The sequence below is a fragment of the Tenrec ecaudatus genome, chromosome 15 (genome assembly GCF_050624435.1).
Source record: "Tenrec ecaudatus isolate mTenEca1 chromosome 15, mTenEca1.hap1, whole genome shotgun sequence".
NCBI lineage: Eukaryota > Metazoa > Chordata > Mammalia > Afrosoricida > Tenrecidae > Tenrec > Tenrec ecaudatus.
In genome coordinates, this window is record NC_134544.1 from 98,588,903 (window position 1) to 98,660,991 (window position 72,089).

General features: G+C 42.6%; 1 protein-coding gene, 1 non-coding gene and 1 pseudogene across 2 annotated transcripts; 1 reads left to right on the forward strand and 2 right to left on the reverse strand.

Moving 5' to 3' along the window:
* The first annotated feature begins 144 nt into the window (after positions 1–144).
* LOC142427632 (uncharacterized) lies at positions 145–1,233 on the forward strand (annotated as a pseudogene).
* A 6,387-nt stretch (positions 1,234–7,620) lies between these two features.
* Positions 7,621–34,135, reverse strand: LOC142427633 (uncharacterized). The gene is given in 8 exon segments (XM_075532813.1): positions 7,621–7,783; positions 8,801–9,000; positions 10,096–10,196; positions 10,255–10,740; positions 14,509–14,605; positions 32,228–32,373; positions 32,456–32,522; positions 33,014–34,135. Coding segments are annotated over 8 exon segments (2,382 nt in total).
* A 14,511-nt stretch (positions 34,136–48,646) lies between these two features.
* Positions 48,647–48,778, reverse strand: LOC142428404 (small nucleolar RNA SNORA5). Its single transcript, XR_012780310.1, has one exon. It is a non-coding gene; the product is annotated as a small nucleolar RNA SNORA5 (small nucleolar RNA).
* Between the last annotated feature and the right edge of the window lie 23,311 nt (positions 48,779–72,089).

Here is a 72,089-nt window from a genome sequence, read left to right on the forward strand (position 1 = left end):
GAATGCAGTCAGTGTGGGAAAAAATTCAAGAAAGTGTTCAAAATCAATGAACATCAAAAAGCCCATGAAGGACAAAAGCAATGTGGCAAAGCTTATCACAGTAAATCCTACCTCAAGGGATATCGGGAAACTCTTGTGGCAGGGATGCCCTATATATGCAATGAATGTGGGAAAGGCTTCACCAGGAAGACTGATCTTACTGCTCATCTGCGAACTCATACTGCAGAGAAACCCCATGTATGTGGTCAATGTGCAAAAGCCTTTATCAGGAAGATGGACCTCACTATTCAACAGCAAAGTCATACTGGAGAGAAACCCCATGTCTGTGGTGAAGGTGGCAAAGGTTTCAGTCGGAATGCACATCTCAAAAGTCATCTACAAATTCATGCAGGAGAAAAACCCTATGTACTTGGTGAGTGTGGTAAAGCTTTCAACCAGAAGCAGCACCTTAGAGCACATCAGATAATTCACACAGGAGATAAACCCCATGTATGTGGTGAATGTGGCAAAGCTTTTATCGGGAAGAACGTCACTGTTCATCAGCGAACTCATACTGGAGTGAAACCACATGTGTGTGGTGAATGGGGAAAAGCCTTTATCAGGAAGACTGCTCTCACTGTTCATCAGCGAACTCATACTGGAGAGAAACCCCATGTATGTGGTGAATGTGGAAAATCCTTTACTAAGAAGAACAAGCTCAGTGTTCGTCAGCAAACTCATACAGTAGAGAAACCCCATGTATGTGGTGAATGTGGAAAAGGCTTCATTCAGAAAACACAGCTCAAAACTCATCTACTAACTCATACAGGAGAAAAACCCCATGTATGTGGTGAATGTGGAAAAGGCTTTATCAAGAAGACTTCTCTCAGTGATCATCAGCGAACTCATACTGGAAAGAAACCCCATGTGTGTGATGAGTGTGGAAAAGGTTTTATCTTGAAGACTGTGCTCTCTAATCATCAGCTAACTCACACTGGAGAGAAACCCCACGTATGTGGTGAATGTGGCAAAGGTTTCAACCGGAAAGCACATCTTAAAACTCATCTACGAACTCATACTGGAGAGAAACCCTATGTATGTGGTGAAGGTGGCAAAGGCTAAATGAGGAAGACTGCTCTCACTGTTCATCAGCGAACTCGTACTGGACAGAAACCCCATGTATGTGGGGAATGTGGAAAAGCCTTTACCTGGATGGCTTCTCTCACTGATAATCAGCAGACTCATACTCGATAGAAACCGTACATATGTGGTGAATATGGAAAAGGTTTTATCTGTCCCATCCCGTGGGACATCAACAACGTGGGAACCTGAAAGAGGGACTGGGAATGAAGATGGGTAAGGGCGCGGAGAGATGGAGGCAAGACAGGAATCTGATCAAGCCTCCTTTATTGAGTTGAGAGCAGAGGTTTAAATAGCCAGCGAAGGGCGGGCACCATTATGTCACATGTAAAGTAAGGTACAACTGAGGTAGCCAATAGTCGTGCATTGCCAAATAAGGAAGAAATGGCCGGCAACTGATCGAACAGGTAAGTATGCTAATGAAGCATACCTGGTGCCTGGGAGGTGGATGCCATCAGTCATATATTGACCAATGAACATAGCAGCTGCTAGTGAAAGAGCACCAATCCTAGCAAGGGTCAAGGCAGCCACCCTCTGGCGGGAATGGAACAAAGGGCAGTAAAATCTCAGGGCAGTTTGTATGGCAGAAAACTGAGAGTAAATTCATAAAGGTCGTACATGGCTTAAATCCAGGGTGGGGGGACACACACAGTTCCCTACATTTATCAGATAGAAGGACCTCAGTGTTCATCAGGGAACTCATACTGGCGAGAAACCCCATGTGTGTAGTGAATGTGGCAAAAGCTTCCTTCAGGAAGGAAATCTCAAAACTCAGCTACAAATTCACAGGAGAAAACCGCTATGTATGTGGTGAGTGTGGTAAAGCTTTCAGCCAGAAAACATACCTTATAGCACATCAGAAACTTCACACAGACGCTAAACCCCATGTATGTGGTGAATGTGGAAAGCCTTTTTCAGGAAGAATAAGCTCATCGTTTATCAGAAAACTCGTGCAGAGAGAGAAACTCCATGTATGTAGTGAATGTAGCAAAGGCTTCATTCAGAAAGCACATCTCATAACTCATCTATGAATTCTTCGTGGAGAAAAGCCTTAATATGTGTTGAGTGTGGTAAAGCTTTCAGCCAGACGTGATGCCTTACAGCACATCAGAAATTTCACAAAGGAAAGAAGCCCTTTGCATGAATTAAATGTAGAAAATCTTATATGTGGAAGTCAGGTTTCCTTAAACATTAGACAATTTCCAAGAAGAAAACCTGTCATTGGAGTTAGTGTAACAAAGCTTTCAAAACAGAGGAAGAGGTGATAGGGTTTGGCCTGGGCAAGTGTGGAAACAGACAATTGTGACCATATGGGGATCCATGTTCTGCATTGCTGTCCCTCTACTGGCATGACCACCCTTGTGGGGAGAAGACCTTCCAGACTTCCACAGAGTTCATAGGTACCTCATTGCTCTTCCAACTTTCAGTACCCAAAAGGGAACTGAACCTGGTGTTTCTGGATCACAGCTATATCAAGCAGAGTGCCCACCAGATGACACGTGTACCTGGCCCACCTGCAGGCTCTTTGTTAGCTACCGGAGACAGCACAGAAGTACCATAAAATAAGAATAAAGAGAATAGAAGATGTATGGGGACAATTATTCCAAAGGATGAATGGAACACAGTGAACCTCAGCCTCCACAACCGTGAGACCAGAAGAACTAGATGGTGCTCACCTTCCACTGCTAATTACTCTGAAAGGAATCACAAAAGAGAGTCCTGAGTCGAGTGGGGAAGAAAGTGGAACAAACCAAAACCATAAAATAGATCAGGCTTACTGGTCTGCTGGAAACTTGGAATCTACAGATTGTGGCCTTTAGCGATGTTTTACTCTTGGACCTGTACTCACTCCTCTGCCTCAGCTTTCAGCCCAACAATATATAGACTTGGAGGGGAAGAATAACATACACTCCCTGGAAAATCAACCATACAAAATCAAAAGAAAAGCATTTGCTTATGGCTAAAAACACATAAAAGCTAGAAGAAACATGAAAGAAGGATGTATAGTATAAAAGCACAGGGAGGGGGCAGAAGTGCGAAGAAGGCTGGTACATCTTGGGGACTGCAATCAATGTATGAACTGATGAATAGAAAACCAATTTACTCTGTTAAGTTTTAAATCATAAAAAAAAAACATTTAAAAAAATTTAAACGCTTATGTCTCATCAATGATTTCAGGTAGGATAGTTACCATGAAACTGCATTGAATGTGGGTAAAACTTTTACCTGTGCTTCTAAGTTTTCTTCACAGAAACACACAAAACTGAAAACATACAAAATTCACTCAAGATAGGAAACTACAGGAAGTCATGTGACATCTCATACCAGTGATCTCAATAAGAAGGAAAGCTCTGGCAATATAGTGACTTTGCAAATACCCTCTTTGGTTTCTCTCAGTGTGTCACTAGACTACATTGGGATTTTAACGAATGAAGTTCTGATTGGCTGGCCTTTAGCCTGAAAGGAGTCATGTGACAATAGAGGATTTGTACAGCAGAGAAACCATATGAATACAGGGCATGTGGCAGTGCGTATGCATTTAGTGATTGGCAGTGACTGCAGTATCCAATTACATTTTCTTTGATGTTCCCCAAAGCTCATTGGATAAACTGATGCAGTGATTGGACAGAAGGGCTGAACAAAATGTCTGTCACAGCGTATGACTGCAATGTAAATCCTGCAGGAAATCATGAATACAGCTACTGAGAAAACCTAATAGACTCATCCTGTGTGCATATGTACATTGATACCAAGACCAATATTTCATTTTAAATTTGATCGCTCCTTTGACCCATATTAACTACATTAACTGGAGAAATACTGCGTCCATATAACAGGAATGTGAATGGCCTTGCTCCCATGCAGAATTCTTTGGAAGGTGGATTATTCAGACGCAGTTAAGTTAAAATATGACCATTTATCTTTTGAGAACCTTTTTCACCCATTTTAAATCTTGCAGTTTTAAACATTCCTCTTATTTTCAACTGAGCTTTACCTCTGTTTTAATATGTTGTTTTTAAAAATATATTGCTTTGTGTATGAATTCCATGGTGTCTAATCGTGGTATTGTTGGATCATATGGGACTTCAAGCTTTGGTTGTTTTAAGTAGTGCCACATTGATTTCCACCGTGGTTGTATGTATCTCTAAGTCCACCGCCAGTATATATGAATCCCAATCCCTTCATATCCTTTCCCGCATTTGTTGTTTTGCTTCTTTGTTTTGGGCTTGCATTGTAGGGGTTAAGTGCTATCTCATTGTGCTTTGAATTTGCATCTGAAGGCTAGTGAGCGTGAGCATTTTTTATATGTTTGTTAATCATCTATTTCATTTTTGGTGAAGTTAATCATGTGAACTTCATTTGCTTATCATTATTAATCATTTGTACTTCAGTTTTGTTCATATCTTTTCCCCATTTTTTTTATTTGGTCTCTTGTTATTTTCTTATTGAGATATAGAGTTCTGTATTTTCTTGTAATTTATTCTTTTGGCTGATGTGTCATTGATTTTAAAAAAAAATTCCCTGTCCATAGGCTCTCATTTTACTCTTCTCATGCAGTCTTCTGATGTGCATAAGTAATGCAATTTTTATTTATGTCCAAATTGGGAGTCTTTATTCTAGCTGGTGGCCTTTGGGAGGATTCAAATCTCAATTAAATTACTCAAAGCTGAAAAGTATATTCAGGCGGGTCTATAAGGGCAAAAACCGCTGCTGGTTTGGCGATCAGGAGTGGTTGAGGCTATTACAAAGCTTTCAGTGTGTAAGCAGGGAAGGTTGGGGTTTTCACATACCTTTCAGCACTCAGTTTACAGACGCTAAGATAAGCGTAAATTTTTAACTTTGTGAGGTAGAGTGGAATGGGGTATGGAAAATGGGCACATTCTGAGAACAGGAAGATATTGACATTTGAATAATAAAACATTGCGATGGCGCAAAACTGGGTGTGGTAGACAAAGAGGTTACATACTTTAGTGATGAAAGAGGCCAGAACAGCATTTTAAAAATTCTAAAATGGGGCATGAGTTAAGCTTAAGAGAAGTTCTTTACATCAATTATGTAAAGCACATTTGTACATTAATTTCCCTCATCATTCTCACAGCATTTGCTCTCCACTTAAGCCCCTGGCATCAGTTCCTCATTTTACCCCTCACTCTGCACTCCCCCTTCCTCATGAACCCTTGACAATTTATAAAATATTGTCATTTATTACACTGTCCGATGTCTCCACCCACTTTTCTGTTGTCCCTGCCCCAGGGAGGAGGTTATATGTAGATCCTGGTAATCGATCCCCATTCCCACCCTCACCCCTGCCACCCACCACCCTCCACCCTCCTGGTATTGCCGCTCTCACCACTGGTCCTGAAGGAATCTTCCGCCCTGGATTCGCTGTGTTTCCAGTTCCTATCTGTACCAGTGTACATCTTTTGGTCTAGCCAAATTTGTAAGGTAGAATAGTGATCATGATAGTGCGTGGGGAAGAAGCATTCAGGAACTAGAGGAAAGTTGTATCATCTTTCCTACCCTGCACCCTGACTGGCTGATCTCCCCGCGATCCTTCTCTAAGGGGTTGATGTCCAATTGCCTACAGGTGGGCTTTGGGTCCCCACTCTGCACTCCCCCTCATTCACAATGACATGATTTTTTTGGTTTGGAGGAGAAAACAATGGGACTGACAGTTCCAGGGGGACATGGGAGAGGGGGAGGTTGGGGGAAAAGAAGTGGTGTTAACAAACCCAGGGACAAGGGAACAAGTGATCCAAATCGGTGGTGAAGAGGGTGTAGGAGGCCTGGTAGGGCATGACCAAGGATAATGTAACAGAGAGGAATTACTGAAACGAAAATGAAGGCTGAACATGATCGTTGGATAAGAAGAATGTAAAAGGAAATAGAGGAAAGAGCTAGGAGGCAAAGGGCATATAGATTGGTCTAAATAAAAGCATATACATATGTAATTATATGTACGAGTATGTGGAGATAGATCTGTGTGCATATATGTATAGGTTTAGTATTAAGGTAGCAGATGGGCATTGGGCCGCCACTCAAGCACTCCCTCAATGAAATAATACTTTGTTCTATTAAACTGGCATTCCATGATGCTCGCCTTCCCGACACAATAGCTGAAGACAAAGCAGGTGCATAAGCAAATGTGAACAAAGCTTATGGTGCCCGGCTATCAAAAGCTATAATGAGTTCATTCTCAAAGGTCTTAGCCTTTCAAATGGGAATGCAGTTCTACACTGCACAACGGGACACAGTGAATCAGAATCACCTCCATGGAATCCAAAACAGTTCTAGATTGGTTTTGTTTTGTTAAATTGTTATGAGCATATAGAAACCCTGGGTGCACGGTGGGTAGGGCATTGACCACCTGAAATCCAGCATCTGGGAAGAATGATTAAAGGGTCTGCCTCCAAAAAATGTACAATCCAGACTCTACAATGCCCCTGAGTTAGAATTGACTCGGTGATTGTGTTTGTGGCCTAATTGTATGATTTGAGTCATAGAGAATGTTTCCTCCAATTTTGTGGAGCTGATTTAACAGCCCAAAACTGAAACTATTTTCAGGAAATAAAAGCTTTTTTTCACAAAGCTTTAACCACTAAGTGAAATAAGGGGGAAAAAGGACAGCAAATGAATTGTCAAAGTCATTCCCTCTGTCCTGGGTGTCTGAAATTTTCAGGATGTGAGTTTTCATTGTTTCTTGCATAGTCATAGGTGACCGTGTCCTCAGACTACAGTCTGATAATCTGAAGATAGGATATGTTGACTGAAATGACCATGGAGGAGACATTTCCTTCTGTCAAGTCCTCAAGGAGGTGCACTGATAGAGTGACTGCAATACTAATCTCAAACATAGCAAATAATGTTTTGATGATCCTTTGTAATTGTTAGGGTCCTGTAGTCAGTTCTGATTCCCTGTGAACCTGCATAGAACAGTCATAAATGCTGCTTGGAGTTAGATTTGGTCAGTCATCCTCAAGGTGCACTAAACCTCCCAATATTCTGAAATGTGGAAATTGTTACGGAGTCGCGCCCAACATAGACCATTGACCCACAAGCAACTGCAAAGTAACAAAGCAAAACTTTATTACAGAAAGACAAAAATACAAATAGACAAATCTGGATTTGGGTTACAGCATGGCCACACAGGGTCCAAAGCTGAAGGGTCCGGCAAAATTTTTCTTTCCCTTTTATACACTTAAAACCAGCAAGGGAGGCGGGTAGGTAGAGCAAGGAATGGGAAAGGGTGTGTACACAAGGTAACAGGGATGCGGGTAGTTCCGCACGTCCTGCTCAGCTATCTTAGACCAGATGATCTTGCAAAACTTTTTGCTTATATTTACAAGCGAATATAAGCAAGGTCACAGTGACTTGCTTTTCTAAAATAACATACCTCTCTTAGAATGGGGGATGGCACTTAAGCTTTTCAAAATGGAGTAACTTATTTTACTCTATTAAGCCTTAATATTCCCTCCTCTTCTAGTAACTAAATCAAATCCTTCATTCCCTAACTTTTTCATTTCCTAAAACCTGATCATTGCTTTTAAGAACCATTAATTTGATATATTGTAAGCGAGTTCTGATTAACTTGAGAAGGACGTTGAACACAAACAGGCCCACAGTGAGGGCAAGTACGAACAGAATAAGGGGCCCAGCAATGGCACTAAGTAAAGATGTAAGCCAGGGATAGGCTGAAAACATTCGTTGCTACCAGTTTTCTTGACTGGTTAGGGCCTTTTCTCTATCTTGCAGTCGTTTTCGGAGTTGACTTATACTTTTTCTAATTACACCGGAGTGATTTACATAAAAACAGCATGCTTCTCCTAATGCCATACACAAACCCCCTTGTTTATGAAACAGCAAGTCTAGGCCTCTTCTATTTTGTAGCACCACTTCGGCTAGGGAGCTTAGGGAGGTTTTAAGAGCAGTTACTGACTTTTCTAGAGCCTGGAGATCATGATTAACTTGCAGGCTGAAGAAAGTAAAGTCAGGCCCTTCTTTAGTCTGGGGTGATGAATCCAATGCTGCTTTCCAGCAACCTTTGACGCAGTCGGGGTACTCAGGGCAACAGGGTATGGTCCTTCCCAGCGTGGTTCTAGTTTACTTAATGCATCTCAGAACTTGGGAAAGCATAAAGACACAGTATCTTCATAGAGTTACCAATATACTTCATTTAAAACTCAGTGATTTTCTATAATTCCCCCTTTTTTTATTTTATAGCTAACACTGAAGAGTTTAAAGACAGTTATCTGCTGAAGCTGTAGTTTTTCCCAAAAGCTGCAGGGCACAGAAGCAGAACATTTGGTTAAGCTGAACTTTATGCAAGGTTGGGATCATCCTGCTTTTTTTTGTTTGTTTCTTTTGCAAACCTAGAACAGTTTTACCCAGAACAATCGCACCTTGGTTACCACCTAGAACATTCTCAATTTCGTTATCACTCAGAATAATTTCAACTCCTTTATTACCTTCTCCATCACATCACATCCTCATCACATGCTCTTCACATCCTTATCACATACTCTTTACATTCTTATCACATACTTTATCTTTCTTTACTGGTCTGGGGGCATACTCAGTTTTTCTGACGCAGTTTGACTTGACCTTGCACAAACTTTAACTTTTTCCTTATTTCTGCTTGGATTTTCCTAACAATTTTAGTTTTGTTTGCAATAAAAGTAACCTTAGGCCTAGTCGGTGGGTTTTAGAAATAGGGAACTGCGGTCGGTTGGGGTTGAAGAGGGGCTTTCGGCTTTCCTTGTCGCGGGCTGTAGTCTGGTCAAAGGGCACGTTGTTTCTGATTCGCTGGCGCACTGCTTGCAAGGCCTGTAATGACTTAACCATGTTATGAAATTTGATTTCGCTTAACACTTCACTTCCAATCTTAGGTAACAATGAGGGTGGAAACCCATACATTATTTCAAATGGAGAATAACCATGCTTTTGAAGTGTACATCTCACCCAAAGCAAGGCAAGAGGTAGGAGGCTAACCCAATCTCCGCCAGTTTCTAACTTTAATTTAGTGAGAACTTCCTTAATTGTTCTATTTGCTCTTTCTACCTGTCCAGAGCTTTGTGGTCGGTAACTACAATGCAACTTCCAATTGGTTTTTAGCACCCCAGTTAGTAATTTTGTTAACAAGGCGGTGAACGCCGGGCCATTGTCAGATCCTATGAACATGGGGAGTCCGAATCTGGGAATAATTTCAAAGACTAACTTTTTAACTGCAATGAGGGCAGTCTCTCTCTTTGTTGGATAGGCCTCTGTCCAGCCAGAAAAAGTGTCCACAAAAACAAGGAGATACCTGTAGTTGCCTGGTGCTCGTGGGAGTTCAGTAAAATCTACTTTCCAGTGTTCACCTGGAGCTTTTCCTCGGTATCTTTGTCCTGGGTGATGAACTGGGACAGGATTAGCATTTACCTGGGCACATACCGGGCACCTTGCAGCTTCAGTTCTGGTTAGCTGGTACAGTCCTTTAATTACATAATTCTTGTGCAGGAGCTCTGCTAATTTTGGCCAGTTCTTATTCAGCTTGTGAGTAATGGGGAGGCTTGAGGCTGTTAGAGGGTTCTAGCAGAAGCAGGATGGTTTCGGAGCTGGCTGCTTGGCGCGTAGCCTGATCAGCCAGTCTGTTGCCGTTAGATACTTGGTACTGGGTGATTCTGGAATTTTAGAGCCATCTGTCTGGAGGAGCCCTGAGGAGTTGCTCTACATTGAGAGGAGCAGTGATGACGAGGTTCTGGTCAAAAGTGCGCTTTGAGGCTTCTTTCACCAGCAGGGCGTTGGCTGCAATTGCCCTCAAGCAGTTAGGCCATCCAGCAGCCTCTGGGTCGAGTCTTTTGGAGAGGTACGCTAAGGGCCGTTTTCAGGGCCTTACACATCTTTTGCTTACACATCTTTTGCTACTCCATTTGCTTCTGCAACAAAAAGGTGAAAGGGCTTTTCGAGGTTAGAAAGGGCTAGGGCAGGAGCACTTACCAGTGCAGTCTTCAGCTTCTGGAAAGCCTTTTCTTCTACCTCTGTCCATATTAGTTCAGCCTTTGCTCCTCCAGTAGCTGCATAGAGTGGTTTGGCTATTTCTGGAATACCCAGGATCCACAGGCGGCAGTATCCTACTGTCCCTAGAAATTCACATACCTGTGTTTTTTTTTTTGGTGGTGGGTTTGGGTATAGCTTGGATGGCCTGGATTCTGCTATTGGACAAAGTTTGATTGCCATCCTTTAACTCATACCCCAGGTAGGTGACGATTCTTGCACACAGCTGGGCCTTTTTGGCAGAAACCTTATAGCCTAGTTGGCTTATTGGGTATTGCTTTACTCGAATTGGAGTGGCAGAGCTTTGTAATTGAACTACAATGGGTGCCCGATGTTTAGCCAGCCCCGGGGAGTTTGTTTCTGCCCACACATTAGGGATTGTGGCTTTCCATCTTTCCAGGAGTCCCCCAGGGTCTTGGTGTTTCTTTTCGGCGTCTGCTGCAAGGAAGAGGCGAGACTCTTCTTCAATTGGAAACGAAACCAGCAGGGCCCCGACCCCCATTTGTACCTGCATGGAGTCTTCTTTGAAGGGAATAGTGGCCTTCAGCTTGCTGAGCAGGTCTCGTCCCAGGAGGGGGGTAGGGCATTCTGGAATAATTAACAAAGAGTGAGTCACAGTTCCTTTTCCCAGGTTAGAAATTCTAGCTGACAACCATGGGTATGTCTTCACTTTTCCCGTGGCTCCAATAATTGTAGCAGTGTCCTTGGAGAGGGGGCCAATAGGTGAGGTGAGCACTGAATGGGTTGCTCCGGTGTCTACTAAAAAATTGATTGGTTTGTTTTCCACCATGAGAGTTACCCTGGGTTTAGGGGGGGGGGGGGTGCTGAACCACAGCCCCGTCACTCCAGCTCCTCCAGTAAGACAGGGGTGGAGGGTTTCTTGGGTTTCCTTTGTCCTTGGTTAGGGCATTCATTTTTCCAGTGTCCTTCTTCCTTGCACACAGCACACTGATCCTCTCCTAAACGCGGCTGGGTGGGCCTTCACTGTCTTTGGCCGAAATCTCCTTTTTTTTTGGGGGGGGGAGGCTCCAGGGGCGGCGGGCCCCGTCTTCTGTGGCTAGAAGCACCTTTGCCATTTTTTGAGTAAGAGCTCGGGATGCCTCAGCTGGATCTTCTCTGTTGTCAAAAACTTTTTGGGCCACCGCCAGGAGCTCAGAGAGAGATTTACCCTCAAAGCCTTCTAATTTTTGTAACTTTTTTTTTTAATATCAGGAGCTGACTGTGCGACAAACTGCATAACTAGAGGCACCTGATTAGCCGGGGTGCTGGGGTCTATGGGTATGTACACCCGGTAAGCCTCTTGCAGCCTTTCAGGAAAGGCAGTAGGGCTTTCTTTAGGCCCCTGTTTAACCTCAGTGACTTTAGACAAATTGGTAGGCTTTTTCCCTGCTCCTTTCGGATCCTTTAATAGAGTTGAGCAGTATTGGGTGAGGCTCCTATCTCCTGCAGAGGTATTAGGGTCCCAATCTGGTCTCGTTCTGGGGAACACTTCCTCTGGCCAAATATATTTCACAATAGTCAACATTTTATCAGTCAGATAGCATTCTGCAGTGAAGCGGTTCACCAGCCTTTTTCACTATCCTGTGAATAAGTCCGCCACCACTGATCTACTCTGTAAAGATTTCACAACACCTCATCGCTTCTTTCCATACGCAGTATTTGCTGGTATTGAAAACCAAGGCAAATCAAGTTCACTTCCCCTCAAACCTTCTACAACTTACCACATCCCCTCAAGTTGAGCTTTACTATCGTTCACATTCTGGCACAACCAGACATTCTACTTTAAGACAAAACTACTCTCTTTTCCCCTCTTTTAAAACAAAACAAAACACAAAAACCTATTACCAATCATCCTGTTTTCCCCCTTGCTTTTCAGCCCATGCTACGACTTTCAACTCAGTTCTTAAAATGGCTTTCGTTCAGTAGTCTAGAATATACTAAGTCATTTAGAGACTTAGGTGTCCTGGGTTTCAGAACGAAAAGGTTCTGGGGAGGAAAGGGCGAACGTTTAAAACCACAGGGTGTTTACACAAGATAACAGGGATGCAGGTAGTTCGGCAAGTCCTGCTCAGCTTATCTTGGACCAGATGATCTTGCAAAACTTCTTGCTTACATTTACAAGCAAATATAAGCAAGGTCACGGTGACTTGCTTTTCTAAAATAACATACCTCTCTTAGAACGGGGGATGGCACTTAAGCTTTTCAAAATGGAGTAACTTAAGACAACTTATTTTACTCTATTAAGCCTTAACATAAATGATGGCAGAAAATATGATTCCAAGGAAAATACAATCCAATTGGATGCAGTTGTGTTTTGTTAATTGGCAAACAAGAATAAAAGTTTGCAGGATAAAATTCTACTACTGTGTTAGTTTGGTTTTTCTGATCTTATCTAGTGCCCGATTGAAAAGCTCTACAGATGAATAGAGCCTTTTCTTCCAAGGTGGCTTTGTCTTAAGTCTGGCATGCTGTCCTGACTGTAATCTAGGAATGCATACAGAGCTGAGGGCCAGGACCTTGATCTAGAACCTGAATCTCTCCTTTGGACTGAGATTCCACCCAACATTGTCCCTGAGTGTTTCCTGAAAGTCATGAGATAAAGTGAAAATTATATTAAAAGTTACTGATTTAAATTAAAATTATGAAATAAAATTATTTCGGTTAATATGGTCTACAACAGTGGTTCTCAACTTGTGAGTCACAACCCTTTTGGGGGTCGAACAACCCTTTCACAGGGATCTCATGATTCATAACAGTAGTAAAATTACAGTTATGAACTAGTAACTAAAACAACTTGAACTGTGTTAAAGGTTTGCGGCATTAGGCAGGTTGAGAACCACTGCTCTAAGCGATGTGTAATGACAATGCAATTCTGAACAAGATTCCAGCATCCATCTTTAAGGACATGGAAATTATCAAGTATAAAAAGAGAAATCAAATAGACCCAGGATAAGCAAGGTCAGAACAAGCATTAAAGGACCCATGGGTCTTTGAATCTGCTGTAACCCCCTGCATCTGCCTGCCACTGACCTGATGGGAGGCCCAGCACCATCAGGAGGACGAGAAAGGAGGCAGACATTTCTGTATCAAAGACTCTGACTCAGAAGTCTCTGGGATCCCCTGATTTCAGGGTGGTGAAGGTGGTGGCCTCATTTAAGGAACAAACCACAACAGGCATTTGCCTATGAGTGTTCCTGGCTGTGATAAGAGTGAGGGACTATGAACAGTGTGCTAATGCGCAGGCACCACAGCTCTACCAGAAAGTGTCTCCAGAGCTGGTTGTTGAAACAAGTTGGGTGACAGAGATGGGAGTGATGTGACCCACAGGCATACTTTGAATTAGTAGGCTCCATAGAGTCCAGTATTTTCAATTAGAAAATTATATGTTTGGTAAAGTGGAGGGGCAGTGTAAAAAAAGAATCCCTCTCCTAAATGGATTAAAAAAGTGATGGCAACAATGGGTTCATCCTAAATTGTGCGGATGGCACAGGAGAGTGCAGTGTTTTGTTCTGTTGTGTGCTCGGTTCCTGTCGGGTAGGGCTGACTCAATGACAGCTAACATGACAACAGCCTCAGAAGCCACGAGTAAACACTAAACACAAGCGTTATTATTTTAATAAAAAAGGGAAGAGGTTTCTTAAAAGTTAAAAAAAACAAACTCAGAACAGACAAAAGTGTCAACAAGATCACTGAGGAATTCCTACCCCTCATTTTTTTTTTTTTTTACATTTTATTAGAGGCTCATATAACTCTTGTCACAATCCATACCTACCCCTCATTTTATCGTTCTTTTGGAGGTGAGCTGGAGGGAATTCTGTAAGTTCCACACAGCATGCCATATGCCAGAGTACTCTCACGAATGTGGACTCTAGTATAAGAGAAACACACTCAATTGTGCGTGGCCTTTTGTCTTTCAAGGAAGTGAAAATCATCTAGTTCTCTACACTGAGAGCTCAGCTGGAAGATCACAGAGGATCCAACAGAGCAAGGCATTGATGACAGTTGAGTGGGTTTCATCCTACTTAGAAGGTCTATAATCGATTGAATGAAAATAAAATTTCATGAGATAGATGAAAACTAAAAATAAAATTTCATGAGATAGGATGAATAAACATCTTTTTACTGTTCTGTTGTTTAAATTCAAGTTATTGGGTTCAAACGTAACAATAGGGGCCCCAAGGAGGCTGCAGCTAAGGCTCAGAGGAAGCACAGCAAGAAATGCCAGTGCAGCAGCAAGGAGACCTACTCCGTGTATGTGTACAAGGTGCTCAAGTAGGTCCACCTGGACTCCAGCATCTCGTCCAGGGCCATGGGCATCGTGAACTTGCTGCTCAACAACCCACTGGAGCGCATCACCTGCCAGGCATCTCAACTGGCACGTTCCAAACAGCACTCCACCATCATCACTGCCCAGCACATCCAGGGGGTCGTGCACCGACTGCTGCCTGGCCAACTGGCCAAGAATGTAGTGGCCAAAGGCCACCAGCTCCAAATAAACTGTCCTTCAGCCACATAGTACTCAAAACCCACTTCTGTTTTCATGCCAAAGAAAGGTCGAAAAATGTGGCACTACCTAGTTTTGGGTTTGTTTATTTCAGTTTGGTTGTTTGACTCTTTCGCACACAGTTTATTTAGTTAGTTTTTGTGATGGAGATCTTTTCTTTTTGAACACATTTTGGGGCACTTGATCCACACATTCCACAATTGAACAGTTCAAACAAAAATTGTACAATCATTAGAATAATTTCATACCATTGTCTTCTTTCCCACCACGATTAAATCGCCTTTCAAATGACCTGTGTAGTCACCTTCTGTTCTAGTGCTCAGTCCCCTCGTTCCCTCATTCTTTACTCCCCAAACCCCCTCCTCCTCCCCAACTCAGCAACCCCATCCCCACCCCACAGCTGACATCCCTATAAGCCCTCCCATCATTTCTTATCTGTAGGCATCCACTCCTTCGGTGCTCCACCAACTGATAAACCCAACAGAAACTAACGAAAAGAAACAGTGTGGGAAGGATAAAACCATAGTAATGTACCGACAAAAATACAACCAGTAAAAATAGGGCCACCCTCAACATCTTAAAAGCCAGGGAAGACGTCTTTGTCATAACAGATCTTGCACCTAGAACAGACTCTGGTCGGGTCCAGAGGGAGGTCACAGAAGCATGACCCTGGGGCTCACCTCTGAGATGAAGAGGTGCCAGGAATCTCAGGGAGGAGGCGGCGCGGTGTGGAAAGGAAACAATGTGGCGGGGGGGGGAGTTAGGAGACCCGCAAAGCGACGAATCTGGGAACCCCGAAACCCAAAAGCCCAGACTGGGATTTTCTCCTTTCTCCAACAGGGATTCCCACCATGAACCCCAAGCAACCCAAAAGCTGACAAATAGGACCGGCCTCGGGGACACCGCCCACCTCTGCCCATGAGCAGGGCGCAGGCAGCGGTTGGGGGGAGGAGACAAAGGGTCCTCGCAGACCGCTATGTGCAGCGGGGTCACCCTAAAATGGCCTACGCCCACACGCACGTCCCCGGAACCCCCTACCTGGGAGGGCTGGCAACAGGGTGCTCAGGCCGTGGGCGCTTCTCGGCACCACATGCAGCATCCAGGTCAGCAGAATCTGCGATGTGAGCTGCAGTCCCGGCGAGGACACTGCCACTTCCGGCCCTGTCTGGGCATGACCCGGGGTGGGAGGAGCTTGCAGGGTCAGGAAGGAGTAGGGTCTCCGCCTTCACTTCCTCTCAAGGCAGCTCTTGTCCCACCCATTTCTACCGCTGCACAAACCCCAGTGCCTGGCGAGGGGTGGGCAGGGCCGGCGAGGGGTGGGCGGGGCGCGGCGCCAAGGTGAGGAGGTCCAGCGCAAATGGGCTCAAGGCAGCACCCAGGGGTCGGAAACAATAGAGATCTACATTTGTTTTATGAAAAATTAAATTAACCAAATATGTAGAAATTATCAACTAATTAAATTAATACCACATACAATTAAAATTTTGCATAAGATAATTTAATAATGATTGCAGCAGTACATCAACAAGGAGCCTCCAGAAATGCAGTGTGGATTCACAAGAGAATGTGAAACAAGATATCATTGCTGACATCAGGTGGGTATTGACTGAAAGCTACCAGTTTTATTGTTGTGTTTTATTGACTACGCAAAAGCATTTGACTGTGTGGGTCTCTGACAGGTATACTTATGTCACTTAAATCTGTCATAGATTTATGTCAACTTGAAGGTGTATGAAAGTGTAGTGGTGGAATACAACCCGTCGATCAGGTCACAGCCTGGTGAAGCCTCCTGGGGGGTGTGCCCTTCTAATAATTAGAGAAACTTGGAACATCCCTCTCTCTGCCACTCCATCTTCCTGCCAGATAGAACTCTGCCACCCCCCCACACAGGGTGTCCCCACGTGGGCTGCTCAGCCTGAGAGCTATTTCTTTGATAAAGTGCTATCATGCCTTAGATCATTCACCTCCATGTCTTTTTATTCCTATCCTTAGTAATTAACATATCTAAAGTGCACAAGTATATGTATATAATTCAATAAATTTTAGCTCTGTATACACGTAAGTTTTCTATTGTTATGAAGAGTTACAGTTTTGGAAATTCACAGGGACAGTTTAACCTTGTCTCATAGGGTCACTATGAGACAAAACTGACTTGATGACAGTAATTCTATTTTTTGTACACATGTATGTATCATACAGTTCAGCACACCAAGTCCCCATGCATGTTTGAGCACTCTCCACAACCCCTCCCCATATTGATTATCTTCATCTGATAATGGTGTTATTCTGGGTTGCCTAGAGAAACAAATTCAGAGACTCATGTGTATAAGAGCTTTATGCAATGGAGATCCCCTCACAGAGGGGTTTAGGAGAGGAGACGGGTCAGTCAGGGTGTAAGGTAGTACCGATGAACACAGCTTTCCCCCAGATCCTGGATGCTTCCTCCCCCCAACTACCATGATCCGAATTCTACCTTGCAGGGCTGGATAGGGCAGACTTTGTACACTGGTACATATGAGGGCTGGAGACACAGGGAATCCAGGGTGGATGATACCTTCGGGACCAAGGGTGTGAGGGGCGATGCTGGGAGAATGGAGGGTGAGTGGGTTGGAAAGGGGGAACTGATTACAAGGATCCACATGTGACCTCTTCCCTGGGAGAGGGACAGCAGAGAAGGGGGCGAGGGGAGACTCCGGATAGGGCAAGATATGACAAAATAATGATGTATAAATTACCAAGGGCACATGAGGGAGAGGGAAAGGAGGGGGAAAAAAAAGAGGACCTGAAGCAAAGGGCTTAAGTGGAGAGCAAATGCTTTGAGAATGATTGGGGCAGGGAATGTATGGATGTGCTTTATATAACTGATGTATATATATGTATGGATTGTGATAAGAATTGTATGAGTCCCTAATAAAATGTAAAAAAAGAAAAGAGGAGAAAAAAAATGATTAGGGCAAAGAATGTACAGATGTGCTTTATACAATTGATATATGTATATGTATGGACTGTGATAAGAGTTGTATGAGCCCCTAATAAATTGTTAAAAAAAGAGCTTTATGTACTATAGAATTTGTATATTAAGAAAACATTACAGACCCATGCAAATGAAGACCATAAATCTGATATTAGCCCGTATGTCCAGTAGCAGACTGTAAATTCCTCTTTAGACTCATGCAAAGCATGGAATGACGCTGAATGCAAGAAGATTACAGGCCAGTGGGTTGAAAGTCTCTGAGATCCATGTCAGTGGAAGCATCTCAACGCTAGCACATGACTCCTCCAGCTCCCGGACTCTACAGTAGGTCCATATGTCCTGTCAGTAGGAAAGTCTAGCAGGAATTGGGTGTGTGCCCCACTTCCAGTGAGCTATTTATCTCTAGCTCCTCCAAATGAGGTCATCAAGCTGCGACCCTTCACTCTTTAAGAGTCTCAAGTCGACAACAGATTAGGTAACTACCACATGCATTAATCAAGCTCAAGGTGGAGTTACCTCACCTTACCACCTGTGGCAATGACAAGGTCACAGTCCATGTATGGATGATCTATACAAGCATCCCCAGCTGGCCACACCATAATATCCCCCTTTTACCTTGTGAACAGAAGACAAAACAGTTACAAAGCTAGAAAAACTAACCCAGCAAGTTGAAACATGAGTGCTAGTTCTTCAAACACCTGTGAGTTGAGCTCAGGGTGAGCTCAACACAAACATCTCATTCAGAAGGGGTAGGTCTGCAGGGTGCACAGGATGGTTGAAACATACGAACCAACCCAGTCAAAGTAGCAGAGGGCAAAATCGTTATTGATAGTTCACTGAACTTGGAGTTATTCCCAGAAAGCAAGTATTAACATAGATTTATTTTGTATTTATTTCTGGAGTTTTCTTAACTTTTAACCAATAAGCTTTCATTACAACTTTATTAAGACATCATGCTTCCACCAGTAGACTGTTGTTAGCTTTCATTGAACGGGTTGCGTATCATAGAGCCTCTACGTACAATAGAATGAAACAGTGCCTTGTCCTGCACCATCCTCATAGTCTTTAGAATGTCTGATACCATTGTTATAATCACAGCGTTCATCCACCTTGATGACCCTGTACTTCAACATCTATGAGGTTCTTTTCCCAAGAATAGTCCCTCCTGATATTGTGTCCAAAGTCTGTGTGAAGGAACCTTGTCTCTTAACTCCCAATGAGAATTTTGGATGTCCTGCTTCTGCAACAAGTCTTTTTGAAGATATTATTATTATTTATTTTAAGAGGGACACCACTAACTTCCCTTTCAATCTCTCCATTCAGGGACATTATTACTTAACATGATCACTGTTTTTTATCCATCTTAACATACAGTTGGGTGGCACTTTTGAAGACATCAGAGAAGACCACATTTTATTTAGTTTGTTAATCCAAAGACGACAAATCTGGGATAATTTCCACGTTCAGCCCCTTCGAACGCCTTGTGAATAATTTCCAGCCTGCCTTTAGGAACACAAGTAAGGGATGATTCTGGTAGTATATATATTGAGCTTGTATTCAGTGAGTTTAACTAGTAAAATTCAGAACCATGAGAAGTCATCATGTGCTTCAATATTCCCAATATTTATTCAATTCATGCTTGTCTCATTCATATGCAATCCTTGTATGAATATCCTCTGTGAGGCCTTTGTATGAATTTGTGTAAGTATGTTTTGCAGGATAGAAGTATCAATGGATGTTGGTTTCAGCATATTGTGTTTGTTAGTCCAGGTAGATTAGAGAAACAAATTCATAGACACACATATGTGTATAAGAAAAAAGCTTTATATAAAAAAGCAATTGGGTATTAAAGAAACATTCCAGCCCAGTCCAGATCAAGTCCATACACCTAATATTAACCCAGATGTCCAATACTAGTCCATAAATTTTTCATTACACTCATGCAGCCTAGCAATAATGCTGAATACCGGAAGATCGCAAGCCAGTGGGTGGAAAGTCTTGTGGATCCAGTGATGGTAGAAGCACCTCGGTGCTGGCAAGGGTATCTACATGGCTCCTACATCTCCCAGGCCTCTGGCTCCATCAGCCTCTCTCCAAGGGGCTTGTCAAAATTGAAGTCTAGCAGGAAGTGTGTGTGTTCCACCCCCAGTGAGCTATTTATCTCTTTAGTGCCTCCAAATGAGGTCATGAAGCTGCGACCTGTTTGACAGGCTAACCTCCACCCTTTCACTCTTAAGTCTAAAATTGACAACAGATTATGTAACTACCACATTGAGTGTGCTTTTTTGGGTTAGGTCTGTTTATTCATTTCCAACTCATAACAACCCTGTATACAAAAGAACAAAAATAATGTACAATATTGAGCCATCCTCTATATAATTCCTAAATTTGAGCCCATTATTGAAGCTACTGTGTCAGTTCATCTCCTCATGGGCCTTACTCTATTTGACTGTCCTCTACTTTGCCAATGATGATACCCTTTTCCAAGTACTGGTCTCTCTTGATATCATGTTAAAAAAATGTGAGAGGAAGTACCATCATCTTGTTTCTAAGGAATATTCTGGATGTACTATTCCAAGAAAGATTTGCTTGTTCCTTTGGCCAAACCAAAACCACTAGCATTAAGTCAGTGCTGACTCATAGCGGCCGCCCTGTGCATTTCCAGGACTGTAAAGGTTTACGGGAGTAGAAAGCCCAGTCTTTCTCCTGAAGAGCGTCTGCTGCTGGTGGTTCATCAGTTAACCTTTACTCTGCGATCCACATGGTTGGTTCCTTTGACAGTCCATGGTAATTCCAATATTCCTCAATAGCACCACAATTCACATGCAATGATTCTTTACTATTCCTTACTCAATGCTCAACTTTCACAAGCACATGAAGCAATTGAAAATACCATCACTTGAGTTAAACTTGGTATGAAGACATATGGCAGTACATTTGATTTAAGTAAAGACATGGTTACCCAATTTAGCAATATTTTTGGTCATTTGTATGTTGGCTGGCCACACTAGAACATTCCATTGTTTAAATATAGACTAATATAGGTGTCATGAATCAGAAGAGGTATGGCCCTGGTTTGTGGTGAATATTTTCATTTCTTATCTATTTACATAGCCATTTATCCTCCTTTCTGTTTGGCTGTTTGTTTCTCTCTCTATTGATGTCTCTACCTATCACTGGGAATAAAAGTGTCCTCGATCTGTGGCTGCATATACCTCCCAGAACAGGCTACACTCTTGTGTGGATTAAGAGAACGGGGCAGTGGATAAAGAGAAGACTTCAGAAAAACTCTGGATTATCCTAATGGCACTGTCAGCAGCATTCTTCGAGTGGGAGGAGCACACCCAGGGGCCTCACTTCATCCTGTCCACCTTGATGAACAAATGGACCTCCAACATGCAAATTCCTCTTTGGCAGCCAGATGAAGCCACAGCACACATATGCTTAACAATGCGCAGTCCTCCTCAGCCCGGAGAGCAGTTTCTGGGTGGCATGAATCTTATCCACAAGAACATGAAGCATGTGCGGATTTTCCTCGTTCTAGTGGCAACTCTGGGTGGTGAGTGCTTCTGGGATTCCAACATCAAGTCTGTGGATGCAGCATCTGAGCACATGACTCACAGTGTTTCTCTTTATCCCCAGGTGTCCTGGCCCAGGTGCAGATACAAGAGTCAGGCTCTGGACTGGTGAAGCCCTCACAGACCCGGTCTCTCACCTGTGCTGTCTCTGGATTCTTTTTAACTGGCTATTATGTGCACTGGATTCGCCAGGCTCCAGGAAAGGGCCTGGGGTGGGGCAGGGTATTAGCTTATGATGGGAAAACATACTATATATAATCCGTCTCTCCAGTCGAGAGTCAGCATCACCAAGAACACCTTCCATGAGCCAAGTTTATTTAAAACTGAGCTCTGTGAATCCCGAGAACACAGCCATGTATTACTGTGCTAGAGACACAGTGATGGGAAGTCAGTGTGAGCCCAGACACAAACCTCCCTGCATCAGGCCATGGTTCCAGGCCACGCAAGAGAGAGGAGTCAGGGATGCTTTCCGCTCAGAAGCTGCAGTTTCCCCCACGTTTTCAGCACATCTCTAGGGATTATCATGTATACACTCTGGGGAATCTTCATGCATCTGAATGTGTCTTCTTTTCATTGGAATGGGCTTTGTCTGTCTTTGACCATATATACAATAGAGTTCACAGTTATATGTCTTGATAAGATATGTCTGCAATTGACTGTACTAACTAGTATTTGTTGTCAAAGCCAGAGACATTCCAAAACACCAAACACCACCAGAGTCTATGCCAACTTACAGTGATGCTATTGTGAGTTTCCGAGACTATAACTGTTTACAGGAGTAAAAAGTCATGGAACGTCTGGTTGTTTTAAACTGTGTACGTGCAGATCTCAGCCCAAAGCATAACTACTTTACACAAGAGGGATCCTTAAAGAAACGTTAATGCAGGAAAAATCTCTCTTGTGAGTCCCAAATTTTCTCTAAGCAATCAGATGTATTCATTCATACATGCTCACACATGTATATTTATGCAATAATTTTAACTTACAGTGACCTGGATAATATTGCATGTGTTGATAGTCTTAGGTAAGCTTGAATTGGCTTCAACTCACAGAGATCCGATGTGCAACACGATGAAATGCTGCCCAGACGTGCACTATGCGCACAATCATTCCTCTGTTTGGACTGATCACTGCAGCCATTGTGATAATCATCTCATTGACAGTCTCTCTTATTTTCATTGACATTTTACTTCACCAAGCACAAGACCATTCTCCGGGGATTAGTTCCTCCTGATGACATGACCAAATGAGTGCAATGAAGTCTTGCTCGAATGCTTCCAAGAAATATTCAAGATGTTGGACAACAGAAAAGTGGACAAAGGGAGATGTCAGACAGTGGAAAATATAACAAATAATCTACAAATTATCAAGGGTTCATGACGGAGGGCGGGAGCAGGGATGGAGGGGAAAAAATGAGGAGCTGATACCAAGGGCTCAAGTAGAAAGCAATGATCAAGACAGTGTGTTCTGTTACAAATTTCCCGTTGTTGTGTTTCCCCACATAAAACATCTCCCCTTTCCCCCGGCATTGTTATCCGACCTGAGAAGAACCTTGTGTTTTGATTTGTCGTTGTGTTTTTTTTTGATGCTGTTAAATGCCAGAGTGCATTCCAATTCTACGTGAGTCAATGGACAACAGAACTAAAGAATGCCTAGTTCAGCACCACAATCACAAGGACTATTTTTGAGCCCATCGTTACAGCCACCGTGTCAATCCAGCTCATGATGTAGCTTCTTCTTCACTGATCCCCTACTTTATCATGGAGGAGGTCTTTCTCAAGGGACTGAGAGGGATCATGATAATGTTGCACGAAACAAAGTCTCACTCTCCGTGATTCTAAGGAACTCTCTGGCTGTATTTCACTCGAAACAGATGTTTCTTTTATTGAAAGCCTGTCCACGGTACTTTCTTCATTCTTTTCAACACCATAAGTCAAAGGTCATCATTTTTATGGCCTTCCTTATTCATATAATAATATTTAAAATGATAACTTGGCTTCTAAAAGTGACATTTAAGAAGTCCTGTAATATGAGCCTGTTGGTGCAGAGATATAAAGGGCTATGGTGGTGCTGTGGGATAAGATTTGTTTGCTCACTACAAGGTCAGGGATTCAAACCAGCCAACGGTTCCCCAAGTAAGATGATGTTGTTTATTGCTGTATATAATTACAGTTAGAGAAAGCCTAACGAGTACTTCTCAGTCCTCTAAGGTTCCCATGAGGCAGAAGATATGCAATCACAGTGGTTTGGTTTTGGAGGAAGAGCTTGTTCATTTCCTAGCTCGGTTGCTTGCTATATTGGTTTTCCCTCAGTGCAGAAGAATGTCTGGGGTGTTCTCAGACCTCAGAAAGAATGAATTAATGCATACATTACTTGATGCATATGTTCAAATCAAACAATAATGCTTCACTGGAACTCATAATTTTCTAATTGCAAATGTGGACTCTATGAAGCCTACTAATACAAGGCATGCCTGTGGGTCACATCACTCCCATCTCTGCCACCCAACTTGTTTCAACAACCAGCTCTGGAGACACTTTCTGGTGGAGCTGTGGTGCCTGTGCATTAGCACACTGTTCATAATCCCTCACTCGTTTGTTACTTAAATGAGGCCACCACCTTCACCACCCTGAAATCAGGAGATCCCAGAGACTTCTGAGTCAGAGTCTTTGATACAGAAATGTCTGCCTCTTTTCTCGTCCTCCTGATGGTGCTGGGTCTCCCATCAGGTCACTGGCAGGCAGATGCAGCTGGTCACAGCAGATTCAAAGACCCATGGGTCCTTTAATGCTTGTTCTGAACTTGCTTATCCTGGGTCTATTTGATTTCTGTTTTTAAACTTGATAATTTCCATGTCCTTAAAGATGGATGCTGGAATCTTGTTCAGAATTGCATTATCATCACACATCGCTTAGAGCAGTGGTTCTCAACCTGCCTAATGCCGCAAACCTTTAACACAGTTCAGGTTGTTTTAGTTACTAGTTCATAACTGTAATGCTACTACTGTTATGAATCGGGAGATCCCTGTGAAAGGGTTGTTCGACCCCCAAAAGGGTTGTGACCCACAAATTGAGAACCACTGTTGTAGACCATATTAACCGAAATAATTTTATTTCATAATTTTAATTTAATTCAGTAATTTTTAATATAACGTTCACTTTCTTTATCTCATGACTTTCAGGAAACACTCAGGGGCCATGTTGGGTGGAATCTCAGTCCAAAGGAGAGATTCAGGTTCTAGATCAAGGTCCTGGCCCTCTGCCCTAGATGCATTCCTAGATTACAGCCAGGACAGCATGCCAGACTTAAGACAAAGCCACCTTGGAAGAAAAGGCTCCATTGATCTGTAGAGTTTTTCAATCAGGCACTAGATAAGATCAGAAAAACCAAACAATAACACAGTAGTTAGAATTTTAACCTGAAAACTTTTATTCTTGTTTGCCAATAACAGAACACAACTGCATCCAATTAGATTGTATTTTCCTTGGCATCATATTTTCTGCCATCATTTCCACATTTCAGAATATTGGGAGGTTTAGTGCACCTTGAGTATGACTGACCAAATCTAACTCCAAGCAGCATTTATGACTGTTCTATGCAGGTTCACAGGGAATCAGAACTGACTACAGGACCCCCAACAATTACAAAGGATCATCAAAACATTATTTGCTATGTTTGAGACTGGTATTGCAGTCACTGTATCAATGCACCTCCTTGAGGGCTTGAGAGAAGGAAATGTCTCCTCCATGGACATTTCAGTCAACACATCCTATCTTCAGATTATCAGACTGTAGTCTGAGGACACGGTCACCTATGACTATGCAGGAAACAATGAAAACTCACATCCTGAAAATTTCAGACACCCAGGACAGAGGGAATGACTTTGACAATTCATTTGCTGTCCATTTTTCCCCTTCTTTCACTTAGTGGTTAAAGCTTTGTGGAAAAAAAGCTTTTATTTCCTGTGAAATAGTTTCAATTTGGGGCTGTTAATCCCGCTCCCCAAAATTGGAGGAAACTTTCTCTATGACTCAAATCACACAATTAGGCCATAAACACAATCACCGAGTCAATTCTAACTCAGGGGCATTGTAGAGTCTGGATTGTACATTTTTTGGAGGCAGACCCTTTAGCCATTCTTCCCAGATGCTGAATTTCAGGTGGTCAATGCCTTACCCACCATGCACCCAGGGTTTCTATATGCTCATAACAATTTAACAAAACAAAACCAATCTAGAACTGTTTTGGATTCCATGGAGGTGATTCTGATTCACTGTGTCCCATTGTGCAGAGTAGAACTGCATTCCCATTTGAAAGGCTAAGACCTTTGAGAATGAACTCACTATAGCTTTTGATAGCCGGGCACCATAAGCTTTGTTCACATTTGCTTATGCACCTGCTTTGTCTTCAGCTATTGTGTCGGGAAGGCGAGCATCATGGAATGCCAGTTTAATAGAACAAAGTATTCTTTCATTGAGGGAGTGCTTGAGTGAAGGCCCAATGTCTATCTGCTACTTTAATACTAAACCTATACATACATGCACACAGATCTATCTCCACATATTCATACATATAATTACATATGTACATGCTTTTATTTAGACCAATCTTTATGCCGTTTGCCTCCTAGCTCTTTCCTCTATTTCCTTTTACTTTCCTCTTATCCCACTATCATGTTCAGCCTTCATTTTGGTTTCAGTAATTCCTCTGTTACATTATCCTTGGTCATGCCCTAGCAGGCCTCCTACACCCTCTTCACCACCGATTTGGATCACTTGTTCCCTTGTCCCTGGGTTTGTTAACACCACTTCCTTTCCCCCAACCTCCCCCTCTCCCATGTCCCCCTGGAACTGTCAGTCCCATTGTTTTCTCATCCAAACAAAAAAAATCATGTCATTGTGAATGAGGGGGAGTGCAGAGTGGGAACTCAAAGCCCACCTGTAGGCAATTGGACATCCCCTTAGAGAAGGATCGCGGGGAGATCAGCCAATCAGTGTGCACTGTAGCAAAGATGAAACATACAACTTTCCTCTAGTTCCTAAATGCTTCCTCCCCACCATCATGATCACGATTCTACCTTACAAATCTGGCTAGACCAAAAGATGTACACTGGTACAGATAGGAACTGGAAACACAGGGAATCCAGGGTTGAAGATTCCTTCAGGACCAGTGGTAAGAGCGGCAATACCAGGAGGGTGGAGGGTGGTGGGTGGCAGGGGTGAGGGTGGGAATGGGGATCGATTACAAGGATCTACATATAACCTCCTCCCTGGGGCAGGGACAACAGAAAAGTGGGTGGAGACATAGGACAGTGTAATAAATGACAAAATAATAATTTTTATAAATTGTCAAGGGTTCATGAGGAAGGGGGAGTGCAGAGTGAGGGGTAAAATGAGGAACTGATGCCAGGGGCTTAAGTGGAGAGCAAATGCTGTGAGAATGATGAGGGAAATTAATGTAAAAATGTGCTTTACATAATTGATGTAAAGAACTTCTCTTAAGCTTGACTCATGCCCCATTTTAGAATTTTTAACATGCTGTCCTGGCCTCTTTCATCACTAAATTATGTAACCTCTTTCTCCACCACACCCAGTTTTGCCCCATTGCAATGTATTATTATTCAAATGTCAATATCCTCCTGTTTTCAGAATGTGCCCATTTTCCCATGCCCCATTCCACCCTGCCTCAGGAAGTTAAAAAGATTACGCTTATCTTAGCTTCTGTAAACTGCTTCCTGAAAGGAATGCGGAAACCCCAACATTCCCTGCTTACACACTGAAAGCTTTGTAATAGCCTCAACCACTCCTAATCACCAAACCAGCAGCGGTTTTTGCCCTTATAAACCCACCTGAATACAATTTTCAGCTTTGAGTAATTTAATCGAGATTTGAATCCTCCCAAAGGCCACCAGCTAGAATAAAGGCTCCCAATTTGGACATAAATAAAAATTGCATTACTTATGCACATCAGAAGACTGCATGGGAAGCATAAAATGAGAGCCCATGGACAGGGAAATTTTTTTTTTAATCAATGACACATCAGCCAAAGGAATAATTCCAAAAACATACAGAAATCTATATCTCAATAAGAAAATAACAAGAGACCAAATAAAAAATGGGGAAAAGATATGAACAAAATTGAAGTACAGATGATTAATGATAAGCAAATGAAGTACAAATGATTAACATAACCAGAAATGAAATACAGATGATTCACAAACATATAAAAATGCTCACGCTCACTAGCCTTCCGATGCAAATTCAAACCAAAATGAGATAGCACTTAACCCCTACAATGCAAGCCGCAAACAAAAAAGCAAAACAACAAATGCCGGAGAGGATATGGAGGGATTGGGATTCATATATACTGGCGGTGGACTTAGAGATATATACAGTCACTGTGGAAATCAATGTGGCACTACTTAAACCAACCAAAGCTTGAAATCCCATATGATCCAACAATACCACGACTAGACACCATGGAATTCATACACTAAGCAATATATTTTAAAAAACAACATATTAAACAAAAGAATGAATACAAGGAAGAAAAGGGTAGTGGGGTCATGGGGCATTAATCCACCCAAGGGGAGGGTATTGTTTATATCTCCACAGGGAAAGTGGGACCAGACTTCAACCCAGTGTCACAAGGTGTGAATGCAATATTCCGGCGTGGAGTAGGGAACCAGTGGAGAGGTCTGGGAGGCTGGCCCCAGCACCATAAATTAAGTGGATTCCTGCCCCTCCCCCGAAAAGAATTTGTTGCAAAGGACGACATTGACTCTGCAGCCCTGGGAGATGAACATATCTGATCAGAGCACACGGGAGAAGATGAAGGGGCAGGAGGAGAGAGTGGAGCACAGCCTGGCCCACCAGGCCTTGATGATGATGTTCCTGAGTAGAGCAGCCAGTCCACAGCGAGAACAACATGGCTGGCCCCACTATGAGAAATGATGCCAATCAGTGACTAAGGGGGATACAGGGGACAGCACCAGAGACACAGTGTGGGAATTGCACCTGACCTGATCCCACCACACCGAGGCAAATCACTGGGGGAGTGCAGCGGAACAGCAAGGGAATGGAGTGGCAAGGTCCCCAGGGAATGCTGAAAGTGGATTTTGGGGCCAGGGCGTGGTGCCCCAACAGACTGGACTGGAAAATGCTCCAAAGGGCCAGCAGACGATCCCTGATCTAACTACAAGCTTTTCTCTTGTGAACTGTTTTGTTCTGTTCTTTGTCAGTGGTTTGTTTTTGTTGTTTTGTTGCCTGGTTGTACACTGTTGCTTTGTTTTCCTCTGTCTTTTTTTCGTGCATGTTAGTGTCTCCACAGGTCTGTCTGAATAGGACAGGCTGGATGAACTATCTGGAGGAAAAACCACGGGACCGACAGTTCCAGGGGGACTTGGGGTGGGGGGGTAGGGAGGGTAAGGAAGTGGTGTTAACAAACCCAGGGACAAGGGAAAAACATGGGACCCCAAATGGTAGAGAAGGGGGAGTTGCAGGCCTGGTGGGAAATGATCAAGGGTAAGGTTGCTTAGAGAATAGGTATACTCTAGCCCAGGTGGCGACGAAGCGTGGTAGTAGGGCAGGAGGAAAGTCAAGGGAGATGGAGGAAAGAGCTAGGAGCCAAAGGGCATTCATGGAGGTCTAGACAAAGACATGTACATACAAATATATATAGGAGGATGGGGAAATAGATCTATGTGACTATATTTATAGGTCAAGTATTAAGGTGGCTGAAGGACCTTGGGCCTCTACTCAAACACTCCCTCAATGCATGAATACCTTCTTTTATTAAATTGGAACTCTATGATGCTCACTCTCCCGACACAACGGCTGGATCCAAAGTGGGTGAACAAGTAAATGTGGTGAAGAAAGCTGATGGTGCCCGGCTACCAAAAGAGATAGTGACTTTTGTCTTAAAGGCTTGAAGATAAACAAGCGGCCATCTAGCTCAGAAGCAAAAATGCCCACATGGAAGAAGCACACCGGCCAGTGCGATCACGAGGTGCCAAGGGACCAGGTATAAGGCATCATGCAAAAAAAAAGATATGTGTGTGTATGTATGTGTATATATGTGTATATGTATATATGTATGTGTATATATGTATATATATATATATACACCATATTAAATGAAGGGGGAAGTGCAGAGTGGACACCCAAGGCCCAAGTGTCGGCCAATGGAGATCCCCTCATAGAAGGGTTTAGGAGAGGAGATGGGTTAATTAGGGTGTGAGGTAGTACCGATGAAGAACACAGCTTTCCCCCAGATCCTGGATGCTTCCTCCAACCAACTACCATGATCCGAATTCTACCTTGCAATGCTGGATAGGACAGAGACTGTACACTGGTGCATATGAGGGCTGGAGGTACAGGGAATCCAGGGTGGATGATACCTTCAGGACCAAGGGTGTGAGGGACGATGCTGGGAGAGTGGAGGGTGAGTGGGTTGGAAAGGGGGAACTGATTACAAGGATCCACATGTGACCTCTTCCCTGGGAGAGGGACAGCAGAGAAGGGGGGAAGGGAAATTCCAGATAGGGCAAGATATGACAAAATAACGATGTATAATTTACCAAGGGCACATGAGGGATGGTGGAAGGGGAGGGAGGGGAAAAAAAAAGAGGACCCGATGCAAGGGGCTTAAGTGGAGAGCAAATGCCTTGAGAATGATTGAGGCAGGGAATGTATGGATGTGCTTTATACAATTGATATATGTACATGTATGGATGGTGATAAGAGTTGTATGAGTCCCTAATAAAATGTAAAAAGAGAAAAGAGGAGAAAAAATGATTAGGGCAAAGACTGTACAGATGTGCTGTATACAATTGATGTATGTATATGTATGAACTGTGATAAGAATTGTATGATCCCCAATAAATTGTTTTTAAAAAAAAGAAAAAAAAACTTCATCCAATTCACAATTAAAAAAAGCTTTTTTTAAATTAAAAAAACACAACATATTAAAACAGAGGTAAAGCTCAATTGAAAATAAGAGAATGTTTAAAAGTATAAGATTTAAAATGGGTGAAAAAGGTTCTCAAAAGATAAAAGGTTGGTTATATTTTAGCTTAACTGCGTCTGAATAATCCGCCTTCCAAAGAATTCTGCATGAGAGCAAAGCCATTCACATTCCTTTTCTATGGTCATAGTATTTCTCCAGTTAATGTAGTTAACATGGGTCAAAGGAGTGATCAAATGTAAAATGAAATACTGGTCTTGGTATCAATGTACATATGCACACAGGATGTGTCTATCAGGCTTTCCCAGTAGCTGTATTCATGATTTCTTGCAGGATTTACATTGCAGTCATACACTGTGACAGACATTTTATTCAGCCCTTCTGTCCAATCATTGCATCATAGTTTATCCTATGATCTTTGGGGAACATCAAAGAAAATGTGATTGGAAACTGCAGTCACTGCCAATCACTAAATGCATACGCACTGCCACATGCCCTGTATTCATATGGTTTCTCTGCTGTACAAATCCTCTATTGTCACATGACTCCTTATGGGCTAAAGGCCAGACAATCAGAACTACATTCATTAAAATCCTAATGTAGTTTAGTGACACGCTGAGAGAAACCAAAGAGGGTATTTGCAAAGTCACTACATTGCCAGAGCTTTCCTTCTTATTGAGATCACTGGTATGTGATGTCACGTGACTTCCTGTGGTGTTTCCTATCTTGAGTGAATTTTGTATGTTTTCAGTTTTGTGTGTTTCTGTGAAGAAAACGTAGAAACACATGTAAAAGTTTGTTACACACATTCAATGCAGCTACATGGTAACTATCCTACACGAAATCATTGATGAGGCATGAGCGTTTCAATTTTTTTAAATATTTATGATTTAAAACTTTACAGAGTAAATTGGTTTTCTATTCAACAGTTCATATATTGATTACAGTCCCCGAGATGTACCAGCCTTTTTCCAACTTCTGCCCCCTTCCTGTGCTTTTATACTATTCATCCTTCTTTCCTGTGTATTCTAGCTTTTATGAGTTTTTAGCCATAAGCAAATGCTGTTCCTTTGATTTTGTATGGTTGATTTTCCAGGGAGTGTATGTTATTCTTGGATGTTATTCTTCCCCTCCAAGTCTATATATTGTTGGGCTGAAAGCTGAGTCAGAGGAGTGAGCACAGGTCCAAGAGTGAAACATCGCTAAAGACCACAATCTGTTGATTCCTAGTTTCCAGCAGACCAGTAAGCCTGATCTATTTTATGGTTTTGGTTTGTTCCACTTTCTTCTCCAACTGGACTCAGGACTCTCTTTTGTGATCCCTTTCAGAGTAATTAGTAGTGGAACCCGAGCACCATCTAGTTCTTCTGGTCTCACGGTTGTGGAGGCTGAGGTTCACTGTGTTCCATTCATCCTTTGGATTAATTGTTCCCATACATCTTCTATTTTCTTTATTCTTATTTTATGGTACTTCTGTGCTGTCTCCGGTGGCTAAAAAAGAGCATGCAGGTGGGGCACGTACACTCGTCATCTGGTAGGCACTCTACTGCTTGGTATAGCTGTGATCCAGAAACACCAGGTTTAGTTCTCTTTCGGGTACTGAAAGTTGGAAGAGCAATGAGGTACCTATGTACTCTGTGGAAGTCTGGAAGGTCTTCTCCCCACAAGGGTGGTCATTCCAGTACAGGGACAGCAATGCAGAACATGGATCCCCATATGGTCATTATTGTCTGTTTCCACGCTTGCCCAGGCCAAACTCTAGCACCTCTTTCTCTGTTTTGAAAGCTTTGTTACACTAACTCCAATGAAAGGTTTTCTTCTTGGAAATTGTCTAATGTTTAAGGAAACCTCACTTCCACATATAAGATTTTCTACATTTAATTCGTGCAAAGGGCTTCTTTCCTTTGTGAAATCTCTGATGTGCTGTAAGGCATCACGTCTGGCTGAAAGCTTTACCACACTCAACACATATTAAGGCTTTTCTCCACGAAGAATTCATAGATGAGTTTTGAGATGTGCTTTCTGAATGAAGCCTTTGCTACATTCACTACATACATGGAGTTTCTCTCTCTGCATGAGTTTTCTGATAAACGATGAGCTTATTCTTCCTGAAAAAGGCTTTCCACATTCACCACATACATGGGGTTTAGCGTCTGTGTGAAGTTTCTGATGTGCTATAAGGTATGTTTTCTGGCTGAAAGCTTTACCACACTCACCACATACATAGCGGTTTTCTCCTGTGAATTTGTAGCTGAGTTTTGAGATTTCCTTCCTGAAGGAAGCTTTTGCCACATTCACTACACACATGGGGTTTCTCTCCAGTATGAGTTCCCTGATGAACACTGAGGTCCTTCTATCTGATAAATGTAGGGAACTGTGTGTCCCCCACCCTGGATTTAACCCATGTGCGACCTTTATGAATTTACTCAGTTTTCTGCCACATAAACTGCCCTGAGATTTTACTGCCCTTTGTTCCTTTCCCGCCAGAGGGTGGCTGCCTTGACCCTTGCTAGGATTGGTGCTCTTTCACTAGCAGCTGCTATGTTCATTGGTCAATACATGACTGATGGCATCCACCTCCTAGGCACCAGGTATGCTTCATTAGCATACTTACCTGTTCGATCAGTTGCCGGCCATTTCTTCCTTATTTGGCAATGCACGACTATTGGCTACCTCAGCTGTACCTTATTTTACATGTGACATAATGGTGCCCGCCCTTCGCTGGCTATTTAAACCTCTGCTCTCAACTCAATAAAGGAGGCTTGATCAGATTCCTGTCTTGCCTCCATCTCTCCGCGCCCTTACCCATCTTCATTCCCAGTCCCTCTTTCAGGTTCCCACGTTGTTGATGTCCCGCGGGAAGGGACAGATAAAACCTTTCCCATATTCACCACATATGTACGGTTTCTATTGAGTATGAGTCTGCTGATTAACGGTGAGAGAAGCCATCCAGGTAAAGGCTTTTCCACATTCACCACATGCATGGGGTTTCTGTCCAGTAAGAGTTCGCTGATGAACAGTGAGAGCAGTCTACCTGATTTAGCCTTTGCCACATTCACCACATACATGGGGTTTCTCTCTGGTATGAGTTCGTAGATGAGTTTTAAGATGTGCTTTCCGGTTGAAACCTTTGCCACATTCACCACATATGTGGGGTTTCTCTCCAGTGTGAGTTAGCTGATGATTAGAGAGCACAGTCTTCAAGATAAAACCTTTTCCACACTCACCACACACATGGGGTTTCTCTCCAGTATGAGTTCACTGATGAACAGTGAGAGAAGCCATCCAGGTAAAGGCTTTTCCACACTCACCACATACATATGGTTTCTCTCCAGTATGAGCTCTCTGATGAACAGTGAGAGCAGCCTTCGTGATAAATCCTTTGCCACATTGACCACATACATGGGGTTTCTCTCCAGTATGAGTTCGTTGATGAACAGTGAGTTCCTTCTGCTCGATAAAGGCTTTGCCACATTCACCACATACATAGGGCTTCGCCCCAGTATGAGTTCGCTGATGAACAGTGAGAGCAGTCTTCCTGTTAAAGCCTTTGCCACATTCACTACATACATGGGGTTTCTCTCCAGTATGAGTTCGATGATGAACAGTGAGCTCATTCTTCTGGATAAAGGTTTTTCCACATTCACCACATACATGGGGTTTCTCTCCAGTATGAGTTCGCTGATGAACAGTGAGAGCAGTCTTCCTGATAAAGCCTTTTCCACATTCACCACATCCATGGGGTTTCTCTCCTGTATGAGTTAGTAGATGAGTTTTGAGCTGTGTTTTCCGAATGAAGCCTTTTCCACATTCACCACATACATGGGGTTTCTCTACTGTATGAGTTTGCTGACGAACACTGAGTTTGTTCTTCTTGGTAAAGGATTTTCCACATTCACCACGTACATGGGGTTTCTCTGATGAACAGTGAGAGAAGTCTTCCAGGGAAAGTCTTTTCCACATCCATCGCATACATGGGGTTTCTCTCCTGTATGAGTTCGCTGATGAAAAGTGAGAGCCGTCTTCCTGATAAAGGCTTTTCCACGTTCACCACACACATGAGGTTTCAATCCAGTATGAGTTCGCTGACGAACAGTGAGGTTCTTCTTCTCAATAAAAGCTTTGCCACATTCACCACATACATGGGGTTTATCTCCTGTGTGAATTATATGATGTGCTCTAAGGTGCTGCTTCTGGTTGAAAGCTTTACCACACTCACCAAGTACATAGGGTTTTTCTCCTGCATGAATTTGTAGATGACTTTTGAGATGTGCATTCCGACTGAAACCTTTGCCACCTTCACCACAGACATGGGGTTTCTCTCCAGTATGACTTTGCTGTTGAATAGTGAGGTCCATCTTCCTGATAAAGGCTTTTGCACATTGACCACATACATGGGGTTTCTCTGCAGTATGAGTTCGCAGATGAGCAGTAAGATCAGTCTTCCTGGTGAAGCCTTTCCCACATTCACTGCATATATAGGGCATCCCTGCCACAAGAGTTTCCCGATATCCCTTGAGGTAGGATTTACTGTGATAAGCGTTGCCACATTGCTTTTGTCCTTCATGGGCTTTTTGATGTTCATTGATTTTGAACACTTTCTTGAATTTTTGCCCACACTGACTGCATTCATAGTTCTTATCTAGTGTATCAGTGATCCAGTGCTCATAGAGCACAGACTCCTCGATGAAGGTTGTCCCATATTTATCACCTGTATGTGGTTTCTCAATTTCATCAGATTTCTGATGGTGAATGCATTGTGACTTCATGAGCCTGGATTGTTCACACTCAGGGAATTTCTTTTCAGTACAATATTGCTCTTGTTCAACATGGAGAAAAGTTTCCTCATCTTCACTGAGCACAACTGACTTCTGTATTTTATTGCTTCTATTCTGATTTAATTCAGGAATGATTAAATCTGATTTTATGATTTTCTCATGTAAGCCAAACATCTCATCATTTTCCTTTGGAGGAAAATTATTTTGGTGTTGAGAAACAATAATTTCCAATGTATTAAATTTATAACAGGAATCAGGGAAGATGGCCAACAGGGACACCGGCATACTCTGAGAGCTCCTCCAAACAAAGCGGGATTGGCGACCAGGTAGCTGAATAGTAAGAGTCTGGTGAGTGAAATATCCCCCTGGGACAGCTCCCCAGTCCTACCCCACGTATTTGTCCTGAGCAGGGGTCTAGGTGAAAGAGGACCGGACTAGTGGGACATCTCTGGCCACTAAGCTGCCGTGAGCTCACTGGCGACCGGCCTAGGCTCCATCCCCAAACCGGACGCCAGCCCAGAGCCGCTTGCTTGCCCTGCCTAGACAGGCGCAGCAGGTCACGCTCCCCTACTCCAGAGGCACACTCCCCACTCGCGGATCCCCACTGGGAGAGAAGATTTCCTCTCCCGCAGTTCCCCTCTCCCCGCAGGGCAGCGATCTGCCCTCGGGCCCACGTCCCTCCCTCCATTCATCCAAGCTCAGGGGAGCGGACCCGCGGGTTGTCTGGCGACCCCCACGGGGGACCATCCACCCGCACCGCTGCCGCGGACCTCTCCACCTGCCCTCCGTGCGCCGGCCTCCCACCCCCGCCCGCCCCCGCCAGCCCCTGGCAGCCTAGCACCAGCTCCACTCCTGGCGGGGACCCTGCGCTGAGCACTTCCCGCCAACAAGAGCCATAGCCCAACCCGCGCCTGTCCCGGACCCTGAGTTTCCGCGGAGCGCCGCGCCCCGCGCTGCTGAGTCTGCCCACCAAGGGCCCCTCCCTGCGCAAGGCACAAGAGTAGGTGCCCTCCCCAGAGTGCTGCGGGGACCCCGGCGGCCGCGACTCTGAGCAGAGGAAGGGCGCCATTGCCCCCTGCGGTTTCGCGCCAAGCCTCCGTTGCCGGCGCCATTACCCCCTGCGGTTTCACGCCAAAAGGGCGGAGAGCGAACACCATTGTTCCCTGCAGTGTCCCGCAGCTGCCTGCGCAGCTATCCAAGGGGCCTCCCAGCGCCCGCTCACAGCCCGGGCAGATCAAACATTCCACCTGCAGTGGAGCCTGGGTCTCGGCTTTGCAGTCCCTGAGGAGCCGTCAGTGAGCTCCAGCCAGCTCTCACCACCTGGGGCCCTGTTGGGTCCCCAGTGCCAGCCCTAAGCCTGCCGCAGCCCGCCCCAGCCACCCCAGGAGACGGCACAGTGGCTGAGCCTCCACACAATAAGGTTACTCCTGTCTCCCAGAAGCATGGGGCCTATTAAAGGATCAAGGAAAAATCAACAGACCACATCACTCCCAACAAAAAAATCAGAGAAACGAGGCACTTTAGACCTAACGTCACTCATAGAAGAAACAGATATAGATCAGCCACAAAAGGAAATCTTCAGAACTCTGCTTGCAGTAATACAGGAGCTAAGAGAAGCAAACCAAAATAAGGATGCAACGATAGAAGGGATGAAATGCACAATAGAGGGGATGAAGTCCACAATAGAGGGGATGAATACTATCCACCAAAAGGAACTGCAGAAACTAACAGAGGAGGTAGCAGAGGCCACACAAAAGGTCACAGAAGCTATATCTAGGCTTGAGGAGGCTGAGAACCGTATCAGTGAACTCTAGGACGCTCAAACCAAACGAAGCAAGCGAGAAAAACAATCAGATAGGAAAATTAAAGAAACAGAAGACAGCCTGAGATCAATGACAGATGCTATGAAGAGGAATAATATTCGAATAATCGGTCTACCGGAACACAACATAACACACAAATCGACCGCCAAGATAGCAAAGGAATTCCTGGAAGAAAATTTCCCCAACCTAACAAAGGAGAATCCGACACTCATACAGGAAGCAGAGAGGACGCCGGCTAAGCTAAACACCAAGAAGAACACGCCAAGACATATAATTGTAAAATTATCCAACTTAGAGGAAAAAGAGAAAATTCTACGAGCATCAAGAGAAAGGAAGACAGTCACATACAAAGGAGCGCAGGTAAGGATATGCTCAGACTTATCAGCAGAAACCATGAAGAGGAGGAGAGAATGGAGCAACATCTTCCAAAAACTGAAAGATAAAAATGCCTCCCCCAGAATCCTATACCCTGCCAAGTTATCCATTAAGATAGAGGGTAAGATAAGGGTCTTCCAGGACAAGGAAGAACTCAAAAAATATACTGCAAGTCACCCGACCCTGCAGAACATACTGGCTGACTCATTATGGCCAGAAGATCAAGCTCCAACTAGAACCACCAGGAGACCACCATATAGCCCATCTCCATCTAGAAGCCAACATGCCAGCAACACATACCAGGACAACACGGTCTCAGATGGAAAAGAGGACAGGATAGAAACCCTCCACTCAAACGCAGTACACTGATATGAAGGAAGATAGGCAAAGACCCAAAACACAAAACAGAATATGGCAACCATGAAGCCAGAGATTGTAATAATCACTTTGAATACAAATGGGCTCAATTCATATGTTAAAAGAAAGAGGCTGGAGGATTGGATTAGAAAACATAACCCATCAATCTGCTGCCTGCAAGAGACACACCTTAAGCAAGCAGACAAGCATATGCTGAGAATAAAGGGCTGGCAGAAAGTTTACCAAGCAAATGGTAACTCCAAGAAGGCAGGAGTGGCTATCTTAATCTCCGACAAAATGGATCTCAAGATCCAAAACATAAAAAGAGACAAAGAGGGACATTACTTAATGCTCAAAGGCTCAGTAAACCAGGAAGCAATAAGCATACTGAATATTTACGCACCTAATAATGGTGCGGCAAACTTCGTCAAACAAACTATTAAAAAAATGACAGAAGAAATCACGGAAACAACAATAATAGTGGGGGACTTCAACACTCCACTATCAGAGAAAGACAGGTCACAGGGAAAGAAGCTCAGCAAAGAGGCCAGAGAGCTAAACAATGTAATTAGGCAACAGGGCCTGATAGACATCTATAGAGCCTTTCATCCAAAAGCAAAAGGTTTCACATTCTTCTCCAATCCACACGGATCTTTCTCAAGAATAGATCACATGCTGGGGCACAAGGCCAGCCTGAGTAAATTCAAACACATAGATATTATCCAGACGTCTTTCTCAGACCACCATGCCATAAAGCTGGAGATTAATAGGAGGGCACCCAGAAAAGCAAGGGCCACCAATTGGAGAATAAACAACGATCTCCTGCGACATGAATGGGTTAAGGTCCAGATCAGAGAGGATATCAGGAAATTTCTAGAAACTAATGAGAACGAGCATACAACATATCAAAACTTATGGGACACTGCAAAGGCAGTTATCAGAGGTAGCTTGATATCACTGAATGCATACATGAAAAAAGAAGAAAGGCGTATGACAGATATGTTAACACAAAACCTCCAACAACTAGAACAGAGTCAACAGAACTACCCCTCCAATAGCAAGAGAAAAGAAATAATAAAAATCAGGGCGGAGTTAAACCAGTGGGAAGACAAAAGAACAATGCAAAGGATTAACACAACTAGAAGCTGGTTTTATGAACGAATTAATAAAATTGACACTCCCCTGGCAAAGCTTACCAAAGATAGAAAGGAACAATCATCAATAGCCAGGATGAGGTATGAATCGGGGGAAATAACAACAGACCCCAATGAGATAAAAAGGATAATCACAAAGTACTATGAAGGTTTGTATTCTAATGAATTCAGAAACCTGGAAGACATGGATAAATATTTAGAAAAACAATCTATCCCTAGATTATCTGAGACAGAGATCAAGAACCTCAACAAACCCATAGCGAAGGAAGAAATAGAGAGTGTCATCAAAAACCTACCAAGAAAAAAGGCCCCAGGGCCAGATGGCTACACAGCAGAATTTTACCAAACATTCAGGGAAGAGCTGACACCGATCCTCCACAAAGTATTCCATAACATAGAAAAGAACGGCAAGCTCCCAAACTCATTTTACGAAGCCAGCAATACTTTGATACCCAAACAGGGAAAAGACCCCACAGGTGTAGAGAATTATAGACCAATATCTCTAATGAACATAGATGCAAAAATCCTTAACAAAATATTGGCCAATAGAATACAAAGGAACATCAAACATATCATTCACCACGACCAAGTAGGATTCATCCCAGTGATGCAGGGATGGTTTAACATCCGAAAATCCATCAATATCATACACCACATCGAGAAGAAAAAGGATAAAAACCATATGATAATATCCATAGATGCAGAAAAAGCATTTGACAACATCCAGCATCCATTCCTAATCAAAACACTCATGAAGATAGGATTGGAAGGTAAGTTCCTCAAGCTCATACAAGCTATCTATGAAAGACCAACAGCCAACATCATAGTCAATGGAGAAAAGACAAGAACAATACCACTGAAAAAGGGTACAAGACAAGGATGCCCCCTGTCCCCTCTTCTATTCAATATCGTTTTGGAGGTTCTGGCTAACAACATAAGACAGCGGAGGGACATCAAAGGGATCCAGTTGGGAGAGGAGGAGGTGAAACTATCGTTATTTGCAGATGACATGATCCTATACATTGAAGACCCCCAAAACTCCACAGTTGAAATACTTACAGCAATAGAGGAATACGGAAGGGTAGCAGGATACAAGATCAATAAACAGAAGTCGGTAGGGTTTCTATACACATCGGACAGGGCCATGGAAGAGGCGATTAAGAGGGAAGTACCCTTCACAGTAGCCAAGAACAAACTGAAATACCTAGGAATATACTTAACAAAAAATACTAAAGACCTTTATAAGCATAATTATAAAACCCTATTACAGGAAACTAAAAGTGACCTTCACAAATGGATGAAGCTCCCCTGCTCATGGTTAGGTAGGCTGAACATAGTAAAGATGACAGTTCTTCCTAAAGCACTCTACAAGTTCAATGCTATACCAATCCAATTACCATCAATCTTCTTCAAAGAATTGGAAAAACTGACCACCAACTTCATGTGGAGAGGGAAGAAACCCAGAATTAGCAGAGAACTCTTCAAGAAGAAGGACACAATTGGAGGAGTCGCCCTACCTGATTTTAATGCCTACTACACAGCTACAGTGGTCAAAACAGCATGGTACTGGCACAATGATAGACACTCAGACCAGTGGAAAAGAATAGAAAGCCCAGGAGTAAAATCATCAGCATATAGACAACTGATCTTCGACAAGGGTCCCAAAAACGTCAAGTGGGAAGCAGATGCCCTCTTTAATAAGTGGTGCTGGAAACAATGGATATCCACATGTAGAAAGTTGAAACAAGACGTCTACCTCACCCCATGCACAAGAATACACTCAAGGTGGATCACAGATCTAGAAGTCAAACCCCAAACCATCAGGACCATTAAGGAGGGAATCGGGACTAATCTCAGAGCACTGGCCCAGGGAGCACATAGGCTCACTGCAACAGGGAAGGGGACACACACAGGTGATCTGGAAATCGACAAATGGGATCTAATAAGAATAAAACACCTGTGCACCTCGAAAGACTTTGCCAAGAGGGTGACAAGGCAACCCACAGACTGGGAGAAGATTTTTAGTAATGACACGTCAGACAAAGGGCTCATTACTAAAATCTACAACACCATCATGACCTGCAAAAAGAGGAAAACAGTTAACCCCCTAAGGAAGTGGGCAAAAGAAATGAGAAGAACTTTCACTAGAGAGGAGATCAATATGGCCAATAAATATATGAGAAAGTGCTCGAAGTCCCTTGCCATAAGAGAAATTCAAATCAAAACAACCATGAGATACCACCTAACACCCCTGAGGCTAGCCCAGATCAGTAAATCAGAGAGCAACAAGTATTGGAGGGGCTGTGGTGAAGTAAGAACCCTCCTCCACTGCTGGTGGTCGTGCAGATTTGTACAGACACTGTGGAAAGCAATCTGGCGATACCTAAAGAAAATGGAAACTGATCTACCTTACGACCCAGCCATCCCTCTACCGGGCATATACACGGTTGAAGCAGCAAATAAAACACGACCAGTCATATGCGCTCCAATGTTTATTGCGGCACAATTCACAATAGCAAAGACTTGGAAACAGCCTAAGTTTCCATCGATAGACGAGTGGATTAGCAAACTTTGGCACATACACACAATGGAGTATTATGCAGCACTAAAAAGCACCGATGAGCACATGAAACACGTTATTTCATGGGAAGAGCTGGAAGAAATTATGTTAAGTGAGGTAAGCCAGACCCAAAGGGACAGGTACAACATGAGTCCCCTGAGGTAAGTACAATCAGCATGACAGAAATGGGGCATTAATCCACCCAAGGGGAGGGTATGGTTTATATCTCCACAGGGAAAGTGGGACCAGACTTCAACCCAGTGTCGCAAGGTGTGAATGCAATATCCCGGCGTGGAGAAGGGAACCGGTGGAGAGGTCTGGGAGGCTGGCCCCAGCACCATAAATTAAGTGGATTCCTGCCCCTCCCCCGAAAAGATTTTGTTCCAAAGGACGACATTGACTCTGCAGCTATGGGAGATGGACATATTTGATCAGAGCACACGGGAGCAGATGAAGGGGCAGGAGGAGAGAGTGGACCACAGCCTGGCCCACCAGGCCGTGATGATGATGTTCCTGAGTAGAGCAGCCAGTCCACAGAGAGAACAACATGGCTGGCCCTACTATGAGACATGATGCCCCTCAGTGACTAAGGGCGATACAGGGGACAGCACCGGAGACACAGTGTGGGAATTGCACCTGACCTGATCCCACCACACCGAGGCAAATCACTGGGGGAGTGCAGCGGAACAGCAAGGGAATGGAGGGGCAAGGTCCCCAGGGAATGCTGAAAGTGGACTTTGGGGCCAGGGCGTGGTGCCCCAACAGGCTGGACTGGAAAACGCTCCTAAGGGCCAGCAAAGAACCCTGAACTAACTACAAGCTTTTCTCTTGTGAACTGTTTTGTTCTGTTCTTTGTCAGTGGTTTGTTTTGGTTGTTTTGTTGTCTGGTTGTATACTGTTGCTTTGTGTTCCTCTGTCTAGTTTTCATGCATGTTAGTGACTCCACAGGTCTGTCTGAATAGGACAGGCTGGATGAACTATCTGGATGAAAAACAACGGGACCGACAGTTCCGGGGGGACTTGGGGTGGGGGGGTAGGGGGGGTAAGGAAGTGGTGTTAACAAACCCAGGGACAAGGGAAAAACATGGGACCCCAAATGGTAGAGAAGGGGGAGTGGCAGGCCTGGTGGGAAATGATCAAGGGTAAGGTTGCTTAGAGAAGAGGTATACTCTAGCCCAGGTGGCGATGAAGCATGGTAGTAGGGCAGGAGGAAGGTCAAGGGAGATGGAGGAAAGAGCTAGGAGTCAAAGGGCATTCATGGAGGTCTAGACAAAGACATGTACATGCAAATATATATAGGAGGTTGGGGAAATAGATCTTTGTGTCTATATTTATAGGTCAAGTTTTAAGGTGGCGGAAGGACCTTGGGCCTCTACTCAAACACTCCCTCTATGCATGAATACCTTCTTTTATTAAATTGGAACTCCATGATGCTCACTCTCCCGACACAACAGCTGGAGCCAAAATGGGTAAACAAGTAAATGTGGTGAAGAAAGCTGATGGTGCCCGGCTATCAAAAGAGATAGTGACTGGGGTCTTAAAGGCTTGAAGATAAACAAGCGGCCATCTAGCTCAGAAGCAACAAAGTCCACATGGAAGAACACACCAGCCTGTGTGATTGAGTGGTCCCAAAGGGATCAGTTACCAGGCATCAAAGAACAAAAAATCATATCATTGACTGCACACCTCCATGATAGGATCGCTGAAGACAAATGGGTGCACAAGCAAATGTGGTGAAGAAAGCTGATGGTGCCCGGCTATCAAAAGAGATAGTGTCTGGGGTCTTAAAGGCTTGAAGGTGAACAAGCGGCCATCTAGCTCAGAAGCAAATAAGCCCACATGGAAGAAGCACACCGGCCAGTGCGATCACGAGGTGTCCAAGGGACCAGATATAAGGCATCATGCAAAAAAAAAAAAGATATAAGTGTGTGTATGTATGTGTATATATGTGTATATGTATATATGTATGTGTACATATATATTATATTAAATGAAGGGGGAAGTGCAGAGTGGACACCCAAGGCCCAAGTGTCGGCCAATGGAGATCCCCTCATAGAGGGGCTTAGGAGAGGAGATGGGTTAATTAGGGTGTGAGGTAGTATCGATGAAGAACACAGCTTTCCCCCAGATCCTGGATGCTTCCTCCCCCCAACTACCATGATCCGAATTCTACCTTGCAGGGCTGGATAGGACAGAGGCTGTACACTGGTACATATGAGGGTTGGAGGTACAGGGAATCCAGGGTGGATGATACCTTCAGGACCAAGGGTGTGAGGGATGATGCTGGGAGAGTGGAGGGTGAGTGGGTTGGAAAGGGGGAACTGATTACAAGGATCCACATGTGACCTCTTCCCTGGGAGAGGGACAGCAGAGAAGGGGGGAAGGGAGACCCCGGGTAGGGCAAGATATGACAAAATAACGAGGTATAAATTACCAAGGGCATATGAGGGAGGGGGGAAAGGGGAGTGAGGGGGGAAAAAAAAAAGAGGACCTGATGCAAGGAGCTTAAGTGGAGAGCAAATCCCTTGAGAATGACTGGGGCAGGGAACGTATGGATGTGCTTTATACAATTGATGTATGTATATGTATGAACTGTGAAAAGAATTGTATCAGCCCCAATAAATTGTTAAAATTAAAAAAAAAAGAAGATAATGATAGCAACATATGTACAAATATATTTGATACAATTGATGTATAGATTTTTATAAGAGCTGTAAGTGCCCCCAATAAAATGATCTTTAAAAATCAGAAAAAAAAAAGAAAATGATTAGGGCAAAGAATGTACGGATGTGCTTTATACAATTGATGTATGTATATGTATGGATTGTGATAAGAGTTGTATGAGCCCCTAATAAAATGTTAAAAAATGTAAAAAAAAAATTATAACACCGTTCCGTTCTGTCTATGCATCTTTCACATTGCAAGTGCTCAAGCAAATGATCATCATCTTTGTGGATTTCTATGAAAGAAAAGAACATGGACTCTTTTCAACATTTTGATTGACAACGGGTCTCTTAAAATATGCATTGATACAAAGTAGATCTTTAGTGACAACCCTCTTATATGAATAAAACACTATGCTTAATGTTTATTGCCCATTGGAAGTAATAAAACAGTGTAAACAATCCAAATAGTAACGTTATTGTAGAAATCAGGTTGGATATGAAAGTGATGAATGAACACAGATTTGGTATTTGCATAAAGAGGGGCATGAAAATGTTCAACAAACGTAATAGAAGGGAGACATCGAGACCAATAGACCACAGATGTGATAAGGCTTGCTAATTCCAGTTGCTAGAGGTCAGATGTATTCATTTCATCAATCATTAATGAAAGACAACTAAGTATTAGACAAAGTTGGGAATGTGAAAAATGTAGAATGTTCTACTTGGGAGAAAACTATTTTTACAGGTATATATGAAAGGTACTATGGTACAGAAACATATTGGTTATGTTTCTGGAGCCTGTATTCTAGCTGACACCACCCATCTTTCAGTGTTGTCCTGTGGTAGCTTGCATGTTGCTGTGATGCCAGAAGCACTGCCACCCAGTGTTTCAAACACAAGCAGGACCACCCATGGTGTACAGGTCTTAGTAGAATCTCCAGAAACAAGGACTGGGAGGAAGACCCGGTGATCTACTTCTGGAACATGCACCACTCAAGTTTAATGGCAATGAAATAACACTGAAGAAGTACTAAATCCTCAAAGTACAATCAACAGTAATGATGTGGATGTAGGAGAGCTTTGGGGAGCTTCTGTAGTTGACATGGCATGACTGAAAATGAGAAAAAGTAGCTGTAAACATCCTCTAATAATTGGAAGATGGAATATATGAAATATTATCAAGAAAAAATTGCAAGTTGTTAAAACAAAATGTAATGTTTAAAAATTGATAGTGTATGAATTATTCAACTAAATAGACTGATACTGGCTCTTTTTAATTAGATAGTCAAATGGTTTATAAGGCTGGGAGTGACAAATTAAAGAAGACTAAAATCATATCCATCTTCAAAAAGTACATGGTAAGATCTTCCCTAAAGTGTAATTCTGTCAGCGGAAGGTTAATATTCATATGCCTGCAAGTAAGACCAGTTACTAAAAGTATTATTTAGATTTGTGCAACAATTGTTTAATCAAACGAAGTGTGGGATCCAGCCCCAGAGTCAAAAGCCCCTTAAGAATAGCGTGTGCACTTTAAGGAAGATAAAGCAGACAGCAAAAACTGGGTAGAGTGGCTTCATATCCGATGCTGGATAAGATAGTGAGGTGATTTAACAGTTAGTTTATATAGTAGCGAGGTGTGCGAGCCTCCAGAAGCATGGACAACAGGGCAGACTGATGTGAATGTGGGAATATGTTGAACTCTTTTAGAACACTTCATGATAAGTATCAGGCTGTGAGAAACTGCAGCTCAAGAAGAGAGTGGAGGCAGACCAATTATTCTCAGAATTAAAGATTGCAAGGCCAGGTATCTGGTTGGAGGGAAGCATTCACATTTGTAAGTTGGAGAAGAGCCCCAATTACATTCTCCTAATTAAAAATCATCCCCACAATATCCTTTCATTACAGTGCTACCTTAATGATGCCTCATACAAGCACATGACTATTACCATCTGCGAGCAGCTTTAACTATAAGAGCAGATATGGTGTTATGGTTATCCCTGCTCAGTGGATAGTTACTTCCCTCACTTGCCCTCAGCCTCAGCACTGGTCTTTAGTTGCTCACCCAATTACTTCAGGGACATTCAGGGTAAAGACACTGCCTACCTTGTTAAGTAGGTAGGCGTCCCTGTGTGTAAGGAGTGGGAGCGGGGCTGCATGCCCTGACACTATATAAATTGGTGAAAGAATACAAAGCCTTTTTATGTCTGCCCTTCAATTATAAAACCATCCCTTAGGACCCATCCAGAGGGAATTTAAGAGACAAAGTGATAGTTGATTGCTTGAGTGAAAGCAACAAAGGGAACTTGATTGCTTTTAAAGCTAGGCATCTTTTAGCTGAGTAGCAAGAAGTTAGGCGCCTGTAGGAGCTGTACACTAACATCTTACTGGAGGGCAGTTGTTGAGAAAACTCTATCTGGAGATTGTGCATTTCAGCTCTAGCTTTATCCTTGGGGCTTGGAGGTTTTCTTCTAACACTAGCACTGGTCTCCCAAGCCCTGAAGTCAGGAGTATAGAGGTAAGGTTGCTTACACTTTCATCCAGGTTCTGTTTTCCACAATAACGAAATTGAGGGTGGGAGAGGGAGGGAATACGGGCAGATGATATCAAGGAATTCAAGAAGAAAATATTTTGAAACCGTGGTAGCATCAATACAATTAACGAGATATACATACATACATACACATATATTTACATTAGAAAATTTTCCATACCTTTTTCAGCCTGACATTGATCAACAACACATACAATCATGTACACAGATGAATGTAAAATTTGGGAACAATATAAGTATTTGGAAAATGCAGCCTTAGTGACAGAAATGACACACAAGGTTACCGATAAAATTTTGGGACTAATGATGAATTCAAAGCAAATTCCTTATTAAACAAAAGAAATGGAAACTATACATATGGAACTTTCTGAATGGAACAAACGAAAAGCAAATCACATCCATAGAAAGAAATAGTGGAGAAGCTCATTAGTCAAAACACACCCATGGGTTAACTGTGGGACAGATCATCAACTGCTCAAATCCAAGTAGAAGCTAGCCAAAATACCTAGATCGCAGAGCTGAGAGACTGTAAAGAATAAACTTGAGGAATAAAAGACTGATGAGTGAAGATTAATGACTGAGACCAGATGAGATGTGGGACGACACATTTTACATATGGAAACCAAAAGGCTACTCAAAAGACAGAAGAGAGAAAGCAATATTGAATATATTATGATTATTTGAACAACAACAAAAAAATCTATTGGAACATACAGCCAAAATGTTCTTTAGAAGCAGCAAAGGTCATCTTTCAGGTTTTCGACCTGTTAAGAAGGGGTGGGCCCAAGGAAGGCACACTGCATAGTAAGAAATATATAGTAGGTACACGTTTAGTGAAAAAAAAAATAATAACAATGCAGGATGTTAAAAATGTCCTTTCCACTTAAAAAATTATCGGAGGAATAGAAATGTTTTTAAAATCTTACAAGTAGAACAAAATTGGAGGTAGAGTGCTAAAGTATATCCTAAGCTGATAACAATTTTCGTGATAGACAGGTGATTTTAAAGACCTGAAAATAACAGAAGTCATAAATGTGTTTCGTCAACAGAAGCAAAATATGGAGAAACATGTCTGTTAAAGTATTCCAACAGAGAAGGCAATTTGATCATCTCTATTAGAAAACCTCAGTAGGGGAGGAATGTGCTGCATTGAGGCCAGTTACAAAATCAGAGTTCTCTGTTTGGAGAGAGGCTTTCAAGATGGATTTTCATAGTAAGGTAGAAGAAAATAAAAAAGGGAAAATTTGAGAATCTTAAAGAAAGAAAAATACGGAAGCAAACATACAGTACTATAAATCAAATAAATAGAAATCTAATCCCATAAGAGCTACAGGAGAACTTCTCTCAACTTCTAGGAAAAGTGAGCTCTCCTATTCAAAGAAGTACACACTTTTATGCATTTTCCGACACCTACCATGGATGTGAGGCCTTCTGCTGCTGGAATCAATGCCCCCAGCCAATCCCCCTTAAGGTATTTTGACCATGCACCTGAAAAAAATCCCACTACAGCTTGTTTCTAATACCGACCACAGTTCTCTTGTTGCAATTGAGAGAATGCTTCTGGGGTGACAACTAGGTAACCTGTTCATGAGAAATTACACAATCTTAGACACACCAAAATTAACCTAAAGTTTGTAAAACCTGAAGAATATAGTATTTCTACGAAAATCATGTTCAAAGGAACAAAGTAAAGGGTGGTCTCTCAAGGATAGAAGACCTTACCTACTAACTTAGAACCAGAGAATGCAATAACTCCCTCTTTGAGAACACCACAGACACTACAAAGATTTGAACACATAAGCAAGGAAAAGCCAATGACTTCAGAATACTCACCGACAGAAACCAGGTTGCGATAGTTCTCCAACATTACATTCTGATATAGGGATTTCTGAGCAGGGTTCAGGAGCTGCCATTCCTCCCAAGTGAACTTTACAGCCACATCATTGAATGGCACTGATTCCTGCAGTAAGAGGAGTCGATTTAATGGTGTATTTTCCATTTGAAGATTTTTTAAAAATATCTTACAGTAAAGAAAGCAAAACAGTAGTAAAAACTGTACATTCCATAATGCGTGGTAAACTTAGGACATGGTAGAAAGTATTTAACTTTATTTCTACATTCATAATTATGGGGATGGAAAACTAGCGCTATTTTCAGAAAGATCTCCTTTGTTCTGAGAAAGAAATATTTTCTTTCTTTTTTTTTCTTCTGAATGTCTGTAACAAAATTTATCCCTGAGCCTCAGCAGAGGAACAGGGCCCATGAGTTACAGTGTCTCTGTGGCAGCCTTTTGGGCCAGTGCCAGCCATGGGCGGAGCCGGCACTGAATTTGACAAGCTGAAAGAAATATTTTCAAATACACATTTTCCAGGCCAAATAATGTGCCCCACCCCGACCCCCTACAATAGCTCTCCATTAAGGAGCAGTCTTAAAGGAGCTCCCATAGTAGATGAATCATTTCTGTGCCGGGCTACTTCACTATGCCTGAAGGTTCTCTGTAGATCAGAGCAATCAGATTCTGTAGCCAACCCACCATAAATGTAGCAAATGCCTGGGGAGGGCACAGGGTGGGTTTCAAGTCAACTAGCACTAGGTCAAGATGGTGAGTCACAATCTTGCTTATTTATTATGTTACCCACTTATGATATTATTACCCATTGCCTATGTATACACTAATTGCATGACGTGTACACCTTATGGAAAGATCTGAAAACTCCAGTACCTATACCCACTGGAAAATACATTCACTTCCTCAGTCCTGACATAGGATGAGGAGCCCCGTGCCCCACTGGTCTGTCTTTAATATTTGCCACAATTGCAATGTCACTCCTGAGGATCACCGTTCAAGTCTTGGGGACCTCCATGCCCCAAAATAATGCGCCCACTCATAAAATTAGAATTTTGAATACTAGTGAAATTATCTGAATGAGCTAGAAATAGCTGAGATTTATATTCACACAAAGTAGATTTATATTCACACACACTTGTTTATATTGACAAAACAAGTTTACAGTACATTGTGAAATGGAATTGGGAGGTCTAGTAGTATCATCATTATAAAAGGCTCGGTATCTCCAGTGGCAATGATTATCAGGAACAGTTCAGATGGGGGCGGTCAAACACACCTCAGTTCACCAACATTTTTTGTCAACTCTTACCCAAGTCATTCCTCCCACACCACTCTTTGTCTCACTTCTGGGTTTGAAAATCTGTTGCTATGGCCACAGAAAACTCAATAGATCAAAGTGGTCTATTAATGAAACAGGCACATCTTGGGGTCAGAAACAAGAAGCTATAGCTCAGAACCAAGATCAGAAAGTTCATAGGCAATATCTCCCTTCCTGAATGCAGAATAACTTTCTAAGTTCTTAAGAGGAGCACAAGCTCCTCTTGACAACCTTAGGACAAATTCTTCTCAGTCACCTTCACACAGTTTTGTCTTAACTTTAATTGCAAGGTCCTCTTGGACCTGCCATCTTTCACCACATGCTCTCCCTTGCAGTTCTCTTCCACTGGCTTGACCTGTGGAGCCCTGGGCAGGGAAGGTGCTAGGTTGGGCAAAGAAGCCATCATATCAAGAGAGAAAGAGAACTGTGTGCAGGCATGGTTTGAGAAGAGACAGAGACATTGGCCTGTCATCTGATCTGTTGATTTGGTTTTTTTAGCCCCTGCAGCCACGGAGTTCAGAATGGACCCTTGGATTAGAGATTTGCCAGCTTCCGGAAATTCATGAGCCATTTCCTTGAATGGCAACTGCAGGCCACCTGTGTGACCTGACTTGAGAGCTCCCTCGACTCTATGAGCCAACAGTCTGCTGCATGACATTCCCATTTGGGTTCCTCAGCCACGTCAACCTATTATTTGACCAGATTCAACAACTTCACCTTGTGAGGCAGTGGACTGTGGTCTGACCTGATGATCTGGTTCATCATCCATGGCACACACATGAATGAGGAGAACCCTACAGACTGATACCTGACCACCATATAGATTTGGGACTCACCAGCTTCCACATCTTGAAGAGGTATTTGTTTTCTGGATGGCTATTTAGTTTTGTGAGATGCTGCAGAGCAAATCATGCAGCATCTTGAACCTCTACCTCATAGGGACTGGTCTACTGCTGCTGCTGCAAAAAGGAACTGTACTAATCACTGGTTAATCGCTGTGTAATGGAGAAAATGACCAGGGTAGATGGGACACGGTGACAGAGCCAATGGTGACGGGTCCAGAAAGGATTTTCAGCCAAGATAGTGGAGCAGGCAGGCAAGATCAAGAGGAGGATATCCCTAAGGAGTTAAGAGGGGTCTATACAGATGGAAGTAAGAAATTAGCCTAACTTCAGGATGTAAAATGTCTGAGAGGGACAGAGGGAACAGACCTTCCCTTCCCTGAAGAAGATCAAATTTGCTACATGGTTCTGTAATATGAATCCCAATGTGTAGCCTATTGATTCTGACACCAAATTATATTCTGGTACAGAATAAAACATGTAACTGTGAATCTGGGCTGCAATTAGTCCATGGCAAGTGCAAAAAATTAATGAGCTGAGTAGAAGAGCGCTGTGGCAAAGATACTGGTGTCAGAACTGGAAAACCATTGGAGGGTACAGGTATGTTTAAGCTCTCCCGTATAGGAATCAGAGCTGGTGCTGATAGTTGATCCTCTGTCCTGCAGGTATAGTTAGAGGAGGTGAGAAGGTGTCAACCAATTTTTAACCAGTATCGCTACAAGGCCCGTTTTAGATGAATTAATGAGAACGCTCCTGTTTAGTAAATGTGTAAATACCACCTTCAGGGGGAAGCGTTAAAGACAATTATTCAGACAAAAATCTGACGGAATAGCGAATTCTCCTAAAGATGTGGTTTTATTTCTCCTTAAAAACTACGTATAGCGTATCAATTGAAAGATTCTCATGAGCTGGCCATAGAAAGATGCATTATGAGTTGGAAGATAATGCCATTCAAAGAATCCTCATTGATGTATTAATCCTATGATCAATATATTCTCAATCTTCTCCAGTCAAATGTCAAAGTCAGAGTCAAAGCTTATCTCTAATTTCAAATTTCGACTTTTCCACTGAGCTGAATCAGTATTATACAGGCTTCTACAATCCCAGTAGGAAAATACAGAAAAGGATAAAACACTTCAGAATCACCTGGGCCTTGGTCATTTTCTTTGGTCCTAACGACAATGCCGGCAAATGGGATGCTCTATGTTTGTCCCATCTGGATCAGCTTCAATTATGTTCACAAATTACAATCTCTCATGAGGATCTCCCGAAAATAATAATATCCCAATCAGGCTCTTCTTCCTTCTTTCTCTATGCTCCTGGTGATGCCCAATCTGCAGGCTGATGAGAGAATACAATGTGAGTAACACATAACGTGTAGGTCCAGAGGATGTTATTTTGTCCCTCTTCTTACACCAAGTCCCCAATAATGTTACTGATGCCCTTATTGAGTGATGGAAAGCATGCTTATAACATGAGCCAGGGGTCTTTAAACTTTTGATACAGTTCACTGTCCCTCAGACCGTTGGAAGACCGGACTACAGTTTTAAAAAAAAAACTTTGAACAAATTCCTAGGCACACTGGGAGAGTCAGCTGCTAAGCAGGATAGGCAGCAGCGGCAAAAACACCTGGCGGGCCTTATAAATGTCCTTGGCAGGCCGCATATGGCCCACGGGCTGTAGTACGAGGACCCCTGAATGAGCAATAAATGTAAAACTCAAAATTTTCAAACATGTGAATATAAGATGACTTTATAACAAATAGAGATTGGGCAATCAAATATAATTGTCAAAAAGGAAGAAACCAAAAAGTTGGATCCCTACCTCACCCCATACAGAACTACTAATTCCTTGCTGTGTGACTCTCCAGGAGACTAACAAATCAATGAACTTTGAAGATGACTATGTTAAGCATCTGGAAACATTTAAAATGGGCTATATGAACAGCTATTACAAATAAAAAATTATTTTATATAAGAACTAGAAATTGTATAATTACTTAGAAACACTTTAAAACTCACCATCCTGTAGAGTTAGACGTATAATCTGCAGCTAGGACCCAGGAGAACTGCTGTACAGAGCTTCTGAGACTCTAAAGTCAGGACAGGAAGCTAATGGGTGTGTACCTCTGACCTTGAGGATAGCAGTCCAACTGTTAACACATGTCAAATCCAAGGCTCCATAATAAACACATGGCATCTGTTAGACTGAAATTTATGTATATATTTTGAAATAAAGAAGTATACTTCCCTCAATAGTAAGTGCACTTTGAATCCCAATAGAGATCAACATTTTAAGGTAGCATTATTTGTAGTTCCTAATGCAGTGAGATCAGCGGTTCTGAACCTGTGTGTACAGACCGCTTTGGGGGTCGAACGACCGTTTCACAGGGGTCACCTGATTCATAACAGTGGCAAAATTATTGTTATGAAGTAGCAACAAAAATAATTTTATTGTTGGAGGGTCACAACATGAGGAACTACATTAAAGGGGCACGGCATTAGGAAGGCTGAAAATCACTGAGTTAGACATTGACCTATACAAGTATACAGTCTTTCTAGCTATGTCCCCTGAACTTCTTCCAAATCATTTACGTGGGTTTGTCTCCTGCCAATGCGAACGAGGCAAAGGAGCCTTGGTGGCAAAGTGGTGACTGTCGGGCTGCCAACTGCAAGGTCAGCAGGTGGAAACCACCAATTTCTCTTCGAAAGCAGGATGGGGCTTCCTTCTACCATGAGTGATATGGCTTTCTACTCCGCTACAGAGTTACAATCTTGGAAACTCAAAGGGGCTATTCGACCCTGTCCTATAGGCTCGCTAAGAGTCAGTGTTAACTTGATGGCAGTGAGTTTGTTTTTGTTTTTTTGCTTCAAGAGAATTGGGCAGTTTACCCAACAATATATTGGTACCTTTGTACCTTGTGGTTATGTAAATAAACTGTCTGAAACCAAACCTGAGAATTAGTCACATTGGAAATCATGTTAGGACTAATTGAGTCCTTTCAGAGACAGAAACTGGGATCTCACTACCATCAAAAAAGAAGAGGCAGAAGTAGAAGCCTTTGGATCCTAGATTCTTGCACTAAAACTTTTCAATCCAGAAGACAGGGAGCTGTGACACAAGAGAGGAAGTGATGGGGAGAAGCAGCAACAGAGACATGGTGGCAGCAGAACCAAGAGACTGAGACAGAGCAGTGGGATTCCCAGGCCACAGAACAAGAGACCTGAGTGCCTTTGGGCAGGAGGCTAGGAGGTGAACTGGGGGTACATCTGAGTACTTATCTGGGTCACTAGATTTGCCAACCCACATAGAGATGAGTGTGTTTGGTGGCTAAGATGCAGAGAGAGCATTTATCCGTAGAACTAAAAGACCTTTGTAACATATGCCCATTCAGGACAGAAGCCAGGGGGGTTGCAGGGCCTGATCTCACCTGCAGGGTGGCTGTCAAGATGCTGTCCCAAAGAACTGTACCTTGAGTTACTGATGATCCTAAATTGTGCTTTAGGGTAGAAAAGTAATCCCACTGTCAAATATAATTTAAGGAGAACATTTATTAAACTTTAAGAGACAATAAAAGACACACACACATACATCATATGGATAAGGGAGGCCATTAGTAGTTCAAATGCACAGTCGAAACCCTGGAATAAGCAGGGCACAGAACAAAAGGCCATGTCACAGACCATGATTGGTGACAGATCAATACATCACAGCTACAGGTGGGACTGTAGCAGCAGGAATGGGACCATAATTGGGACATGCACATTTTGGATAGAAGGACTTACACGAATCGTCCAGGCCCTTCAAACTGAGGCAATCAAGGCCAGATTCATGACAACAGCCCCTGTGCTGCCCTCAGTAAGGTGAGCTCCATCAAGGACACATCTAGGCAGGCCCTTGGAGGGGGCTGGCTGGAGAGGAGTGCAGGCAATCTATTTTCTAAGGCATTCTCCCCAAGGGGAAGATGATCTACATTCTTGGTTAATGATTAGAAAGAATTCAAGGAGGCTTAATCAAAGTGGGGATGCAGCAAATGGACAGAGTTGTCACTGTCATCCGCAACGAAAACCTTAAACACAATTCAGTGCCAGCGAGTGGATTCTGGTTACAGCGACCCTTTAAAAGGAGGTGGAATGGCCCCTTGTGGATTTCTGAGACTGTAACTCTTTACAATATTGGAAACCCTGCCTTTCTCCCCAGGGTGACTTGTAATTCTGAACCGCTAACCTTCGAGTTAGCAGTCCAAACTGTAACCATTATGGCACCAGCCTTTTTCAAATTGGAATGCTCATAATTTAAGTTCTAATTATAAATGGTTATGTAGCCAGTGAATTCTATCATTCATGGAGATGCGCAAGTTGCTCGCACCCTGACCATTGGGGCAGCTTGGGTCCTTGTACACTGGTGCTTTCCTGGGTTCAGACTCCAGGAAGCCCAGATCCATCCTCCTTCTCCTCTAGTTCCTCTGCCCAGCGCTGCCCCCAGGAACCCCAGGGATGCTCACCCTGCTTGGTGTCAGGTGAATGGATTTGGTTCACAACCCAGTTAGAAGTTGACATCCTTCCTTGTCATGCTTCAAAGTGCAAGACAGTAGTAACAGATTTCTAGCTCCCTTTCTCTGTGGCAAATCTTTGATCTGAAAAAGAAGAGGAGGCAATGGTGTAAAAGGCATATCAGGCCTGTACTTCTTGTGCTAAATAGTGACCACCCCCACCACCTAGGATCAAAATCATGCTCCAAGCTGAGGGTGTTTGCATTAAACAAAAGACCACTCTACCTTTAGAGAGCAATTTTACTAATTTCTCAAATATCATTATCAAGTTTGGATTCACATCCTATATATACAATATTTATTTTTAGAATAAAGTGGAAGTATTTAAGGCCTAAAGATTCTAAAGCTCCATTTAAGGTAAATATCTTCCTTTCACCAGCAATCTAACTGAAGAAAGGAATATTTTAGGAAGAATGTTCTTTACCAGCCCATACTGTACCTCAGACTGTAACCCTTGACATACTGGCTAAAGCGATCAAGCTGAATCATGCTCATACATGCCACTCCATCCCAGGCTGAGCTTGTCATCAAGTATAACCTGCCCTAATCCCCTTGCATCCTGGGTATTCTTTACAATATCTATTCTGTGTGAAGAAATGGCTAAGGTTGGGTAGCCCATTTATACACAATAGTGTGGTAAGTAGAGAAAGTTTTTGTACAGGCGGACAACAAGAGACAGAGGGACACCAATAGGACATCCTAGAGGTGCCTTGGCCAACACAGAGATATCCTAAACAAGAAAACCTGACAGGGGAATGCTTATTTGCTACTCTCTTTAAGTTCTTGGGTTTACGCATGTCCAATTTTAAAGCCTTTGGGAAAGCCTGCAGCCTACAGTCAAGGAATGGCAAGGGGTAGGTAAAGGGCAGAAGCTTAAAAGTACAGAGGGATCCAGAAAAGAGATGACTTATCAACAATTTTGTCAGCTTGGCCTAGATTCTGGATTCTGAACTTTCTAGGTAATGCTGACTGAAGGCAAACAACACACACTGTAGGAATGGGCTTATTGGCTTGGGTTCAAGGATGTCCCATCCATAGTCTCAGGTGTGAGTGACTACTTGTCTGTCAAGAGTAGTCATTAAAACATTTCACTCTACACTGAAGGGTCAGCTAACAAGACCAGAGAATCCAGCCAGAGCAAGTGATCTATGAGAGTTGAGTGGGTTTCAGAATGCTCAAAAGGTCTATAATCAAATGAATCAAAATTAAATTCCATGAGAAACTTCAAGGCTAAGTATAAGGCAGATAAAAGTTTAAGATTCTGGCAGCTAGATACCAGAGTATTCACACAATATGAATAAACACTTTATGTGTTTTGTCTAAGTTCACATTATTGGCTGAAACATAACAATGATTGTGAGAGTATACTTACTGACATTTTCTATGAGACCTGTAGTAACCTGTTAACAAGGTCAGATGATACTTTAAGAAAACCGTAGATCAATATTGATAATGGATCTACATGAAAAAGTTCTTGAAAATATTGGGAATTTAGTCAGAAAACACATGAACATAATTATATACAATGATTAATTGGAATCTATCCTACAGTTGATTTGATATAAGAAAATAAGTACTGTAATATACCAATTAATGTAAAAAATGAATAAATAATCTAAATAGACACATAAAACATACTAAGCAAAGCCAAAGGCTTTTAATGCTAAGAAAATAAACCTCTACAAATCTAATATAAAACAGATATAGCTCAATATGTTAACATACTAATATACATTCCTAAAAAGAAACAGTCAAAATGTCATACTTGAAAAAAAACATCACTCTACGTCAGAAAATGGACAAACATGTATGTCCACTGTTACCAGTGATATTAAAAATTGACTGTATGTTCTAACTAGAGCAATCAGGTTAACATTTTTTTTTAAGGAAGAGGCTTCCAAAAAGAAATAAAAATTCCTCTAATCATAATTTAATTATCATATCCATAAAATATTCACAATATGGCATAAATAGCTAATAAATATTAAAACGTAGTAGACTATATTTCAACACGCTGAAATAACTCTTGGTACTTATTCACTATTAATTGCTAATCAGGAGGGGAAGGGGAAAGTGGGGGGAGAAATAGGGAACCTATCACAATGATCTATCTATAACCCCCTCCCAGGGGAATGGACAACAGAAAAGTGGGTGAAGGAAGACCTCGGTCAGTGTAAGACATGAAAAAATAGTAATTCATAAATTATCAAGGGTTCATGAGGGAGGGAATAAAAATGAGAAGCTGATACGAAGGGCTCAAGTAGGAAGAAATGTTTTGAGACCGATGATGCCAACAAATGTACAAATGTGCTTGACACAATGGATGGATGTGTGCGTTGTGATGAGTTGTACAAGCCCCCAATAAATGATTCAAGAAAAGAGGAAAAAGAAAATACAGCATGACAAAAATTATAGCATTTATCCTACAGAAAAGTAAAAAATTATTCAGATTAGAACCTTGAAATGGGGAATTTGTTTCCACCCATTCTGTGGTGAAAGTCATGGATTTAGAGTCCTATAGTTTTCTGTAGTGTTGAAGGTCCTTATATACTGATGAATTAAAACAAGGAATTTCTGGACACATATAATATTAGAGTGATTATATAGTTTCATATATAAACATAAATATATGTATATGATATAAAGACATATATATATTAAGCTTGAGAGCAGAAAGGATTGATGTTCACCCAAAAACTGAAGTTTGGGGACTTGAACACACTGAGCCATGGATGCTTCAGCTAGCATTGGACCCATGAGCTTCAGTTGGACTGGGCTGTTATATTCTCCTGATAATAAGCCCTTTCTTATGCATGTGTAAGTGTCTATAGTTTTATTTTTGTAGACAACCCAGCCTAAGGCAGGTTCCCATCACATTAGTGTCATATGAGGGCAAAAAAGGTGTATCTGACATGCTGCTCTTGGAGAAAGGCACAGCACAAGGAGTGTGAAAAGATAATCACCAATTCCCTGACACCAAGCCAATCCTATGTTCCTCTAAGTCTGTGGATTTTAGGTGGGTGAAAATCTATTTATAAGAAAAGTACTGAGGGGCCACCCCTAATCCTAACTACAAGGTCAGCTACCCCTCCCCGCATAAGAATTTACTTCAAAGGACAACAATGAGGCTACAGATCAGGGAGAGTGACATGACTGATCAGAGCATGTGGGAGAAAATGAAGAGGGAGGAAGAGAGAGTGAAACACATCCTGGCCAACCAAGCGTTAAGGACAATATCCCCACTCAGAGCAGCCAATGCAAAGAGAGGACCTATGGCTGGCCCCACTATGAGACATGACATCCCTCACTTACCCATAGTCCTACAGCAGACAACACTGGAGACACTGTGTGAGAATTGCATCCAATCTGACCCCACCACACCAAGGCAAAACACTAAGGGTGTGCAACAGAACAAGGGGAGCAGAGTGAGGAAGTCCCAAGGGAGTACCAAAAACAGACTTTTGGGCCAGGGTGTGGCAGCCCATCAGACTACACAGGAAAACACTCCTAAAGGTCAATAAACAGACCTTGAACTTTTTACAGGCTTTTCTTTTTTTGTTTTCTTTTGTTGCTTTGTTTTGCTTTTTGTGTGCCTGTGCATATTATCTCTGCAGGTCTATCTAGATAAGATAGGCTGGATAAATGATGCTGAGAAGAAAACAATGGGACCCATGGTTGGAGGGGGAGGGGGAAGGGGAAAAAGGTGGGGTGAAGGAAGTGGTGTTATTAGTGGGTGTTAACCAACCAAGGGACAAGGGAACAATAAGTGATCCAAAATTATGGGAAACATTTCTCCCAAGTCATCTCCACAAATATATGTAAGACTTAGGATACTGCTATCATTTAATGGTAAATGATTGTCAAGTCACCTCCCTGAAGGCAATCAGTTGCCAGACTACTGTCTGGTCCCACCACAAATAGGGCCCACTCCCTGCTGTTAAGGACAATGGGCTACTTCTCCCTAAAGGCTTCAGTTTGGTCTCTGCAGGGTGGGTTTATACCCTACTGATAATGGTTTCTATAGTGAGCCAGAGAACAGGTCAAATCTGCTCAGTAACAGCCAAAGTTAGGCCACTCTCATACATTTCGGGTCTGCCCATCTTGTCAAATGTATATCCTTATTCCCTCCTCTTCCAATAGCATTTGAACCCCGAGATCACCCCCCTGCCATTACTGCATTACCCATAGCACAACCCTTTCCTGTGATGTATGTCTTCACCTGTAATTAGGGGGCTTGCCCATCCCCAGAGAATATAAAAAACTTGGTTAGCAATAAATCTCTCTCTCTGCATGCGGACCACCAAGTGAGGCTGAGATAAGCATGCTACCATGAAATGCGTCTGACTCTATTATTTCAATCTCTCTTCTTTCTCTCATGCTATGACTTTATTATACTCTTTACTTATCAATACTGTAAATTGCTCCTACCGGATCCGTGTTGATGTGTTAGGGGCTGGCCTTTCCTCTGACACAAAATCAGTGGCAAGGAGGGTGTAGATGCCTGGTAGGGATTGATGAAGGGCAATGTAACTGAGAGGAATTACTGAAACCCAAATGAAGACTGAGCATGATAGTGGGACAAGAGGAAAGTGAAAGGAAATAGAGGAAGGAGCTAGGAGGCAAATGACATTTATAGAGATCTAAATACAGGCATGCACATATGCAAATATATTTACATGTGATGATGGGGAAATAGATCTATGTGCATATATGTATAGGTTTAGTATTAAGGTAAGCAGATGGACATTGGGTCTCCACTCAAGTGCTTCCTGAATGCAAGAACACTTTGTTCTATTAAACTCTCTTTCCATGATGCTCACCTTCCCAACCCGATCACTGAAAACAAATGGGTGCATAAGCAAATGGGGTGAAGAAAGCTGATTGTGCCCAGCTACCAAAAGATATAGCATCTGAGGTCTTAAAGGCTTGAAGGTAAACAAGCAGACATCTAGCTGAGAAGCAACAAAGCCCACATGGAAGAAGCACAGCAACCTGTGTGATCACCAGGTGTCTAAGGGATTAGGTATCAGACATCAAAGAACAAAAATCCTATTGTGAATTTAAGGGAGTGCAGATTGGGGACCCAAAGCCCATCTGTAAGAATCTGGACATCCCTTTACAGAAGGGTGACAAGGAGAAGACGAGTCAGTCAGAGTACAGTGTAGCAAGAATGAAAAATATAACTTTCTTCTAGCTCCTAAATGCTGCCCCCAGCCACTATCATGATTCCAATTCTACCTTACAAATTCAGCTAGACCAGAGGATGGACACTGGTACAGACAGGAACTGGAAACAAGGAATCTAGGACAGAAGGTCCCTTCAGGACCAGTGGTGAGAATGGTGATACCAGGAGGGTGGAGGGAAGGTGGTACAGAAAGGGGGAACCGATGACAAGGATCTACATATAACCTCCTCCCTGGGGGGACGGACAACATTAAAATGGGTGAAGGGAGACGTCGGACAGTTGTAAGATATGACAAAATAATAATAATTTATAAATTATCAAGGGTTCATGAGGGAGGGGGAGCAGGGAGGGAGGGAAAAAATGAGGCACTGATACCAAGGGCTCAAGTAGCAAGCAAATGTTTTGAGAATGATGAGGCAACATATGTACAAATGTGTTTGACACACAATGGATGTATGGATGGATTGTGGTAAGATTTATTCAAGCCCCCAATAAAATGATTCTAAATAAATAATGAAAGTCATCACATTAACCTTGTAAAATACACAGAGTTCTTACAAGGCACAATGAACACATACTCTCTCTGCACTAAAGGTCAACACTCGCATTATTACGCATAAGGAAACTTAGCAGACTCATAGTCACACTTGACATAAGAAGTTATTATAACGCTAAGCTTTAGATTCATGGGGGAAATTCCTACACTTGTTTATATAACAAAGTATTCCCATTACTCAGGCCACATACTGCAGTAGCAGCAATGAGTATCACACACACACACACACACACACACACACACACACAATTTTCTTTTCTAATGAAAATATTCATACCTACTGAGATCAGGTTTCTAAAAGTTTCCATCCCCACATGTCTCTATAGTTTCCTCTAAGAAAGGTCCAGCAATGCCCATTCTTCCTAAGAGAAATCCACGGCCACCTCTTCAACAGCCACAGTGTCCTAAAATATCCCATAAACTCGGGTTCAGCAAGGTGCCATGCATTCCACTATGTGAAAGGATGAAGATGACAGTCCTGGGAAATAGAGACTTCATTTCACATGGATTAGACACAGGGGTCTTGTTCTACTAAAGATTTCCAACAGGGTTTAAATAACCCACTAGATCAGCGGTTCGCAACCTGTGGGTTGCAACCCCTTTGGGGTTCGAAGGACACTTTCACAGGGGTTGCCTGATTCACAACAGTATCAAAATTACAGTAATGAAAATAATTTTAGGGTTGGGGGTGACCGCACATGAGGAACTGCATTAGAGGGCCGCAGCATTAGGAAGGTTGAGAACCACTGCACTAGACACATTTCCTCACTAATTACATGCTGTCCCAACGACTGCATGCTTCTAGCATAATGAATTTATTTCTGTACAGTTTGTCTGTGACCAACTGCAACCTTATTCCTATCTATCTCTGTTTCAGAATAGAGAACAGTCAGAACACACAAATCAGATAAATTACCAAAATAAAAAGCCTCAATTCCACATCATATCCTCTCTTCCATTGGAGGGAGGAGACAAATTCACCTCCTTGCACAGAACCAATCAGAATATTTATCAGAACATGAAGCACATGGTAAAAGCAAGATAACAACTAGGAAACACTGCAGAATTTGTACTTCTCCCTGTAGTCCCTCCTTAGCCATTGGAGAGCTACTGATATGAACTAACAAAGTAGCATGCCAAAGCCCCGGATCCATGGTAGCCTCTTGGAGAATTCTATGTTATCAAGAGCTGATGCGTTACCTGCTGACAGACATAATTATTTCAGGAATTATGAAATTTCCTGTAGTGTGTCTATGTTATTCAACTACTTTCCAGTCACTCTACTGTTGTACTGTATTGAACAGGGAAACAGAGCAAAAAAATAAAAAAGGGGGAAACTGGCCAGAGTGAAAGTTAACAATAAAATATAGATATCACCTGTAAACTGGAAACACAGGGAATCCAGGGCGGATGATCCATTCAGGATCAGTGGTGAGAGTGGAGATACCCGGAGGGTGGAGGGAGGGAGGGGTGGAAATGGGAAACCGTTAACAAGGATCTACATGTGACCTCCTCACTGGGGAAAGGACAACAGAAAAGGGGGTGAAGGGAGATACTGGGCATTGTAAGATGCCAGGGGCTTAAGTGGACAGCAAATGTTTTGAGATTGATGAGGGCAATGAATGTACAATGTGCTTTACACAATTGTTGTATGTATGGATTGTGATAAGAGTTCTATGAGCCCCTAATATAAAGATTTTTTTAAAAAAGTATCTGAACAAAAAGAATATAGGTATCCTCCAAATTTTCCCACTCTGAGACACAAAGCTACTGTCATGTAATTATTATGGACTGCTCCTCCCCTCAAAAAACACTGGACACGCTAATAAATATACACCAAGCTCATAGGATATACTGACAAAAGAGCACAATCGATGAAATATCATAATAGCATGTCCTTTTTGCTGATTGGGAAAATGTAGTTAGATTCCAATTTTCGTATAAGTAGACTGAACTTCAATGCATTTGACTGGTAAACTGTGTTAGGATCCTAGTACTCACACACCAGGCTTTGAGATGTTTTCACATTTTAGATTTTTTTAAAGATTTTTTCACATTTGCAGATCATGGAAGGCAGACTAGCTGAACATGATGACCACTGGCATTCTCTCAGCTGTGGGACTGGCCTCTATGACTTGTCAGACTTTTGTTCCCACATTTTTTAAGGATAGACCAGTCCCTGGAGAAGGCCATCATGCTTGGTAAGGGAGAGAGTGGCAAAGAAGAGAAAGGACTTCAACAAAATGGATCGACACAGGGGCTGTCACAATGGGCTCAAACGTGGGAACATTTGTGATGATGCAGGACAGAACAGTGTTTCATGCAGTTAAATAGAGGGTTTAGGGGTTGGAATGGACACGATGCCACCTAAAAACATAGAAAAGGTTTCACTTTCAAGCTAAAATTTCACTGCGTCGCCAACTAGCTATAATATAAAGTCACATGACCTGCCCCAATCACCCTACAATTCTGCAACAACAGTGTAACCTAATGTCGATCCAATAAGCCTTTCAAAATCTCATCCACAGCAGTGCATCAGGTGCCATGTTTTAAAGCCTTCCCATTCTTTTATGAAGAACCAAACCAAATGTAGTGCTGTCAAGTACATTTTAACTCATTTTGACCATTTGACAGGGAGTGAAACTGCTCGTTAGTGTTTCCCAGTCTGTACGTCATGCAGCCTCATTGTCTTATCTTGATGCGCCCTGTATGCTGGAGCCGCAGAGGGTATGTCCTTCAACCAATCAATTCAACCAATGAACCACTAGAGTCTCTTCCACACAACAGGTTCATGATAAAACACTGCATTTATTCCGCAACCACAATTTTGAAGCAATTTCCCCCAAAATATGGCCACATTGGCTCATTTAGTCTCTTGTCTCTTTTAAGTAGATGTTGCTTCCAATGGGATATAGCTGAAGAACGTCACGAACCATAAAGTACATGTTCAGTATTGCTCAAATGGTAAGTTGTTGAATCGAGTCAGCATACAGGTTCCCATGTCTACCTACCACTAAGTGCCTGGCAACTACATTTCTGTTCATACACCGACAGTTTGTTATTCCGTCAGTCATCGGTTACAGAGATTATCTAGAGATCTGTGTAGTACGACGAGGAGATGAAGAAAACATTGTATTCAGTTCAGATAACTGGAACTCATTTTCCTGTAAAAGCCATGAGTCTCAGACAATACTGCTTACCTCAGGCCCATATAACTGGCTCTTGCATTTAGTCAACTGATTGAAGAAATATAACACCCAGGCAGAGCAGGCACAGCATTGAGCAAATCAAAGCAAAACATGACCAATCTGTTCTGAGAGGGCATGCCATTCTAAAACCAATTGAGTTCTACCCTGGACACATGAGGTGGCTATGAATTGAAAATGAATCCACAACAACTAACAAAAACAAAAGCACAAGGTTACATGGTCATAACTTGTATGAGAAATGCAACAAAGGTGGAGCCTAAGCAGTAACACATGCATATTTACATTTCATGAACTAGCACAGGGAGAAATAAAATGATCACTTTAGGAAACTAGCCAGTGAACCTTGGCATGATAAGGAAATTCTAACAATGTAGGGAGGTTCTGTGATGAGTTTGCAAATACTGTTTGATTTCCTTTCTCAAACGTACAAGCAAAGCAGTCAAAGAGCACCCAGGTCTTCATGGCCTGGGGAGGGAAGCTCCAAGGTCACCCACCAAATGAAAAGCACATTAGCAATAAGTATTCATGGAAATCCCACACTGGAAAAATAAATGGAGCATGAAGAAGCACTAGCAAGAAAGTAAAACAAAAGAGGCGATAGTTACAAGAAATGCAAATGAGGACTTTCAGGTTCATGACCAAATTGTGATGAGCCCAAAATCACCATTTCTGTCTCAGAGAAAAATGCTGACCATGTTGAACTCAGAGTACGGAGGTCACAGGGCATGTTTTCTGTTGTTTTGTTTTTTTGTTGTACATTAAAAATAAAAATCACTGTCATTGAGTCAATTTGGACTCAAAACATTCCCATAGGGCAGTGTACAACAGGCCCGGTGCGTTTCTGAAACTGCGAGTCTTTAAGGGAGTAGAAAGTCTCATCTTTCTACTGTGGACCAGTTACAGTTTTGAATGGCTGAACATGTGGGTACCAACCCAACACATAGCGCATTACATCACCATGGGTGAACAGTGTTGAAAAACAGAGGGGGGTGTTGAACATAGGCACTCTCTCAGTTGATTTCCATTCTGAAATCATTCTGCATACCTGCCTATCGGGCCCTTTTGTTTAGTGGTGGTTTTCGTTATCTGCCCTCAGTAGTCTAATTAATTGAATTCATTGAAAACAGTGATTTGAAGGATGTGATGGGAATTAACTAATGGATAGCCCAAAAGAGTTTGTTCCTAGAGGAGAAAATACCAGACCACAGGCTATCAGGAAGGAATGTACTTGTTATGTTTTAAGGATAGTCAAACCCCAGGCTGACCTAATAAATTTAAATATGGATAAAGGACGCCAGAAAGGTGTGTCATTGAGACTTCAATGAATAAAAAAAGACTGAAATAAATTAAAAAGTAGCATGTTCCAAAAAAATCATACCATTATGTGCTCATCTTCCCAATACGATCACTGAAGACAAATCGATACATCATTAAAAGTGATGAAGAAAGTTAATGGTGCCCAGCTATCAAAAGACACAGCATATGGAGTCTTAAAGGCTTGAAGGTAAACAAGTGGCCATCTAGCTCAGAAGCAACAAAGCCCCAAATTTGGAAGAAGCATACCAACCTGCGTAATCACGAGCTGTAGAAGGGATTAGCAATCAGGCATCATCGGAACAAAAAAATAAAATCATTGTGAATGAGGGTGAATGCAGATTGGGAACCAAGACCCATCTGTAGGGAACTGGACATCCCCGTACAGAAGAATTTCAGGGAGATGAGTCAGTCACAGTGCAGTGTAGTAACGATGAGACATACAACTTACCTCTAGTTCCTAAATGCTTCCTCTCCCCACCCCCACTATCATGATCCCAATTCTACTTTACAAATCTGGCTAGACCAGAGGATGTACACAGGTACAGATAGGAACCAGAAACACAGGGAATCCAGGACAGATGATGCCCTCAGGACCAGTGCTGAGAGTGGCAATACTGGGAGGGTAGAGGGAGGGTGGGGCGGAAAGAAGGAACCAATTACATATATATTTATATCTAACCTTCTCCCTGGGGGATGCACAACAGAAAAGTGGGTGAAGGGAGACCTCGGACCAATGGATGTATGTATGGATTGTGATGAGTTGTATGAGCCCACAATAAATGATTTTTTTAAATAGCATATTCCACAACAAGTTTTCTTCACAATTAGATCAGTTCCCAAAACAGTCACCAAAAAAAATTTTTTTCACACTTCACAACAGTCCACCAAAGGTGAATCTAATTGCATTTAGCCTCAAATAGCTAATAAGTGGTCAAGAACAAGTCCTGGCGTTGTCCACACATAACTCCTTCCAACCACATCTGGCCAACTCACAGCAGAGCTATCAGACAGTGTAGAACTCCCTATCGGACTCCCACACCTGCACATCTTTACGGCAGCAGGCAGACTCAACTTCTCCTGCATATTTTGGGTGAGTTTGCACAGCTGCCCTTGCAGTCCACAGCCCAATCTTTAACCCACTGGGACAAAAAAGTTCCCTTGTTCATATATCCCACATACAATAAAGTATCATTACAGGAACACATAAAAGACCAACAGAAAAAGAAAAACAGCCCCAGAAAAGGCCCACCAATCTGTAAGGGACGTTAATTCCTGACACAATACAGGGCTCTGACAGCAAGCACTCACACTTCAAGATGTAGGTCCTTAAAGGAGGTCCCTGAGTAGTGGGAACAACTGAGTGCTCAGCTACCAAATAAAATATTAGAGAATGAAGGCAACCTTAGAAGAAATCGACCAACTTCTGAAGTTAGCCAACGAAAATCTTACAGGGTATAGTTTTACTCTGAAACCACATACAGTCACCATGTGAAATCCAATGGTAGGCAAGTGGTATTTATCAAGTATTATCTAATTGAGATACAAGGAGCTCATTGGTAGCCAATCCTTTATGCCATGAATGCACAAGGGCCTTTCAAAAAGGTCATGGAAAAATGGAATAAAAATGGACTTTATCCATGAACCTTTTGAAGCCACTGCATATCTGTTCCTAATAGATTATGCTACACAGTACAGGATTATGCTAAGTAGAATAATGTAATACACTTTTAATTCCTCAAATATTGTACATCTTAAAAATCTTTAGGATCCCTGTTCATCTTCCATGAAAACTCAGGAAGAATATTAAGCTATTTACATATACCATCTCTCTTGAGGATCTATTAAAGTTGATATTAATTTTATTATCTAGCTATGGTAAAAAGATCAGTTAGGATACATATATCTGTACAATTCACATAAAAACTTCATAGCTGAAAATTAACAGAATGACTTTATTTTTCTGGATCCTGCAAATTTTACAAATTCAACTGTGTGGTTTCTCATGTTATAGTTAGAAATTCAACCTCATTTTATAGTTTACAATTGTTTGAGTTTTCCTTCTCTAAAAGATTTCCAACTTATATAGGTTCTGGCTTTTCTAAGTGTGTGTATTTGCACATGTGTCCCTTGCTTAGTTTTTCGTGTCCCTGAGCATTACAGATGTTTAACATTGATAGGTGTTCATGGAGAGATTGGGAGTTTGTGTCTACTCAGGGTCTCCAGGGAAGAAAGCCTGGGTGATGCACTTTGAGAAACCAGTCACACAAACCCCTCTGCAACATCCCTGCACTCTGACTCACATGGAGTCTGCAGGAGCTGGTGTGGGTTTCGGGGCATCTGCTTGATTTGGTTGATTTCTAGGGGGAAAAATGAATGCTGGCTTCATTTGCTACCCTCAAAGCTGGCAGTTCAACCACACCAGCACATCTGCAAGAGGTAAATGAGGCTGGTTGCTTCTGTACAGATTTTGATCTCGCACACCTACAAAGGAACATTATGAGTGAGAATTGACTTTGGCGCAGTGAGTTTATTTTGGCGGGTTAGGGACAATGAAAGTTTCTAGGTGGCACAAATAGCTTGCACTAGACTGTTCCACTGAGGTTTGATGGGGTAAACAGCCCGAATTACTGTGGAAGCACAAGAGATCTGCTTCCACAAATATGATGCTCCAGAAACACTATGGAACTCACATGACATAGCCACGAGATGGAATTAACTTCATGGCACCTAACCAAAGGGGAAATTGAACATGATGATCGCATATTCATGTCTATGTATGCACATGGATAGTGTGTTGGAAATAAGACTAAATCAGAATAACAAACATAATTCCCATTAAGAATCGCCATGTCTACAATGAAAAACATGTCAGCGTGGCCCATCTAAATTAGTCTATGAAGAAGCCCTCTTGCTCCAGTGGTTAGAGGACTGGCAGCTCCATGAAATGAAAGCAGTTGTGTTCCATGAGGTGGCCATTGGTAACACATGGCTTACAGCCTAAAAACCCTAAGGAGGAGTGTAAGGTGCTATGGCATCACTCACAAAACCCACTGTAGCGCAGTGGACAAAACAAGCCTCTTATCAAGAACACGTGGATAAAAGACAAGAACATTCAAGCACTACCATGCAGTGGGGCACAGAGAAAACAGTAGCTTAGTTTAAATAAGATCCTATCTTACTTTATATGAGTTATATGTATATTTGGATGTTGCCTTTTATTAGAAATGATTATGACACAATTTTTAAAATGAGCTGCTATTAATAGGGCACAGTTCTTGCACAGTAAATTCAAAGAAAATGAAAAAATAGTTAACATGAAAAAATCCAACAGGATAAAAATCATTTACATACTTAGAATTTGGTCCCAAGAAACTGTTCTATGGAGGTCTGAGGATTAATCAGGGCCACTCCGAAAAGGATCGAATGAAAAGCTTTACTGGAGCTGGCCGCACTCCAAAAACACTCTCCAAAGCCCTCTGTGACACTGTGCCCTGTAACAATAACAGGCAGGCCACCCCCGCCTGGTCAAGAATGGGTGCCATGTAACACTAACAGGCAAGTCCAGTCCCCCCCCACCCACCCCCTGTCCGTCCCCACGTCAGAAATGGAAAATCTTTGAATTGCAGCCTGCCCAGGATGTTTACGCTCCAAGAAGCAGCCTAGCCTACCTACAGTATAGTTTGGAAGACCACTGGGGACAAACTGACCTTAAATGTAAAACTTACTTTGTTAGACTTAAAAACTGTTTTGTTTCACTTTTCTGAGAATGCTTTGCCATTTTCACACAAGAACTTGCCGTCCCCCTCCCCTTGCTTGGCAATACGCCCCACAAGGAAGTATAATAACTTCCCTTTGAAGCTGTTCGGGGCACTTGCCTTACAGTCTTAGCCTGTGTCAGTTGCTGGTGAGAGCCCAGATTCGAATTTGTCTGAATAAAGCTTTACTGTTTCCATCTGTTTCAGTGAGTGGTCTGGGCGAGGGTCTCGCTAGCTAACACCCTCTGCCTGAGGGCCATGTTACCTACAACTTTGCTTCCTGGTCAGAAGTCTTTCAATGAGGTTTACTCTACGTGGGACTGCAATTCCAGTGAGGACTCAGTCTGTGAGGGCTTCTGGGGCCGTTACTGCTAAGGTACCCTTTTTCAAAAGAAGGTGCTGAGAAGTTAAGCTCTAACACAGACCTCGGTCAGCAGTGGAGCAGACTGATGACTGCAAGGCTGGACTCTCCTTTCGGTAAAGGCCATTCCGGGGTCCCCTGCTCTCGTGCCGGAGACCTGACTTGGAGGGAACTGGCCCAGGCAAGAACCCGCCCCAATCGCGCCTTTCTGGAGCCAGGGGTGAGGGTGCAGGAGGAGCTCTGAGCAAGAAAAGCGACCAGCGGTCTCCAGACCCAAGTGAGGCCTGCACCCAATTCAGAAAGGGTTTCACCGGAAATGTCCCAGGGGGTCGCGGCGACCTAAAACACTGACGGACAGAGTGCGGGAAGCGTAAAGTCCGCGGGAAGCCGGACACAGCTGGGGACGCCAGGCCTGCCGGGATTCCGCGCCCGGGATCCGCACAGAAACTCAGAAACTCACCCACCGGTAGAAACTCGTGGGGCGCTCACTGGGCTCCTTCTCAGGCAGAAGAAGTGGGGTCAGCAGGAAATTGCATCACCTGGGGAGGGGGTGGGGTGGTGTCTGTGGGAAGGGGCGCGGCCTGGAGATAATGAGGACGACCTGGAGGTGAGGCTCAGGGCCTGGAGCAGCAATGGATTCATTCTCAGTGGTTTCCACTTAGTCTGGAAACCCTGCTGAAACGTATTCTCTTTGGGTGACCCTGCTTGCATTTGGAGCACGTTTGCGTGTGTTTTGTGAGTTTGAGCAGGGCTTTGTAGACTGTTGTCGGACATAAGGGCTAATGGTCGGACTTGTGGGATTCGACTGATCTGAGTTGGGATGCTTTCTTAATGTACACTCAGCTCTTATATAAAACTCTCTCTTATATACATATGAGTTTATGAGGATTTGTTTCTCTAGTCTACCCAGACTAACACAGTGCTCTCCTGTCAGGTCTGAATCACTGACCTTATGCTCACAGATTGACACACTGCCAAGCCCTGCATCATCCCGAACATTGTGGCTCAGTCTGAGCCTATTGTTGTAGCCAATGTGTCGATTCATCTTCTTGGGGGTTTTCCTCTTTGAGTTGCTGTACAGCTTTTCCGTCCATGTTGTCCTTTTCCAGGGACTTTCTCTCTCAAGAGCATGTCCAAGGTACATGAGACAAAGTCTTGCCATCCTTGAACCCAAAGGGAATCTGGCTGTACGTTTTCAAGATCGGTTTGTTCTTCTGGAAATCCATAGTACTAGCAGCACCCTTTACTAGTACCTTCATTCACCTGAGCATAACGAGCCCACTAAATTCAGTTTGAATCTCACATACTTTCAGCCTTGATGGCTTCTTTCTGACCCCTGACCTGCATTGTAAAGAAAGGTCATGTAAAGTTCTGAAGGGTGTTGGTGAGTCTCTTCTGGATGGAAGAGGAGAGACTTACTCATTTAGCACTTTCTCTGGAGCTTACGTATCCTGGATTGCCTTTGACAGATATCGGAGTAGTAGCTAACACTGCATGAATCACATCTGGAAAAGAGAGGGCTGTGATTCAATCCTGTGGGTTTTTAAAATTTCATTGTTGTCCCCATCCTAATCATGGTCCTTTGCTTCTTCCGGAAGTCAAACCTGAGGCCGTGTTTAGTTAACCTGCCACCAGCCATGATTTTGTGCCCCCCCTCGCCCCTTCAACACCTTTTTATTTTTCTTGTGAAGAGAGCAAAAGAACTCTCTTCAAACAAGGAAAGGCTTTTACAAAAGATGCAGGCAAGATTCCAACTCTTTTTTAGTTGTATATGATTACTGTTTATTTTGAACTGAGTTTTTAAATCAACATAGCTCAGGAAACCTCCAGGCATCCTCCTTCCTTCCTCCCAGTTACTCTCACAACAGCAGTGAGGTAGAGCATTCATTCTCACCCCCAATATTTAAAAACAAAATAAATTAAAAAGGTTCAAAGTACTCAATCTTTTGTCTATTTGTGACAAAAGTAATAAAGATCAAATAATTGGAGTTTTCTTGGAAGTGTCAGGAACTTTTGGAATTTGAACTCTGAAAAAGTTCTTCACTGCAGTACTTTGTGGATCCTTACAATTATTATTGTCCATTCCAGGATTGCTTGGTTCCTGCAATAAACTGTTTGATTATTAACTCAAACTCCAGTTTGGTCTTTGGAAGGAGGAAGAGAAAAAGGAAATACTATGTACATTTCTTGAGGAATGATATTTGCCAATCACTGCCAAATTCCTTAAAAAAAAGAAAGAACGAGAGAGAGAAAAGGAACAATAACAATGGACTTACCATCTCTGGGAAAAGTTATCTTTATGCCTTCAATAACTAATCTTTTGTGGCAAGATTCTATTTGTTGTAAATATAATAAATAGCTAGAGGGAATCTGACTACAGAGTAAGAACAACCATGAACATTGAACAATCTGTTTGAGCCCATTCCCCAACCTGCTTAACTTTGTGTAACAGTGCAGATCCCACAGCTTGTCGAGCTTCCCCTTGGATATGGGATGTTGTCACAGAATGTCAGAATACCTCATTTATTGCCAGAATTATTCTGCATTTTCCTTCCTGAGACTCTGCCTCTGTTGAGCCCTTTCCTCAGAAAAATATCCCTTTACACCACATACGTATCAGTTTTCACTAAACCTGGCCAGGCTAGCATGTCCACCTTCAGGTCACAGATCACATGGAAGAGAAGAACTTTGTTCAAGGAACCAAAAGTC